This window comes from Hyla sarda, chromosome 7 (genome assembly GCF_029499605.1).
Source record: "Hyla sarda isolate aHylSar1 chromosome 7, aHylSar1.hap1, whole genome shotgun sequence".
NCBI classification, from domain to species: domain Eukaryota; kingdom Metazoa; phylum Chordata; class Amphibia; order Anura; family Hylidae; genus Hyla; species Hyla sarda.
In genome coordinates, this window is record NC_079195.1 from 74,704,691 (window position 1) to 74,776,779 (window position 72,089).

A 72,089-nucleotide genomic window follows, 5' to 3' on the forward strand; every position below is an offset into this window, starting at 1 on the left:
GACTGCAGGGCTGAGAGTAATCCATCAATATAAAAAGAATCATCCCCAGAACATGAGAAAAATATGGAAATTATTTGTTGCAGGACAAAATCCTCATAAACAAGGACTTCACATAAGGTTTATGTATGCAAAAGCAGAAGTATCTCCAAGCATTGCAGAACTGACATGTAACCACTAGGGATGTCTCGATACAAGTACCGATCCTTTAATTCTAGTACTCTCAGATAGCAATTATGAGTACTTCTATTTTTCTTTTTTATAGGGAATCTGACACCAGGGTGACCCGGTTTCTGGCGCTGCTTAGTATCCACTTGTAGGAAGTATAGATAGTTGCAGACACTAGCAGCAACCCTCTGTAGACAGCAGCCCCACTGTAGACCGCAGTACCCCCCCCCCTGTAGACAGCAGCCCCCCCTTGTAGACAGCAGGCTCCCCCCTTGTAGACAGCAGCCCCCCCTTGTAGACAGCAAGACCCCCACCCCCACCCTCGGTAGTGCCCCTGGGAGTTGCTCACCTGTGGCTGTCCTCTGTCGGGTGTTGCCGCTCTGCTGCCCCATTCTCCCGTCCACATCATGGTGTCCTATGGAGGAGCATGTGACATACACGTCACTCTGCTTCCTCCATAGCATTACACTGGATGTAGTGGAGGTGGAGTTGTGTGTCACATGCTCCTCCATGGGACGCCATGATGTGGACGGGAGAACTGGGCAGCGGAGCAGGGCATTTGACTGGAGGATGCTGCACTGCAGCAGGTATAGGGCTTGGTATCGGGGACATTAAACGAGTCCCTGATACCATGCAAATGCCGTGTATCGGCCCCAATACCGATACTAGTATCGGTATCGGGACATCCCTAGTAACAACCATTACATTATCTCGTAATCTGTATCAGAGGTGTAGTGAGAAGATCCTGGGTCTCCCTGCAGATTCCTGATCTTCTTTCTACCACACAACCATGTCCACTTCATCTAATGTTGAGAAGTTGCCATACTATATGGGATGCCATTAATAATGTATACACATACTTGCACAACTACCATACAAGTCTGGCTACCTATCTGCGGCAGACACTCCAGAAAAAAGTATACACTGTGTTCTGGCGCTGGGCCTGTTTATTGAATCCTTGTGTTGTGCACTTAAAATCACCTGATCACTGCATTTCTGCATCTTAATCACCAAAAATAAATGGCTAAATGGGACGTTATCTATGGCCACCCAATATTCAACACCAAAAAACAAGGTCACAAGATAACAGTATGTATCAAAATGGTCAAACCAACTTTATTGAGCACATATAAAAAAAAATTACACACAATGTTAAAAACATATAATAGGCAAGGCAGAAATCAAAACAGAAAAAATGAGGGGTAAACTCAAAATAATAACCACATGATGGTCAGGGGTCACAGATATATAGAATAGGTAGAGCTGTGCATATCACTGGAGAAGTTGTAAATGTAATACAGACTATAGTATGTAAACGTAATACAGGCTAAAGTCTACATACTATAGTCTGTAGAACCAAAAGACAAAAAAGACAAAGGGGAGAAAAATGTGTCACACAAATGACAGTGAATCGTACTACAAATATATCCCCTATTGATAATTTGGGCTGTTATGATGTGAACTCCAATATGTACTGTATTTATCGGCGTATAACACACACTTTTTAGGCAAAATTTTTTAGCCTAAAGTCTATGTGCGTGTTATACGCCGATACACCCCCAGGAAAGGCAGGGGGAGAGAGGCCGTCGCTGCCCGCTTCTCTCCCCCTGCCTTTCCAGGGGAGCCGCTGCCCCATTGCCTCCCCCCATCCCCGGTTGCATAATTACTTGTTGCCGGGGTCGGGTCCGCGCTGCTGCAGGCCTCCGGCGTGCGTCCCCTGCGTCGTTGCTATGCACGGCGCACTGATGTCATGCGCCACGCCGTGCAGCGCATAGCAACGACGCAGGGGACGCACGCCGGAGGCCTGCAGCAGCGCGGACCCGACCCCGGCAACAGGTAATTATGCCACCGGGGATGGGGGAGGCAACGGGGCAGCGGTGCCGGCAATGGGTGCCACTGCCCCTTCTCTCCCCCTGGCTGTCGGCGCCGCTTCTCTCCCCCTGGCTATCGGCGCCGGCAATGGGACGCAGGCACCGATAGTCAGGGGGACAGAACGGGCAGCGGCACCGATAGCCAGGGGGAGAGAAGGGCCGGCAGCAGGGCTCTAGACCCCAGGAAAGGCAGGGGGAGAGAAGCGGGCAGCGACGGCCTCTCTCCCCCTGCCTTTCCTGGGGGTATATCGGGGTATACACGCGCACACACGCACCCTCATTTTACCATGGATATTTGGGTAAAAAACTTTTTTTACCCAAATATCCTTGGTAAAATGGGGGTGCGTGTTAAAGGCCGGTGCGTGATATACCCCGATAAATACGGTATATAGCAACAAAGAAGAAGAACGGAGTCACTTCTTAAACAAGTATTGTCTCATATAGACACCAATTTTATTGAGATACATAAATAAGACAATGCAAAACAGTATAAAAAAAATTTAATAGCAAGAGAAATACAGAATCAATAGGTGATATCACCGGCCCCGCACATAAACAGTTTAATAGGTAACTAGTATACACAGGGCATATCCCATAGCAACTATGCAAGTCATGAGAATGTAAACTTACACACATCAGTCAGGTGATGTACCGAAACGTGCGTTGGAGTGGTGCTATCCCGGCACCCACCATCTGTGCTCCCACTGCTGGCACTTTATATTAGGTCTGTATCTCATATGCTGCTTTTTGCCTTCTGGGTACTTACATTGTCACTTTAATTACTACTAAGCACCTAAACCTCCCTGGAGGCTTTATGGTATGCGTACCACAATACAATTTGTGCAATAGATGATTTATAAACGATTGATGTGTATAAGTACATTCTCATGACTTGCATAGTTGCTATGGGATACGCCCTGTGTATACTAGTTACTTATTAAACTGTTTATGTGCGGGGCCGATGATATCACCTATTGATGCTGTATTTCTCTTGCTATTACAATTTTTTTTTATTTATGTATCTCAATAAAATTGGTGTCTATATGACACAATATTTGTTTAAGAAGTGACTCCGTTCTTCTTCTTTGTTGCTATATACTATAGTCTGTATTACGTTTACAACTTTTCCAGTGATATGCACAGCTCTACCTATTCTATATATCTGTGACCCCTGACCATCATGTGGTTATTATTTAGAGTTTACCACTTATTTTTTCTGTTTTGATTTCGGCTTTGTCTATAATATGTTTTTAACATTGTGTGTAAGTTTTTAAGATATGCTCAATAAAGTTGTACCTTTTTGATACATATCTGCATCTTAAAAACCTAAACATTTACAATCCAACCCTGCATCTGCACGGCACACCTCATGTGACTATTTTTGCCGGCGGATCTACTGTGTGGGTAGTGGGCAGGGAGGGGCATTTTCATCCTGGTTTTGTGTAAAGCCAGTGCCAGCCGGGAGCTGGTGTAAAAGCCTGCATCCTGCCGGTGTGGGTTTTGCTTGGCATTCATCATTCTGTTCACGGGGCACACAGAATAAGAAATGCCCTATATGCCAAGAACGGCTGTATACAGCACCAGAGTGTCAATGATGTGAGTGCCACTCTAAGTGTGCCTGGTGGGGTATAGTATACAGCAGTGCATAGTGCACCGCTATATACTGTACAGGAGCAGAACCCCGTCATTATACTATTGGGAGTACCCACTCTGCACCAGCTGTGCCAATGGCTATACAGTCGTGGATACAGCTCAGCTGAGCCGGAAGTATACCAGTGTCCCGCTCCTTTCCCTGGTTGCAATCCTCCTCTTAAACTAGGCCCAGAGTGATGTGGGGGCCCAGTATGTCTTACGACCACTTAGCCAATCACTGGCCCATTGAATTAAAAGTGACCAAACATAGTCACTAGTAACCCAATGAGCCTGCTGGAAGCATGCTATAGTATTATATGCTTTATTTCATGGAAATTCCATAAAGATGAGGCCTATTAGGATGTAGATGGAGGCTGGAGCTACCTGTTTCACGCTGTCAGGCACTTTATCAAGGTACAGCTACGCTTTATCATTCTACTTGCTCCACTGTACTACGGTTTTATCAGTCAGCACCCCCAGGTGTTAATATGCATGACATTACCTGAGGCATCTTAGGGTTAATTGGTTCAGTAGCGCTCATATCATCCAGGACAGTGGCACTTATTTTTTTCTTTCTTTTGATGGACTATAGTATTATACGTTGGCATACCTCTTTGATTTACAGAGGTGGTTACAGTGATGTGGGCAACTTGTGATATGATGTTCCTGTCTAGGGAAGAGTAATGGTATTTAATCTATCTGTGAACCTCTACAATAAATGCAATTTCATCCCAGAAAATATCCAGACGGGAAACAGAAGCCTAAGAAGAAACACAGTTATCACATAATGTATAAATATATCAGTCTGGGTCTGCACATATTTATATATCAGATTATCAGTGCCATGTTGTTACTGTCATTTCCTTCTGTACTCTCTTCTAACCTAAACTCAATATGAAAGTTTGTCATCTGCCCTATGAGTCAATGTGATCTATGGGACTGTCCGTATTACTTCTGCTTCATAACTGCTGTATGATAATGTTAAATAACCACACTGACAACCGTCAGCGTTTAAACAGCGTTTATTTAAATAAAACATCTTAAATAGCCATTTGAGTCCAGAAATTCTGAAACTAAGAGTCGGAGGTAAGCGATCTGCCGGCCGCCCTCTTCGACGGGCAAAGCACTCTCCCCTCCATGAAATCCTCATTTCCATTTCTCCTCCACTACTCTGTGACTTATCCTAAAAGAAAAGAACATCAGTACAAACGCACACAATTGTACATAAAACTCCAAAAATCACCACAACCACCAATACAAGATACACACCATGTCCCGGTGGCATCTCCACCACCACAAAACATGTATTTTTTATTTTTTATTTTTTTTTAAAGGGGAAAAACACACAAATACATACAAAACAACAACATGTTTTTTTTTTTGTTTTTTTTTTAAACATACATACAAATACCACCAAAAAAGGGGAGGGAGGTCGGGAAGCTGTTTGCTGCCCGGCCGGAGATCACACAAAGAGGCCGGCCGGATATCGTCTGCCCCTTTTAACCCCTATGACTCCTCCTCTTCCTATAGGCAACCTATAGCCTTCCTAAATTTAACCTTTCTACTGGTCATCCTATAAGGTTCATTCGCAGGAGGAATTCATGCCCGTGCAGAATAGTCTACAGTGCCTTGGAAGGACCCTAGCAACCAGAATCTCAAGTTACAGTCTACAATTCTTTCCGGTGAAAGCACCATAAGTCTCAGCAAGGCAACAGGCCTCGCAAGGGGTACGCTGCACTCTCACGCCAAGGGCAGCTGTCTGTGTGTTAACATCTGCACAAGCTCAGTAAAGGCTGTTAACCACAGTACTATTCAAGGAGGCAGGTTCAAAATTGTTGGGGAACATTGTATTCTCGTTATGTCCCTGCCCGGCTAGACAAAAGTAAACTAACAAAAATAAATGTGCATGCAAAGTCACATGGCAGTCTGACTATGTTATTGAATGATTGGCATGTAGTGTCATCCGGAGATGCCCGCGCTGCGCTGGACAGGCACGCTCACAAACTCCAGACCCTAGGTTGGCACATGAGGCACTGATCCGCAATCTACATGCAAGCAATGTGCAGACAGGCTGCGTAAGACAGAAATAGTCTCCAAATTCATCCAGACTGAGTAAGAGCCAAGAGCAAAGCTCTGCCAGTCTGCTCACAAAAATGTTGTGGAAACTAAGGTAAGTCCTCTAAGCGCACCTCAGTCTTTACATATTTGTTGAGATATGTTTGGGGTCTTAAAGGAGATTGACTATGTAACTGTTGGTGTATATATCTATAATACTTGAATGTCCATCCCTGCCTATTCAATGTAAGGGGGCGATGTATGATCAGGGAGGTTTTGGTGCACTAAGGCTTATGATGATGATGTGTTCCTTTAAATACATCCTAATGTTAGGGCGCAAAAAGCTGTCTGCTATTAGAAGGGATTACATGGACCTCTTTTGTAAAGTCTGGCAGCCTCAGCTGTCTTCACCTCATTCTTCTGATGTGCTCTACTGTGTCTCTATGTAAAACCATGCCTACATAAATATAATGTCCCGTAAAGAAAACCCTTTAACCCCTTAAGGGCGCAGGACGTAAATGTACGTCCTGGTGCGGTGGTACTTAACGCACCAGGACGTACATTTAGGTCCTAAGCATAACCGCGGGCATCGGAGCGATGCCCGTGTCATGCGCGGCTGATCCCGGCTGCTGATCGCAGCCAGGGACCCGCCGGCAATGGCCGACGCCCGCGATCTCGCAGGCGTCTGCCATTAACCCCTCAGGTGCCGGGATCAATACAGATCCCGGCATCTGCAGCAGTTCGCGATTTAAATGAACGATCGGATCGCCCGCAGCGCTGCTGCGGGGATCCGATCATTCATAACGCCGCACGGAGGTCCCCTCTCCTTCCTCCGTGCGGCTCCCGGCATCTCCTGCTCTGGTCTGTGATCGAGCAGACCAGAGCAGGAGATGACCGATAATACTGATCTGTTCTATGTCCTATACATAGAACAGATCAGTATTAGCAATCATGGTATTGCTATGAATAGTCCCCTATGGGGACTATTCAAGTGTAAAAAAAATTTAAAAAAATGTAAAAGTAAAAGTTAAAAAAAAGTGAAAAATCCCCTCCCCCAATAAAAAGTAAAACGTCCGTTTTTTCCTATTTTACCCCCAAAAAGCGTAAAAAATTTTTATACACATATTTGGTATCGCCGCGTGCGTAAAGTTCTGAACTATTAAAATAAAATGTTAATGATCCCGTACGGTTAACGGCGTGAACGAAAAAAAAAAAAAAAGTCCAAAATTCCTACTTTTTTAATACATTTTATTAAAAAAAAATTATAAAAAATGTATTAAAAGTTTTTTATATGCAAATGTGGTATCAAAAAAAAGTACAGATCATGGCGCAAAAAATGAGCCCCCATACCGCCGCTTATACGGAAAAATAAAAAAGTTATAGGTCATCAAAATAAAGGGATTATAAACGTACTAATTTGGTTAAAAAGTTTGTGATTTTTTTTAAGCGCAACAATAATATAAAAGTATATAATAATGGGTATAATTTTAATCGTATTGACCCTCAGAATAAAGAACACATGTCATTTTTACCAGAAATTGTACGGCGTGAAAACGAAACCTTCCAAAATTAGCAAAATTGCGTTTTTCGTTTTAATTTCCCCACAAAAATAGTGTTTTTTGGTTGCGCCATATATTTTATGATATAATGAGGGATGTCATTACAAAGGACAACTGGTCGCGCAAAAAACAAGCCCTCATACTAGTCTGTGGATGAAAATATAAAAGAGTTATGATTTTTAGAAGGCGAGGAGGAAAAAATGAAAACGTAAAAATTAAATTGTCTGAGTCCTTAAGGCCAAAATGGGCTGAGTCCTTAAGGGGTTAAAACGGCCGTTACAAAATCCCATATGGGATTTTAACATTATTCGTTTTCACCCATTATAGCCCGAAATTAATAACGGACGTTATTTGTGACGGGAGAAAAATTTGTGCATGGAATGTTTTTTCTCCCGTCACAAATAATGTCTGTTATTCATAACGGGTGAAAAACCATAATGTAAAAATCCCATACACTTGAATGGGATTTTGGAAAGGCCAATTAACGGTTTTCTTAATGGGATATTATAACATGTCTTTGAAACGGAACAACCTATAGTGTGAAAGCAGCCTTAATCTGGCCCTGCACATTGTGCATTCTTTTCTGTACTTCTCTGGCCACTCACAGCACATAGGGGGAATTTATCATTGGCTTTACCCTGGTTTTGTGGTGTACATTTGTTGCACAATTTGTCTCAGATGCTGTTTAGAGACTTTTCATTGAGGTTTTTGATAAGGAACATACCAAGTCACGATTTCAGTAGATATCATGCAGTGGAAAGGAATTAATCATGTGCGACTTTTCAGTTTGTCGCATCTTTTGTCGCAACTGCGCCAACTTAGGCGCAAATCTACACCAGTCCTGACTTGGCTTACAAACTGCATGCAAACTGCATTTTAAAAAGTCGCAGAGGGGCACCATCCAAAGTGGTGTATTGAAGTAAGAAATGTGACCAGCACCAGATTTATCACATGCCCTGCACCACGTAATAAATCTGGTGCAGGTACTCAGTTTCCGCCACATAAATTGATGGGGTAAAAAGACATTCACCTACATCACTCTTGATGAATACCTCCATACTCCTCTTCCTCCTGGAGCAGGAGAGGTTTGCTATGGGGATTTGCTCCTGCTATGGACAGTTCCTGACATGGACAGAGGTGTCAGCAGAGAGCACTGTGGTCAGACAGAAAATAAATTCAAAAAGAACTTCCTCTGTAGTATATAACAGCTGATAAGTACTAGAAGGATTAAGATTTTATATAGAAGTAATTTACAAATCTGTTTAACTTTCTGGCACCAGTTGATTAAAAAATAAAAATAAATTTCCACTAGAGTACCCCTTTAATGCTGTGGATTTAAAGCTGTGTTCAACTATTTGTAAAGATTTAACAGTATAAAATCAGCATCAGATACGGTACGTGTGAATGTACCCTAATAAAACACTAAGTTTTAAATTACTTGAAAGAAATCTCTTAAGTAACCAGCCAACCCCTGATGACCTGTGCAGCTCATAAACCAGCATTAAATGTGTCCCCCTTGGTCACATGATCTCAGCGCAGTCTGCAGGTAGCAGGGTACGTGTGCAATGCAGGCACGGCAAAACCTCATCAGGGGCTGGCCTGTCCGGCATGACAAGAAGCAGCCAAGCCTCCTGTGATCAGTTGACTTGGGACATGTTGTCTTGAGCCACACAGGTAGCTGGGAATGACTAGAGACAACACTAGTCCATAGTGCCGAAGAATGCTGAACTCCTGGGGGCAGGAAAATACAAAAATGGGGACGATCCATGTCTGACAGGTAATACAACATAATTTACAATACTCATAACTCAAAAGTACTAAAAACCTGGAATATCCCTTTAATATATCCACCGCACTTAAGTAAGAAAGAATCCACTCCATTCCCCCAATATAAGATATTTAGCGCCTGTCTCTTGGGGGGTGGATTTGCCTTCCTCTGGATCAACACCATAGAACAATAATGTAAACTTGAAGGACTTGTGTTTTTACTGTTATTAGAGTGACCCCTGCTGATGACTGGATGGTACTACTCATCAGTTACTAAAATATGATTTTAGATGCAAGGTGTGAGTGATATCCTCAGCAATGCATGTACACATATGCTTCATGCATGATTTCTTTTTATAACAGGAGACATTTTTCTAGAAAAGGATTGCAGTAACACATGTTTATTCCCATGTGATGCTCCTTTAAACTCACCTAGGGCAAGTAACACGTGTGGGCAATATAAAAATCACACCTGAAAGCAAACAAAAAGGAGAGAAGTTCACTTAGTCTTTGCATTGTGTGTCTGTGTGTGCCACACTTAGCATGGACAACAGAAAGAGGAGAAGAGAACTGTCTGAGAACTTGAGAACCAAAATTGTGGGAAAATATCAACAATCTCAAGGTTACAAGTCCATCTCCAGAGATCTAGATTTGCCTTTGTCCACAGTGCAAAACATTATCAAGAAGTTTGCAACCCATGGCACTGTAGCTAATCTCCCTGGGCGTGAACGGAAAAGTAAAATTGATGAAAGGTGTCAATGCAGGATAGTCCGGATGGTGGATAAGCAGCCCCATATATCAATAAGACTTGGCACTCAAAATTGCAGTTTAGGTGATTTATTTCATATGTAATCCACAAGGTAAATAGATAACGTTTCGGTCAAACATTGACCTTCATCAGATCAAGGATTGCTGCGGAGTATTGACAAGAATCGGCCTCAAGCCGTGGAGCTGGTGCGACAGCCGTCGCTGTACGAGTTGTCTATAGGAGTCTATCGTCGCTGGCGATAGAAGTCTATGGGAGTGAAAAAACGGCAAGAAAAACGATATGTGGGTTTTAACTTTGGCGTTTTTGCAGGCGGTTTTTATAATTTTTTGGACTTTAGCGATCCAAAAAAGTGATGGAGATACCTTTTTTAATAAAATTTCATAGAGTACCATTAAAAAAAAAACATAAAAAAATACAGTAGTGAAGGAAAAAATTGTATCTAACGAAATTTATCTTTTTTATAACAAAATTTTTATTAATTTTTAAAACAGGGATCAATTTAGGCGGGGACTTAAAAATGTAGCCGACAATGATAAAAATGTAGTGTGTGTTTGTTTTTCACTTTTTTCTTTATTTTTTTAAATTTTTTAAAGTAGTACTACTACTCCCAGCATGGAACACACTGTTCCATGATGGGAGTAGTAGTACCTGTACTAATTGACAGAGCGCCCGTTGTGATCCTCCTGTATAATGTATAGACACAGCCGGACGCTCTTTTATGGTCCCCTGCACTGCCGTATATATACACCTATTCATATTTCCCACAGAGAGCTGTAATTGGCCAGATGGTTCCAGCCAATCACAGCTCTCTGTGGGAAATAGGAATATGTGTGTATATATACGGCAGTGCAGGGGACCATAGAAGAGCGGCCGGCCGCATCTATACATTATACAGGAGGATCACAGCGGGTGTCAGGAGTGACATTCGCTGTGATCTTTCCTTAACTGCAGGTACTACTACTCCCAACATGGAGCACACTCTGCTCAATGCTGGGAGATGTAGCAGATCACAGTGGGTGTCAGAAGTTACACTCGCTGTGATCTGTCTATTAAAGCAGATACTACAGCTCCCAGCATGGAGCAGAGTGTGCACCATGATGGGAGTAGTAGTACCTGCAGGTAAGAACAGATCGCAGCGGGTATCACTACTGATACCCGATGCGATCGTCCTTTCTATTGCAGAGATGGAGCGGCTTTCTCCTGCGCTCGCATCTCTGCACTATACTCCATCATGCCACTCACTCATTCATATTTCCCTCAGAGCTGTGATTGGCTGCCACTACCCGGACAATCACCACTCTGGGCAGAAAATATTCACATCACTGAGAGTACAGAGCAGAGATGGGAGCGCTGTATAGAGCTGCTCCGCATCTCTGCTATATTATGGACGATCGCATCGGGGCGATATTTCTATTAGTACAGGTACTACTACTCCCATCATGGAACAGTCTGTTCCATGCTGGGAGTAGAAGTACAAGATAAAAAAAAAATTTAAATAGAGGAAAAAAAGTGAAACACACACACTTTATTAAAAAAAATTATTAAAATATTGTTATAAATTATATGCATTTTGATTAAAAAAAAAATTTCCATCACTACTGCATCTTTTTTTTTTGGTACACAACAAATTTTGGGTACCAAAAAAAACTGCCAAGGTGCAATTTCCACACAAATGAAAAAATGCCAGAAAAAAACGCCAGACGCAGGAAATTACACTGGCGTTTTTGCAGGCATTTTTTATGCGTTTTTTTCAACCCAAAAAACGCAGGACAAAAAAACAAGTAGAAACTTAGCCTCAGGGTGCCAATAATTTTGTCCTGCCCATTTTTGGAGTTTGGTGTGACAATATGTCAAATTAGCTTTTTTTTTTCTTCCCATTTCTGGTTTAGTTCCAATACACACAAAGGGAATAAACATGTGCATAGCAAAACATGTGTTACTGCAATCCTTTTCTGTAAGAAATTTCTTTAAAATATCAGGGGTTCCAACATTTATGGCCATGACTGTATGTCATGGTGAACAGCAGTTTACAAAAGTTTTCTTGCAAAACGTTCAATAGAAACTATTGATTAAATGGAAAAAAAAATATCCAGTGAGATTTTCCTCAGGTCTGTGTAAAATGTATAATGGTTTCTATCAAGTTATCAGTTATGGCACCTTCTCAACTCTGCTACATCCATTACATTTTACTTCTATAAAAATATGAAAAATTTTATTAGGATATTTCCAACACGGCTTTGAAATTAGATTAAATAACCATGTTACATGATCTGTAGCAGGGACTGCTGATTCATACCACGTTCCACATTGTGGCTATAAAACAAAGCAGGCTGCGGGTAAGGGAGGAATCGACCAACTAAACAATGTAGCTTACAGGGGCACAGACATACTGAAAATAAATATGTGGTGAAGCACGGTGTGGAAAGCCTTGTGGGGTGATGTAGGGTAATTGGGGTGTTGCGGTTCTGTATAATAAAGGGCGCTGTTAACCCTTGTCACTCGTGATGCCAGGGTGAGGGTTAAAACTCTGTAGTGATGATGGGCCTATCGCCACCCTTCCCAAGAGCAATTATGCTGCTTGCTTGGCAGCACAGGAACAAGAGCCCGATAAAATGGCGCAGCTCCCTTATATGGGCAGGGGCTGGCCGTTTTGGATTGGTCCATATCAGCTGTCCTTCAGCAAAACCATAGAGTTCTGTAAACCGATCACATGACCCGCAGGTCCTGCGACGCGAACAAGGTAGGAATATTAAATATACATCTTTACATTTATATTTACATAAATTCTAGCTAACTGAGGGGTGATGAGGGGTTAACTAAGGAAGAGGACCCCCACTGTTCCTAGCGACTCTGACTTTTGGGACCTCACCACAAGGTAACGTATGTGATACGGTACCGGGACACCAAAAATGTATACTTGAAAAAAACATAGGAAGTCTAAGGGTATGATGGTGGTTACCAAACTTATAACATTGCCTTTTTATTTATCAGCCAAGTGTCAAGAAGGTTGAGCCTAATTGCTTAGGTGCCACAGCCTGGCATGCTTCCTCACTTGTCCTCACCTCCCAGCCTTTCATTGACTGATGTACAAGACTCACTACCTCAGTCAAGAAATGAGGGTGAGGAAGCATGCCAGTCTGTGGCACTTTAGCAGCTCAACTCCACCTCCTTGACACTTAGCTGAGAAATTTTAAAGAGATAATTTTATAAAGAAGAGATTTTATTAGCTCCAGGAAAGGTACAATTTGCTTTTATAGCTTAACAGCTATCCAACAATATTGTCTGCAGCTGTTAGCAGCAAATAGAGCAGTCAGATTTCCTTAAAAGGAGACATCTCATGGAGTAAAACCTTTTCCCTACCCGTAGGATAGGGGATAAGTTTTAGAACGTGGGGGGTCCAAGCACTGGGACCCCTGGGATCTCCTGTATGGAGCCATAGCTCTCCACTGGAGCGGTGCATCACGACCCCTTCATATATCTGTATGGGAGAGCAGTTCGGCTATTTTTGGCTCTCCCATAGAGATATATGGAGGGGTCATAATGATCGGGGGATTCCCAGCGCTCAGACCCCCAACAAGCCCCCCCGCGCGATCTAAAACTATAGGGAATATGTTTTATTCCATGAGACTACTCCTTTAATGGCAATATATTCCACAGTGCTATGTACAGAATGTCTTTTCATCAGATATTTTACTCACTGTGGCTCTGAAATGAACCTCAGCCCAGACACACCAAAGGGTCAGCTAGTAGGGTTTTTTTTTGAGTTCTGGAGGAAACAGGTGCTTGAAAAAGAGTGAAAAATCTTAAAGAGTACCTGTCGCCAAATAAAACTTTTAATGTAGTGTTCCTTGTGCAATTAGCAGACACTTTCCCATTCACTTGTTTTTAAAATTATCAACATAAATATGTTTAAAATGTAATATAACAAATGGCCACTAGGTGGCTCTGTTCTGTTCCCTGCCATAATTAATACAGTGAGTTTAGTCTCCCCCGGCCTGGCAGGAGACCAAACTTAGGAAGTGCTTCTCTGCACTGAGCTTGATTGACAGCTCCACGGAGCCTCACTGAAAGCTGCAAATAGCCTCATTGAAAGCTGCAAAGAGCCTCACTGAAACATGAACAGAGCTTCACTGAAACATGAACAGAGCCTCACTGACAGCTGCACAGAGCCTCACGGAAGCATGAACAGAGCCTCACTGAAACATACGCAGAGCCTCACTGAAAGATGCATAGAGCTTGAGGTCTTCTATTCATCACAGCACTGCAACAATGTGAGGGCGGAAGTGGTCCCCTGCTAGGAGATTGCACTATGTGAGCAAGAATAAAAGTAAGATACAGAGCATTTTAAAGCTTTGAATTTTTTTTTAAGGGTGGGAGGAGTGTTAGAAGTAGTTAGGAAACATAGCTAGAAACAAACTCTTTAAACATGATGCTAAACGTAATGCAATTAGCTTTAATAATAGGGAAATTGTGTTGACATTTGGGGAGATTTTTTTAAAACCTGTGTAGAGGAAGAGTGGTGCAGTTGCCCATAGCAACCAATCAGGTTGCTTCTTTCATTTTCAAAAAGGCCCCTGAAAATTAAAGAAGCCATCTGGTTGGTTGCTATGGGCAACTGCACCACTCTTCCTCTACACAGGTTTTTATAAATCTCCCCCATTTTCTTCATGGTAAGGAAAATAGTAAAAAAAATATAATATTTATACTTACCTTTCCCACTCCCCCACCACCACCACAATATTACGGAACTCCAGTCTCTGCTGCGTGGCACTTTCAGGAATATGATGTCATAAGCCTGCTTAGCAAAAAGTGCTCTGCCTCAGCATTGATTTCCTGATTGGGCCTATGCTATCATATCCCCAAGCCTGGAAGAGCCACACAGCAGGGACCAGAGCTTTGTGATATTAGCTGAAGCAGGGGAGCAAGGAATGTAAGTATACGTTTTTATTTTTACCCCCTTCCTGACTCCAATAAAAAAAAAAATATTGCTGCCCGTATATCCACTTTGAGTGTGAATGCTTAAATATAATAATAATTAAATATTATAATATACAACTTTTTAACCCTTTTTCACTATAGGACGTATAGAAAGGGATGACCAGCATTGGAGCTGGTCCCCCGATCAAAGTTAATCACGGGACCTAAAGTACCTTACTGTCTATGGATGGTAGGTTGTGTAAGCTGATCGGGACCGCCGCAGGGTAATCACAGGGTCCTGATCAGCTTCCATGACAGCTGGAGGGTCCTTAACTGTCCCTTGTGACGTCTGCTCTTATCTCTGTTGCTCCAGTCTGCTTAGGCAGGCTGAGCAGCAGAGCACAGATAACACTGATCAATGCTGTGCAATAGCACAGCACTGAACAGTGTTAGCAATCTAAAGATGGCATGTTAAAATCCCCTGTGGGGAATAAAAAATAAAGTAAGAAATATGAATAAACCCCCCCTGATACAGGTTTACATTACTCTCCTTTACCCATTTAAAAAAATAATAATAATAATGTAAATAAATGTAAACATATGTGGTATCGCACATGCGTAAATGTCCAATCTAGTAAAATATAATATTAATTAAACCATATGGTGAATGGCATAGACGTAAAAAAAATACCAAAGTCCAGAATTGCAGATGGTCACTTCATATAATAGAAAAAAAGTAATAAAAAGCGATCTAAAAAGCCCCACTAAAACAAATATGGTACCAATAAAAATTACAGATCACAGTGAAAAATTATCCTCACACAGGACCGTATATGGAAAAATAAAAAGTTATAAGGGTCAGAAAAGGACAATTTTAAGCACACTAATTTTCTTACAAAAATAAAATAAAACAAAACCTATATAAGTTGTGTATTATTGTAATTGTATGATCCACAGAATAGAGATAATGTGTATTTTTGCCTAAAATTGCACTGCGTAGAAACGCCTAATGGTGTTTTGTTTTGTTATTTCAATTTCATTTTTTTGGCCTCACCATACATTATGTTGTAAAATGAGTGATGCCATTACAAAGTACAATTAGTCCTGTAAATAATGTTAATGGAAAATTGGGAGAGTTATTGATTTTAACCACTTAGGGACCCGGGGCTTTCAGGTATGTCCTCGCTCCCTAGTACTTATCAAGCGATCTGCGGCAATTCTGGGTCATATGGGTCTCCGGTGACCCGGAAAATAAGGGGGCTCGGGGCTGTCCAAGACACCCACGATCCCCCTGAAGGGATAGGAGGTGGCAGGGGTGCCACTCCTCCTATCCCTGCTATTGGTTGTCAGAAGCGACTGACCAATAGCAGATCGGGGGCAAGGGAGTTAAAGTTTGGATCCCCTGTTCTGCCTACCTACAGTAGTCCGGGCAGAACAGGGGAATTTTCCTGTGACTGGCGCTTGAGATCACCTATCATCGACGGCAGCAGCAGCGATTGGAGGCGGCAGCGCGCCGGCGATGACGTGCGGCTGGCTCCCGGGTGCAGACTACGGAAGCCGGTGAGTTGCCTATCAACATCTGGAGGGCTACTGTTTGGAGACCACTATACAGTGGTCTCTAAACTGTAGCCCTCCAGATGTTGCAAAACTACAACTCCCAGCATGCCCAGACAGCTGTTTGCTGTTTGGGCAGGCTGGGATTTGTAGTTTTGCCACAGCTGGAGGGCTACAGTTTGGAGATCACTGTGCGGTGGTCTCTAAACCGTGGCCGTCTAAATCTTGCAAAACTACAACTACGAGCATGCACAAACAGCTGTCTCGCCATGCTGGGAGTTGTAGTTGCGTACCTCCAGCTGTTGTATAACTACATCTCCCAGCATGCCCTTCGGTGATCAGTACATGCTGGGAGTTGAAGTTTTGCAACAGCTGGAGGCGCACTGGTTGGAAAATACTGAGTTAGATAACAGAACTTAACTGAAGGTTTTCCAACCAGTGTGCCTCCAGCTGTTGCAAAAGTACAACTCCCAGAATGCACGATCTGTCAGTGCATGTTGTGAGTTGTAGTTTTGCAACAGGTGGAGGTTTGCCCCCCCATGTGAATGTACAGGGTACATTCACACAGGCGGGTTTACAGTGAGTATCCTGCTTCAAGTTTGAGCTGCGGCAGAGCAAACTCCTAGCGGGAAACTCACCAGTAAACCTCCGCCAGTGTGAATGTACCCTAAAAATACTACACTACACTAACACATAATAAAGGGTAAAATACTACATATACACCTCCTTACACTGTCCCACCAATAAAAATGGAAAAGTATCGTACAGCAGTGTTTCCAAAACCGAACCTCCAGCTGTTGCAAAACAACAACTCCCAGCATTTACGGACAGCCATTGACTGTCCAAGCATGCTGGGAGTTTAGAAACAGCTGGAGGCACCCTGTTTGGGAATCACTGGCGTAGAATACCCCTATGTCCAACCCTATGCAATCCCTAATTTAGTCCTCAAATGCGCACGGCGCTCTCTCACTTCGGAGCCCTGTCGTATTCCAAGGAAACAGATTAGGGCCACATATGGGGCATTTCCGTACTCCTTTTACCGTTTTTCTCCTTTTACCCCTTATGAAAAGGAAAAGTTGGGGTCTACACCAGCCTGTTAGTGTAAAAAATATATATTTTACACTAACATGCTGGTGTTGCCCCGTACTTTTTATTTTCACAAGAGGTAAAAGGAAAAAAGAAGACCCCCAAAATTTGTAACGCAAACTCCTGAGAATTACCCCATATGTGGACGTAAAATGCTCTGCGGACGCACAACATTGCTCACGAGTGAGAGCGCACTATGTACATTTAAGGCCTAAAGTGGTGATTTGCAGTGGGGTGGCTGATTTTACAGTGATTCTGACATAAAAGCAAAAAAAATAAATACCCACATGTGACCCCATTTTGGAAACTACACCCCTCACGGAACGTAACAAGGGGTATAGTGAGCCTTAACACCCCACAGGTGTTTGACGAATTGTACTGGTGTTACCCTAAATTTTTCATTTTCACAAGGGAAAATAGGAACAAAAAGCCCCCCAAAATTTGTAACCCCATTTTTTCTGAGTAAGAACATACCCCACCCATATGTGGATGTAAAGTGCTCTGCGGGCAAACTACAATGCTCAGAAGAGAAGGAGCGCCGTTGGGCTTTTGGAGAGAATTGAAGGCCCCCATAGTGCCAGAACAATGGACCCCCCACATGTGACCCCATTTTGGAAACTACACCCCTCACGGAATGTAATAAGGGGTACAGTGAGCATTTACGCCCCACAGGTCCATTTTGGAACAGTGGTCCATGAAATTGAAAAATTTAATTTTTCATTTGCTCATCCCACTGCTCCAAAGATCTGTCAAATGCCAGTGGGATGTAAATGCTAACTGCACTCCTTATTAAATTCTGTGAGGGGTGTAGTTTCCAAAATAGGGTCACATGTGGGGGGGTCCACAGTTCTTGCACACGGAGGGGCTTTGTAAACGCACAAGGCCCCAGACTTCTATTCCATCCAAATTCTCTCTCCAAAAGCTCCATGGCGCTCCTTCTCTTCTCAGCATTGTAGTGCGCCAGCAAAGTACTTGACGTCCACACATGGGGTATTTCCATAGAAATTGGGTTACACATTTTGGGGGCATTTTCTCCTTTTTTGTAAAAATTTAAAATTTGGGGAAAAAGTTGCATTTTAGTGGAAAAAAAATTTTCATTTACACATCCGACTTTAACGAAAAGTCGTCAAACACCTGTGGGGTATTAAAGGGTAACTCTCATTAAAACTAATTTTTACTATTGCACTCCTTATGAGCAGTCAAGCCGCAGAATCATTGATCAATGGTTTCCTTTGAGAAACCATTGATCAATGTAAAAGATCAGTGTGTGCAGTGTTATAGTTCCCTATGGAAGCTATAACATTGCAAAAAAAAAATAAAAGTGAATAAAGATCATTTAACCCCTTACCTAATAAAAGTTTGAATCATCCGCCTTTTCCCATTTAAAAAAAAAACTGTGTAAATAAAAATAAACATATGTGGTATAACCGCATGTGGAAATGTCCGAATTATAAAAATATATTGTTAATTAAACCGCACGGTCAATGGCGTACGCGCAAAAACATTCCAGAGTCCAAAATAGTCACTTTTTATATAATGAAAAAAATTTATAAAATAATCATCAATAAGTCCTATCAATACAAAAATGATACTGCTAAAAACTTCAGATCACAGTGCAAAAAATTAGCCCTCATACCGCCCCATACGCGGAAAAATAAAAAAATTATAGGGGTCAGAAAATGACAATTTTAAACGTATACATTTTCCTGCATGTAGTTATGATTTTTTCCATAAGTACGACAAAATAAAACCTATATAAGTAGGGTAACATTTTAATCGTATGGACCTACAGAATAAAGAGAAGGTGTCATTTTTTACAGAAAAATGTATTGTGTAGAAACTGAAGCCCCCAAAAGTTACAAAATGGAGTTTTTTTTATTCAATTTTGTCTCACAATGATTTTTTTTCCGTTTCGACGTATATTTTTGGGTAAAATGACTGATGTCATTGCAAAGTAGAATTGGTGGCGCAAAAAATAAGCCATCATATGGATTTTTAGGTACAAAATGTAAAGAGTTATTTATTTTTTAAAGGTAAGGAGGGGAAAAAACGGAAATGCAAAAAACGGAAAAACCCTGGGTCCTTAAGGGGTTAAGGTGAAAATGGGCTGGTCCTTAAGGGGTTAGAAGGCGAGGAGGAAAAAATGAAAACGCAATAACGGGTTAAAATCCTATATCTATCTCTGCAAAAAACTTCCATCAGGCAAACCAAATACAAGAAGGATGCCAGCATCCAACACTTGATCAGAGTTCACTTGTATAGGGTTGAATGATGTAGCACTCAATCGATTCTAGAACATAAGGTCTTATAGTCTCCTATATTGAAGGCAGCAATGTTTCTGTCCTTCACTGTAATTGGGAAAATAAACACCTTATTATACACTGGAACCAACTGAGTGCGCATTTGTTTCTATCTATCTATCTAACTATCTATCTATTTATCCATCTGTCTGTCTAGACCAGACACATCTTAAAGAATTCCTCCCAATATTGCATTATAAAGTCTTCCATTAGGGTGGTCTTCTCCAAGAAAATGGTCATTATGTATAATATCTGGTAGCCTGAAAATCCATCACACAAAATCTGGTCTAGATAAGGAAGTGGTCTTTTTGTGAGATTTCACTGTATATTTTTCTCACTATCCCCTTATCTGGACCGGAATTCCAAGGACTGATTCTCAGTCCATCATGATACATACTGGCCACCATCTTCTTTGCAAAAATGGCTATCTTCAATGTAAATATGCCTGAGAGTGGGAGAGAAAAAAAGAGAGACCGACACAGGCGCCTTGTGCGTTACCACTAAACAGGGATAACAAATTAAAACAAAGTCACAGTGAACGGGCAGGACTTGCCCCTAGGTAGTGGCCGCTCACCTTGAGCAAATAGGATATTCGCATATAACCCACACTGTGGGTGACAGAAAGGCTGGAACTGCTGCTGAGCCTGGGTCCCAGGGAAGGAAAAGATCCGATCCTGATAGAAGTGGAGGCGAAGAAGGAAAATTTGACCCTTACAGAGGCGCTGCTAGTTCCAGAGTAATGTAGATGCCAACCAGAGGTATTGGTAAAAAACACTGGAGTGGTTTATTAGAGCATAAGAGGACAATGAAGTACACAGATGACACGTTTCGGGGGAGCCACCCCCTTCCTCACTGATCTGAGGAAGGGGGTGGCTCCCCCGAAACGGGTCATCTGTGTACTTCATTGTCCTCTTATGCTCTAATAAACCACTCCGGTGTTTTTTTTTACCAATACCTCTGGTTGGCATCTACATTACTCTGAAAATAGCAGCGCCTCTGTAAGGGTCAAATTTTCCTTCTTCGCCTTCAATGTAATTAAGGATAGATAGATGATAGATATGAAATAGACAGATAATAGATAGACAGGTAAATAGACATAGATGATAGACATATAGATAGATACATATGAGATAGATAGATATAGATAGCAATATATAGGAGGTGTCTCTAGTTTCAATATACATGGATTTATCAGTTGTTTTAAGCGTATAGTACCAGCAAGTATCTGGTATAACATGCAGATGCATACAGATGTAGCAGAGCTGAACCCTTATATAGGTGACATCCCAGTGTTTTAACATAATACTAAAGTAAACTTACTACACATTATCATAAAGTCAGCTCAGAGTCTCTACAAAGAGTTAAATTGAACCCCATCTTCACTCCATCTGTAACTTCATTTATATCTGTTATATGACATTAAAGCATTACAGGGACATGGAGATTAATAAATATTCCTATGTAAGCTCCTTTGTAGCTGTGGGATTCCTTCACCTCCCATCTGGATGGAAATCACCAGAACAGAATTAGTGAGTTTTCAGAATATTATGTAATTCTGCACTATGTAAATCTATTTGTTTCCTTCACTGGAGGAGACTTTAGATCTGGACTTTTAGTATTCGTCTTGCAGGATTCCTCAGTCTTTGGCGATGTGAAGAGAGATTTGGGGGCAGGAGGGTGGTGGGGAGCCCCTGTAGCAGGCATAGGGGGGAGGCAGGGGAATAAAGCAGTATCGCTGACATCAGCACTGCGGCAAAATGGACAGTTCCATCTGTGCACTTACAAATAAACCTCTGCTCTCCTCCCTCTGGCAGCTCCAGTGCAACACCTACTGCTGCGGCACACCAGATAATTCGTGCCGTCCAGGGAGGAGGGGGTTAAAGCACATTATGTGGCCACCAAAGTAAAAGCTTTCCCCTAGCTATTGATCCCGCCTGGCAGTATAAAAGCCAGGGCGCAGGTGTCCCTCCCCCATCCTCTCTCCAAGATGAGTTTTGGTTCAGATCACTACCTTTCCTCCTCTTACAGGAAGATCTTTGGAGACCCTCCTAGGTCAACCAGCCGCCTTGGAGGGAGCAGCTCTTCCTCCAGGACAACCATTTCTGGGGGCTTGAGGTCCCACTCCTTGTCCCGCAGCAATGTGTCTTCTCAAGCTTCCTACAGAAGGTCCGTCCGTCCTGGACTCTATACGTCTGGAGACAATGTAGACCTGGCCCAAACTTCAGTCTTAAACAATGAGTTCAAGATCATCCGCACCAATGAGAAGGAACAGCTGCAGGGGCTCAATGACCGCTTTGCCATGTTCATCGAGAAGGTCCGTAACCTGGAGCAGCAGAACAAGGTGCTGGAGACTGAGCTGGTGGCTCTAAGGCAAAGACAATCGGAACCCTACAGACTTGGAGAACTCTACCAGCAAGAGCTGAAAGATCTTAGGGCTCAGATTGAAGAGCTCAACACCGAGAAGGCTCAGCTCATCCTAGACAGGGACAGCCTAGAAGATGATCTTCAGAAACTCAAGGCTAAATATGAAGACGAGATCCGGATGAGAGAGGAGACAGAGTATGCCTTGAAGGCTCATAAGAAAGACGTGGATGATGCCACCTTGGCTCGTCTGGATCTGGAGAAGAAGGTGGAATCTCTGCTGGATGAGATCTCCTTTATGAGGAAACTGCATGAAGAAGAAGTCACCGAGCTGATGGCTATGCTCCAAGCCTCCCAGGTGTCTGTAGAGGTGGAGTTGGCCAAACCTGACCTGACTTCAGCCCTGAAGGATATCCGAGGCCAGTATGAGTCCCTGGCAGCCAAGAATCTGCAGTCTGCAGATGAGTGGTACAAGTCCAAATTTGCCAACCTGAGTGAACAGGCAACCAGGAGCTCCGAGGTGATCAGAGCCAACAGGGAGGAGATCAATGACTACAGGAGACAACTCCAGAGCAAGACCATCGAGATCGAAAGCCTTCGGGGTACCAATGAGTCCCTGGAAAGGCAACTGCAGGAGATGGAGGAGAGACAGATTGCAGAAACCACTGCCATGCAGGTAAAGCCATTCTAGGATGACCTGTCTATATATTCCCTTTTATTCCAGTTATAGTGCAATCGTTTCCAAACGGTGTGTCTCCAGCTGTTGCAAAACTACAACTCCCAGCATGCCCGGAGTTGTAGTTTTGCAACAGCTGGAGACACACTTGTTTGGAAAACACAACTATAAGGACTCTTAATAGTAACCATTGCAGCAGCTGTAAGATCACTGTCCATGGTGCTGAACACCAAATCCCTTCACCCCGGTACCTGCCCATACCATGCACTGCCCTGTGACTATACACTAAATCCCTTCACCCCAGTACCTGCCCATACCATGCACTGCACTGCCCTGTGACTATACACTAAATCCCTTCACCCCAGTACCTGCCCATACCATGCACTGCACACTGCCCTGTGACTATACACTAAATCCCTTCACCCCAGTACCTGCCCATACCATGCACTGCACTGCCCTGTGACTATACACTAAATCCCTTCACCCCAGTACCTGCCCATAACATGCACTGCACACTGCCCTGTGACTATACACTAAATCCCTTCACCCCGGTACCTGCCCATACCATGCACTGCCCTGTGACTATACACTAAATCCCTTCACCCCAGTACCTGCCCATACCATGCACTGCACACTGCCCTGTGACTATATACTAAATCCCTTCACCCCAGTACCTGCCCATACCATGCACTGCACACTGCCCTGTGACTATACACTAAATCCCTTCACCCCAGTACCTGCCCATACCATGCACTGCACACTGCCCTGTGACTATACACTAAATCCCTTCACCCCAGTACCTGCCCATACCATGCACTGCACACTGCCCTGTGACTATACACTAAATCCCTTCACCCCAGTACCTGCCCATACCATGCACTGCACACTGCCCTGTGACTATATACTAAATCCCTTCACCCCAGTACCTGCCCATACCATGCACTGCACACTGCCCTGTGACTATATACTAAATCCCTTCACCCCAGTACCTGCTCATACCATGCACTGCACACTGCCCTGTGACTATACACTAAATCCCTTCACCCCAGTACCTGCCCATACCATGCACTGGACACTGCACTGTGACTATATACTAAATCCCTTCACCCCAGTACCTGCCCATACCATGCACTGCACACTGCCCTGTGACTATACACTAAATCCCTTCACCCCAGTACCTGCCCATACGATGCACTGCACACTGCCCTGTGACTATACACTAAATCCCTTCACCCCAGTACCTGCCCATACCATGCACTGCACACTGCCCTGTGACTATACACTAAATCCCTTCACCCCAGTACCTGCCCATAACATGCACTGCACACTGCCCTGTGACTATACACTAAATCCCTTCACCCCAGTACCTGCCCATACCATGCACTGCACACTGCCCTGTGACTATACTCTAAATCCCTTCACCCCAGTACCTGCCCATACCATGCACTGCACACTGCCCTGTGACTATATACTAAATCCCTTCACCCCAGTACCTTCCCATACCATGCACTGCACACTGCCCTGTGACTATACACTAAATCCCTTCACCCCAGTACCTGCCCATACCATGCACTGCACACTGCCCTGTGACTATATACTAAATCCCTTCACCCCAATACCTGCCCATACCATGCACTGCACACTGCCCTGTGACTATATACTAAATCCCTTCACCCCAGTACCTGCCCATACCATGCACTGCACACTGCCCTGTGACTATATACTAAATCCCTTCACCCCAGTACCTGCCCATACCATGCACTGCACACTGCCCTGTGACTATACACTAAATCCCTTCACCCCAGTACCTGCCCATACCATGCACTGCACACTGCCCTGTGACTATATACTAAATCCCTTCACCCCAGTACCTGCCCATACCATGCACTGCACACTGCCCTGTGACTATATACTAAATCCCTTCACCCCAGTACCTGCCCATACCATGCACTGCACACTGCCCTGTGACTATATACTAAATCCCTTCACCCCAGTACCTGCCCATACCATGCACTGCACACTGCCCTGTGACTATATACTAAATCCCTTCACCCCAGTACCTGCCCATACCATGCACTGCACACTGCCCTGTGACTATATACTAAATCCCTTCACCCCAGTACCTGCCCATACCATGCACTGCACACTGCCCTGTGACTATATACTAAATCCCTTCACCCCAGTACCTGCCCATACCATGCACTGCACACTGCCCTGTGACTATATACTAAATCCCTTCACCCCAGTACCTGCCCATACCATGCACTGCACTGCCCTGTGACTATATACTAAATCCCTTCACCCCAGTACCTGCCCATACCATGCACTGCACTGCCCTGTGACTATACACAGTTGTTGCCCTGCAGGTTTTGTTGCATTTGCACAAAATATCATTATTTAGTATAACCTTTGTATTTCCACCCTACACCCTCCCTCCCCAAATAATGAAACAAGGTTAATCTGCAGCCCTGACTGTGATACATTATAGATGAGGAGCCTTATATAACACATTCGTGGAGGCAGAAGCTGCTTTGTGGTGCACTGGAAAGTGGGAAAAAAAGGCTGGGTGTGTGGGTGGGAGAAAGGGTAGGGAGTGGCACAGGATCTAACAAAGGCACTTTTGGGACTGTCAGGGGACTTGCATATAAAAGGTACAGGCTACAGAGAGCAGGGCTGACAGATTACTTTGTATTTAGTATTAAAAGTTAGTGAGTCCTCCTAAGATATCTCAAGTCTATTAGACCTAAGGGCTGAACAGCAGTAAAGCGAGTAATTCTATACTGCAAACACATGTATTTTCCAAGATTTTTGACACTGTTTAAACACAAAAAAAATATTATCTCTCTAATATCTTACTTTTTCCTCATATCTACTTATCTTCTCATATCTATCTATCTCATATTTATCTACCTATGTCATATCTATCTATCTATATCATATCTATCTATCTCATATCTATCTCATATCTATCTATCTATCTATCTCATCTCATATCTATCTCCTATCTATCTATCTATCTATCTATCTCATATCAAGCTATCTCATATCTATCTATCTCATATCAATCTATCTCATATCTATCTATCTCATATCAATCTATCTCATATCTATCTATCTCATATCAATCTATCTCATATCTATCTATCTCATATCTATCTCATATCTATCTATCTATCTCATATCTATCTATCTATCTCATCTCATATCTATCTATCTCATATCTATCTATCTATCTCATATCTATCTATCTATCTATCTCATCTCATATCTATCTATCTCATATCTATCTATCTATCTATCTCATCTCATATCTATCTCCTATCTATCTCATATCTATCTATCTATCTATCTATCTATCTATCTCCTATCTATGTACCTAATCTATCTCCTGTATCACAGCTATTTATCAATCTTTTTCATATCTATGAATTATATTTGTATCTACCCATTTTTTCTATCTATCTATCTATCTATCTATCTAGCATTTATCTTCCATATCATATCTATTTATTTGTATATCTTCATTTATCTATCAATTCTTTGTAATGATCTCATTTATCTAGCTATCTATCGTCTTAACATTAATCTAGTTATCCATTTGTCTATTGGTCTTCCAGCTGAGACTTTTTTTTCTAATGCAATTCTATGTATGTTTAAACTTTCTATAGCCATCTATCTATCTACCTATCTATCTAATATCTACCTATATTCTATATATATAGGCATCTATTTATTGATTGATTTATTTATTTGTATATCTTCATATATCTATCAATTATCTGTAATTATCTATCTATCCATCATCTACATATCAATCATATTAAAATCAATCTGTTTATCTATTGGTCTTCTGTCTGAGGCTGTTTTACCTAATGCAATTCTGTCTGTTTAAACCCTCCATAACATTCTATCTATCTATCTATCTATCTATCTATCTATCTATCAATCATCCATCATAAATGTAATCTATCTATCTACCATCCATCATAAATCTATCATCTATCATAAATCTATCTATCATCCATCATAAATCTATCTATCTATCTATCATCCATCATAAATCTATCTATTTATCTATCATCCATCATAAATCTATCTATCTATCTATCTATCTATCATCCATCATAAATCTATCTATCTATCTATCATCCATCATAAATCTATCTATCTAAGAAGAAACCTTGATCCAGCACTGGTCAAATTAAATTTCAGATCTTTATTAGAAATCATTAAAACAGCAAAGACACTATAGAGACTTACTATGGATCATAACATCAGTGTCTTGTAAAAATGGGGGTATATTATTCTACCAACTAATCATCTTACATACTAATACAGTAAACGTACAAATCTTGTTCTGTGTAAATAAATAGACATGGTGATTGATTGAATACTATGGAAAAGATACTTAGTAATCTTTTTTGTTTCATTTGAAAATATTCTCTAATATTTTTCTTAAAATAAATTGTAGAATAATGATCAGATATGAAGCAGTTTGGTTATAATAAATAATAGATCCACCCAACATAACTTCCATCGCCATCTTTAGAAGGGAGTGGCACCTTGTCTTTCTTCCATTAGCTTTTAGTGCTTCTTCGTAAAACAGGTGTCGTAGACGTACAAAGACACATAGCACATATTAATAGTTTAAGGATGATCTGTTATTTTATATATGTATCACCTGTAGAACCGGGACAGAAGAGATGAGCACTGTAGGTGTGAACAGTATATTGTAGCAGCCGAACTCCTTGGGGTTTCTTAGGCTTTATTTCCCAGGCAACCTGCTCTGGGTAGAAAACTAATTTTAGCACCTCTCTCTCTCTCTGTGTCTTATTTCATGCTGGTATATTACAATAAAAGGAGTGAAATGAAATCAAATCATGAAGGGTAAAATAATTTATTGAAAACCACAGGGTCCGAGGTTTACTGGAAAATTTAATTTAACACTATAAGGATCTACTTTTAGGTTGGGTTCAAATGAAGTAATCTGGTTAGTGTTTCAAGGGGTTGCGTGAAATCAGAAAAACATGTCTGCTTTCCTAGAGATAAAGCATCACTTATGGATGTGTATGATACTGCAGCTCAGCCTCCTGTACTTTAATGGGACCCAGTATAACTCCCATAGAAAGAAGGTAGAATAAACAAAAACAAAGTCCAAAAATGTATAAATCTTTATTGATACATATGACAAAGATAACATAAAAAGCATAAAAACAACAAATGAGGCAAGAAAAAGTCCAGTAGAGGAATGGTAAGGAAAAATGGTGCTGAGCAACAGATGTTTTGTTCAAAAGATATATATGTTTACTGGGAATATATGTTTACTGGCTACATCCTTGTGCAGACTATAAAAAATGACAATAATAGAAGACAATGAAAAAGTGTAGAAAAATCTAAGTCCTGAGTAGGAAAAAAAGACAATAAGGAAAAGGAAAAGTATGTCAACACAGAAAGATATATGTAAATCCCATAGAACGGTCAGCCTACCATTCTCCTGGCCATTACCTGCAGGTGAAAGCACCACCTTAACGTGTTTCGGATACCGCAGTACGCAAAAAGGTGAACAAGCCCTGTGAACAAGCAGTACGCGAAATGCGTCAGGGTAAACAAATCCTGTGAACAAGCAGTACACGAAATGGGTTAAGGTGAACAAACCTTTTAAACAAGCAGTACACAAAACGTGTTAAGGTGAACAAGCCCTGTGAACAAGCAGTACGCGAAACGTGTTAAGGTGAACAAGAAGTATGCGAAACACATTAGGGTGGTTTGGTATGTACCAATAAAGATTTATATATTTTTGGACTTTGTTTTTGTTTAGTCTACCTTCTTTCTATAGGAGTTATATTTATACTTGCTTTGGCTAGCGTGCCACGCAGGTGGTGTTGTTTTTTGTAGGATTTATATTGAATGGGACTGAGGTGCAATACCCTATAAAGTGCACTAGACAACAGTGGCGCTGTTTCTTGACAAGTATAATGCTCAAGTACAGTTTTGAGCTACTCAACATTTTCTGCTACCAATGTACAATATAAGTAGAGGCTGGGTTATCATGTAACAAAATTATCTGCAAAAAAAAAAAAAAACTCCACTAGAAACAATGCTTCATGGGTCACAGGTCACTGAGGTATGGGTATTTATTTACTGAGGGTCTTTAAACAGGAGCCCCTAGACTCACCTAACATTAACTTACTATTTATAAGGAAATGGGATTATTAGGAACAGCCATGTAATGCTGTTTCAGAAAGTGTACACAATACCAATTCATGCATTGTTTATTTATTTAAACAAATTGTTGCCAATATTATTATTAAAAGGAATCAAATTAACTAGAAGTTATTAGAAGTAACTGGCAGGATGGATAGTTTTGCCAATACCCTAGGGCTCCATTTATATATTCTATGGTGTGAGGCAGCTGAATAAGAACTTTGCATTAGAGTGAAGGTCTACTGTTACTTAACATTGGTTTGATCAGCTGCAAAATCTATAATCTCTATAATATTTTGCACTTTTCACTCACTTGTCTTCATCTGGAAACTTTCGACACACAGCTACATGTGATAATATTTAGGGCTGTGGTAGGTACTGCAGTTATAGGGTATGTTGGCATGATAAGAATCCGCTGCAGATCTGTTGAAGATCGGCTGTACATAAGGGGTGGAAAATCTCCAGTATAACCGAACAAAAACAAAAATACATTTAAAATTCACTGCAGAAAACGCACAGCAGATCTGCATCATGTGAACATACACTTGAAGGGGTACTCCGGCATTTAAAAACTCCTGTGGATAGGGGATAAGTGTTTGATCATATGGAGTCCGACACCTGGGGCCCCAACATCTGAAATCTCCAGAACAGGGGCTCCAAATTTCCCTGCTGTCAGCAAGCGCTACACACATTCTCTATGGAAGCACCAGAGATACACGAGCACTGTATCATAGGGCGTGTGCTGACTCCATGCAGCAGGCAGATCCAGGGTTCCAATCTGGTGATAATGGAGGTCAAACCCTCAGCAATCAGACACTTATCCCCTTCTTGAGGATAGGGGGAAACGTTTTTATATACTGGATTCCCCCTTAACTCCTTGGGGACGGAGGGCGTATGCATACGCCCTCGCGTCCCATCACTTAAGGACGGAGGGCATATCCATACGCCCTCCGTATTTCCGATCACCGCAGCTCGCCGGGCGGTGATCGGACCGGGATGACTGCTGATATCTATCAGCAGGCATCCCATGGCAATGCCTAGGGGGGTCCTGAGACCCCCCCCCCATGTCGGCGATCGCAGCATGCTTGGAGTTGTAGTTTTGCAACATCTGGAGGGCTACAGTTTGGAGACCACTACTTAGCGGTCTCCAAACTGTTCTTCCCCAGTTGTTGCATAACTACAACTCCTAGCATGCCCAGACTGTCCAGGCATGCTGGGAGTTGTAGTTCTGCAACATCTGAAGGGTCAGATATTGCAGAACTACACGCCCAGCATCCCTGACTGTCTGGCCGTGGTGGGAATTGTAACAGCTGTAGGCACACTGGTTGGGAAACACTGAGCTAGAGTCTGTTTCCTAACTCAGTGATTCCAACCCGTGTGCTCCAGCTGATGCAAAACTACAACTCCCAGAGTGCACTGACAGACCGTACATGCTGGGAGTTGTAGTCTTGCAACAGCTGGAGGCACATGGGTTGCAAGACTACAACTCCCAGCATGTACGGTCTGTCAGTGCACTCTGGGAGTTGTCATTTTGCCACAGCTGAAGGTTTGGGGCGCCCCCCACCACATGTGAATGTACAGGGTACATTCACACGGGCGGGTTTACAGTGGGTTTCCTTCAAGGAAACTTACTGTGAACCCCTGCCTGTGTGAATGTACCCTAAAAACACTACACTAACAAATAATAAGAAGTAAAACACTACACATACACCCCCTTACACTTCACCCCCCCCCCCCCCCCCCCCCCAATAAAAATGAAAAACGTCTCATACGGCAGTGTTTCCTAAATGGCGCCTCCAGCTGTGGCAAAACCACAACTCCCAGTGTTGCCGGACAGCCATAGACTGTCCTGGCAGGCTGGGAGTCTTGCAACAGCTGGAGGCACCCTGTTTGGGAAACACTGCTGTAGGGTTTTGGTGGAGACAAGCCGCATCCTTGTAACCGGGTCCACCCCTATTGCAAATTCCTAATTTAGGCCTCAAATGTACATGGCGCTCTCTCACTTCAGAACCCTGTCGTATTTCAAAGCAACAGTTTTGGGCCACACATGGGGTATCTCCGTACTCGGGAGAAATTGCGTTACAAATTTTGGGGGGATTTTTCTCCCATTACCCTTTGTAGAAATGGTAAATTTGGGGGGAAAAACTGCACTAGTGAAAATTTTTTTTTTTCATTTACACATTTGAATTTAACGAAAAGTCGTCAAACACCTGTGGGGTGTTTAGGCTCATCGGACCCCTTGTTACATGCCTTGAGGGGTGTAGTTTCCAAAATATTATGCCATGTGTTTTTTTTTTTTTTTTGCTGTTTTGGCACCATAGGGGCTTCCTAATTGGGACATGCCCCCAAAAACCATTTCAGCAAAATTCACTCTCCAAAATCCCATTGTCGCTCCTTCCCTTCTGAGCCCTCTACTGCGCCCGCCGAACACTTGACATACACATGAGGTATTTCCTTACTCGAGAGAAATTGTGTTACAAATTTTGGGGGGCTTTTTCTCCTATTACCCCTTGTAAAATTTAAAAAACTGGGTCTACAAGAACATGCGAGTGTAAAAAATGAAGATTTTGAATTTTCTCCTTCACTTTGCTGCTATTCCTGTGAAACACCTAAAGGGTTAACACACTTATTGAATGTCATTTTGGATACTTTGAGGGTGCAGTTTTTATAATGGGGTAATTTATGGGGTATTTCTAATATGAAGGCCCTTCAAATCCACTTCAAAACTGAACTGGTCCCTGAAAAATTTCGATTTTGAACATTTTGTGAAAAATTGGAAAATTGCTTCTGAACTTTTAAGCCCTCTGATGTTTTCCAAAAGTAAAAACATGTCAACTTTATTATGAAAACATAAAGTAGACATATTGTATTTGTGAATCAAAATATAATTTATTTGGAATGTCTGTTTTCCTTACAAGCAGAGGGCTTCAAAGTTAGAAAAATGCAAAATTTTTTCATCAAATTTTGGAATTTTTCACCAAGAAATGATGCAAGTATCGACAAAAATTTACCACTTAACATAAAGTAGAATATGTCACGAAAACAATCTCGGAATCAGAATGAAAATTAAAAGCATCCCAGAGTTATTAATTCTTAAAGTGACAGTGGTCAGATGTGCAAAAAATGCTCCCGTCCTTAGGGTTATAATGGGCTCCGTCCCCAAGGAGTTAACCTCTTCAGGACATAGGGCGTATGGATACGCCCTGCATCCCGAGTCCTTAAGGACCGAGGGCGTATCCATACGCCCGTGGGAATTCCGTCCCCCACCGCTAGCCGGTTGGGGACCGGAGCCGGATGCCTGCTGAAATCGTTCAGCAGGCATCCCGGCATATCGCCCAGGGGGGTCATTATGCGGCGATTCCGGGTCAATCGGGTCTCCAGTGACCCGATGACCCGGGATTACCGGCTGTTCGGGGCCGTCTCTGACGGCCCCGAACAGCCAGAGCCTGCAGGGGTGAGGTGGCACTGGTGCCACCTCACGATCGCCCTGATTCGTCGGCCGGATTACCGGCCGACCGATCAGGGCGCCTGCTGCGGGTGTCACTCCCGCACCCGCTCCGCCCCTCTTCTGGAGGACGTGAGCGGGTGCGGGACGTGCACCCCGGGTGCTGGGGACCCCGATCCCCGGCGTCCATGTTGGGATCGGGGCCCCAGGAGCAGCTGCGGCGGCGGGACTGACCTGCAGCGTCTGGATCGTTGGAGGTGAGAGACAGCCTCCTGCTGTTGCTTAGCAACAGCTCCCAGCATGCAAAAAGGGCATGCTGGGAGCTGTAGTTATGCAACAGCAGGAGGCAGACCACCACAACTCCCAGCATTCCCTTATGGGCATGCTGGGACTTATGGTTTTGCAACAGCTGGAGGCACATTCATTCTATGGAAAAGTGTACCTTCAGCTGTTGTATAACTACAACTCCCAGCTTGCACAAACAGCTAAAGTGCATGCTGGGAGTTGTAGTGGTGCATCTGCTGGTTGCATAACTACAACTCCCAGCATGCCCGTTGGCTGTCGGTGACTGCTGAGAGTTGTAGTTTTGCAACAGCTGAAGGCACACTGGTTGTGAAACTCATAGTTTTTTTTTACCTAACTCAGTGTTTCACGACCGGTGTGCCTCCAGCTGTTGCAAACTACAACTCTCAGCAGTCACCGTACACCATGCACCGTACATGCTGGGAGTTGTAGTTTTGCAACAGCTGGAGGCACACTGGTTGTGAAACACTGAGTTAGGTCACAAACTCAGTGATACATAACCAGTGTGCCTACAGTTATTGCAAAACTGCAACTCTCAGCAGTCACCGACAGCCAACGGGCATGCTGGGAGTTGTAGTTATGCAACAGCTGGATGTCCCCCCCAATGTGAACGTACAGGGTACACTCACATGGGCGGAGGATTACAGTAAGTATCTGGCTGCAAATTTGAGCTGCCGCAAACTTTCTGCTGCAGCTCAAATTGCCAGCGAGAAACTACTGTGAACCCACGCCCGTGCGACTGTACCCTAAAAACACTACACTACACTAACACAAAATATAAAATAAAAAGTAAAAAAACACTACATATACACATACCCCTACACAGCCCCCCTCCCCTCCCCAATAAAAATGAAAAACGTCTGGTACGCCACTGTTTCCAGAACGGAGCCTCCAGCTGTTGCAAAACAACTCCCAGTATTGTCGGACAGCCGTTGACTGTCCAGGCATGCTGGGAGTTTTGCAACAGCTGGAGGCACCCTGTTTGGGAATCACTGGCGTAGAATACCCCTATGTCCACCCCTATGCAATCGCTAATTTAGGCCTCAAATGCGCATGGCGCTCTCACTTTGGAGCCCTGTCGTATTTCAAGGCAACAGTTTAGGGTCACATATGGGGTATCGCCGTACTCGGGAGAAATTGTGTTACAAATTTTGGGGGGTATTTTCTGCTTTTACCCTTTTTAAAAATGTAAAATTTTTGGGAAAACAAGCATTTTAGGTAAAAAAAAAATTTTTTTTTTACATATGCAAAAGTCGTGAAACACCTGTAGGGTATAAAGGTTCACTTAACCCCTTGTTACGTTCCCCGAGGGGTCTAGTTTCCAAAATGGTATGCCATGTGGGTTTTTTTTTGCTGTCCTGGCACCATAGGGGCTTCCTAAATGCGGCATGCCCCCAGAGAAAAATTTGCGTTCAAAAAGCCAAATGTGACTCCTTCTCTTCCGAGACCTGTAGTGCGCCAGCAGAGCACTTTTCACCCCCATATGGGGTGTTTTCTGAATCGGGAGAAATTGGGCTTCAAATTTATAGGGGTATTTTCTGCTATTACCCTTTTTAAAAATAAAAAATTTTTGGGAAAACAACCATTTTAGGTAAAATTTTTTATTTTTTTTTTACATTTGTAAAAGTCGTGAAACACCTGTGGGGAATTAAGGTTCACTTTATCCCATGTTACATTCCCCGAGGGGTCTAGTTTCCAAAATGGTATGCCATGTGTTTTTTTTTGCTGTTCTGGCACCATAAGGGCTTCCTAAATGTAACATGCCCCCCAAAAACCATTTCAGAAAAACGTACTCTCCAAAATCCCCTTGTCGCTCCTTCCCTTCTGAGCCCTCTACTGCGCCCGCCGAACACTTTACATAGACATATGAGGTATGTGCTTACTCGAGAGAAATTGGGATACAAATACAAGTAAAAATGTTGTCCTTTTACCCCTTGTAAAAATTCAAAAATTGGGTCTACAAGAACATGTGAGTGTAAAAAATGAAGATTGTGAATTTTCTCCTTCACTTTGCTGCTATTCGTGTGAAACACCTAAAGGGTTAAAACGCTGACTGAATGTCATTTTGAATACTTTGGGGGGTGTAGTTTTTATAATGGGGTCATTTATGGGGTATTTCTAATATGAAGACCCTGCAAATCCACTTCAAACCTGAACTGGTCCCTGAAAAATACTGAGTTTGAAAATTTTGTGAAAAATCGGAAAATTGCTGCTGAACTTTGAAGCCCTCTGGTGTCTTCCAAAAGTAAAAACTCATCAATTTTATGATGCAAACATAAAGTAGACATATTGTATATGTGAACCCAAAAAAAATATATTCGTAATATCCATTTTCCTTACAAGTAGAGAGCTTCAAAGTTAGAAAAATGCAAAATTTTCAAATTTTTCATCAAATTTACGGATTTTTCACCAAGAAAGGATGCAAGTATCGACAAAAATTTACCACTATGTTAAAGTAGAATATGTCACGAAAAAACAATCTCGGAATCAGAATGATAACTAAAAGCATTCCAGAGTTATTAATGTTTAAAGTGACAGTGGTCAGATGTGCAAAAAACGCTCCGGTCCTTAAGGCCAAAATGGGCTCCGTCCTGAAGCGGTTAAAGGAGTACTCGGGTGAAAAACTTTTTTTTTTTTTTTTAATCAACTGGTGCCAGAAAGTTAAACAGATTTGTAAATGACTTCTATTAAAAAATCTTAATCCTTCCTGTACTTATTAGCTGCTGAATACTACAGCGGAAATTCTTATCTTTTTGAAACACAGAGCTGTCTACTGATATCATGAGCACAGTGCTCTCTGCTGACATCTCTGTCCATTTTAGGAACTGTCCAGAACAGCATATGTTTGCTATGGGGATTTCCTTTTACGCTGGACAGTTCCTAAAATGGACAGAGATGTCAGCAGAGAGCACTGTGCTCATGATGTCAGCAGACAGCTCTGTGTTTCAAACGGAAAAGAATTTCCACTGTAGTATTCAGCAGCTAATAAGTACAGGAAGGATTAAGATTTTTTAATAGAAGTCATTTACAAATCTGTTTAACTTTCTGGCACCAATTGATTTAACAAAAAAAAAAAAAAATGTTTTTCACCGGAGTACCCCTTTAAATGCGACCAATAGAACAGTCAGAGCAATCCACCATTGTACACTCAAAATAATAAATAAACAAATACATTAAGAATAGCAGATCTGATCATAGAAGATTACTGTAATTTTAAAGAGAGCAACAGAATACCTTTTATTTACCATGTAAGTGTCAACAAATACAAAAAGGGTATAATGGTAATAATGCCCATGATGCAAATGGTATGGGTTCATGCTAAATACATAGAGAAACATAGAGGTGTACATAGTTACTAAGGTCTCCAACCTGTAGCTCTCCAGCTACTGCAAAACTACAAATCCCAGCATGCCCTGACAGCTGCAGGAATTGTACTTGTGCATTAGCTGGAGACTAAAGATGAGTGAACTTACAGTAAATTCGATTCGTCACGAACTTCTCCGCTCGGCAGTTGATGACTTTTCCTGCGTAAATTAGTTCAGCTTTCAGGTGCTCCGGTGGGCTGGAAAAGGTGGATACAGTCCTAGGAAAGAGTCTCCTAGGACTGTATCTACCTTTTCCAGCCCACCGGAGCACCGGAAAGCTGAACTAATTTATGCAGGAAAAGTCATCAACTGCCGAGCCGAGAAGTTCGTGACGAATCAAATTTACTGTATGTTCGCTCATCTCTACTGGAGACCATAGATAACTTACCTAAATGGTAAAGTATTTTATTGTAGTCCTGGAAGTGACACAAGCCAGAGCTGACATGATGAAGATCTGTCCTTCCAGAACCGTGAATGCCTATGTATAATGTACTAGAGATGTTGGACCATACATTACTTCCGGGCTTTATTTATGTAATTATACTGTCTGAAAGGCTGTCCGGGCATGCTGGGAGTTGTAGTTTTGCAACATCTGGAGGTCTGCAGGTTGGAGACCACTGCTCTACAGTAAGAACCAAATCCTCTGCAAACAACTGCTGTACCTCCCGAGGACCTGGCCTGTCTTTTCTTTTTACCAATTATTTTTATATTAGAGGGTTATGGAGAATTGATATAGCATCAGAATTTATAGCAAATATTTGACCACATTTTATAACATTGTTAAAGCTTTGGCATAACACGCTACAAGATATAATCCCTCTCTCTTATTAATCATAGGATACCATTAATCAGCTGGAAAATGAACTGAGGAACACGAAGGGTGAAATGGCTCGCCATCTGCGGGAATATCAGGACCTGCTAAATGTCAAGATGGCACTGGATATTGAAATTGCTGCATATCGGTAATTTGTGTTTTCATCGGATTGTATCAATAGTTTTATGCATGAAATCTGAGGCAGACTTGATAGTGATCACATGTGTATAACAACATACGGTTAAAAGAAATAGTTAAAGGTGTTATCCAGGAATCGGAAAACAGAGCTAACTTCTTTCAAAGACCTCTCCCAGTCTGTCTCCAGGTTGGATGTGGTTCTGCACCTCCAACGTTTCGATGGGATTCAAAGATCTGAGGTTTATTCACCCATGATGCAACGCGTTTCACATATAGACTGCTTCATCAGATTGTTTCAGATCTTCATCAGATTGTTTTAGATTGAAGTGAATGGAGCCAAGTTGTAAAACCACACCCAACCTGTATGGTCTTTGAAAGAACTGTTTTTCTATTCCTGGATAACCCCTTTAAGAAGTTTTTCCCTGTTTGTACTAATTTTAAAATATTATTTACCAATGATATCAGTTATTTTAAAATATCCCTTTATGCTACACTTAGATAGGTTCCCTAGGAGCTGACCCAGTACGAAACACTGTAAAAAAATGGAAATGTTGTTGGAGCTGTTGTACCTATAGACAGCCCTGGTGATGGGAGCCCTCTGAAGAAAAAATGTCCCCTGGTCAGTGTGTATCCAATGTAAATGATAGGCATAAATATAATAATGAACAGTGCTGCGGAGATGACAGGAGGACACCTAGAGATAGATAAGGGAAGACTGTGGAGAGCACTAGATGTTGCACCATAATGTTCTGCTTTGTTTTGTCAGAGCAGATAAATGTTTTATGCTGTACTTACAGCTTGTGTTATAAAATAAAAATAAAATATAAAAACGAGAAAAAAAAAAGAGTAGAATTTACTTTGGTTTGCTGTGAAAGCTACCTACAGATTTGGAGCCACAGCATGCTCATGTGAATAAGTCACCACTGGCCAACAAAATCTGCATGAAAAAATTCTGACGCAAGTGGAGTAACCCTAATGGGGGTAATCAGTCAATGGAGTGTCCTAGGCCAATGTTTCCCAAACAGGGTACACTCCCGGCATGCCTGGACTGGGAGTTGTAGATTTGCATGCCAAAGGCTGGGAGTTGTAGTTTTGCACAACTGGAGGCACCCTGGTTAGGAAACATTGGCCTAGGACACTCGGAATAACTACCCCATTAGGGTTATTCCCAGGCCCGTCGCAAGAGGACAGGCAAACCAAGCAATTGCTTGGGGCCCCGAGCTGGCCCGGGGCACCCCAAGCAGAGCCGGTGTTGGCCTGTCCTCCTGCTCTATCCCGTTCGGCAGGAGGCTCGCCCCGTTGGCCTGCCGGGCCAGCAGTGCGAGAGCCTGCCTGAAGAGGGAGGCAGAGACTGAAGTCGCTGCCTCCGGCTCCTTTTTGTGCCCCGCTATTGCTCACCGTCGGTCCGGACTTCGTATGTTCGCGCGTCACATGACGTCACGCTGAGTCCCAGGGCGTCCTAACGCCGGCCATACAGCATGACGTGACGTGTGCGCGAACTGACAGAATTACCGCGTGTGGCGTTAGTTATATCTCTAACTCAGTGACTCTGACAGTGAGTGAATGTTATTGCAAGGTTCTGTACTCCTAACTACCTGCCTACTGGGTCTAGGGGGAGGGAAGGGGGTTAATCTGGGGGTACTACCTGCCTACTGGGGAGGAGGGGGTTAATCTGGGGGTACTACCTGCTTACTGGGGGGAGGGGGTTGATCTGCCCCCCCCCCAGTAGGCAGGTAGTACCCCCAGATTAACCCCCTCCCCCCCAGTAGGAAGGTAGTACCCCCTGATGAACCACCTCCTGGGAAACGGGGGGTACTACCTGCCTACTGGGGGGGTGTTGAGGGGGATAATCTAGGGGTACTACATGTCTGCTGGGAGGGGAGAGGGGGTTAATCTAGGGGTACTACCTGCCTACTGGGGGGAAGGGGCTAATCTAGGGGTACTACCTGCCTACTGGGGGGAGGAGGTTAATCTGAGGGGTACTACATTGTATCCAATGTATATTAAACAATTTGTATTGCATGGTGTTTTTTTGCAAATGTTCATTTGTTGAAAATGTTCAAATTTCATGCACATTAAATGCAACAGCAGTATTTGCACAGTGCAAATACTGCTGTTGCATTTAATGTGCTTGTAAATTGCACTGTAAACCTCCTTTTTATATAAAGTGTGGGTGAACTTAAACTGTATGGCTATGCTGTGGTTCCTGTAGACTTTGCGTGGGTGAGGGGGGCCCTCAAATTCCTTCAAACGGCCCTGGTTATTCCCCTTGCGTCAGAATTTTTTCATGCAGATTTTGTTGGCCAGTGGTGACTTATCCACATGAGCATGCTGTGGCTCCAAATATGTACGTAGCTTTCACAGCAAACCAATGTAAATTTAAAAAAGAATTCTAGTTTTTTTTACATTTTATTTACTGAAGTGCAGTTCCCTCAACACTGCTGCCCTAGGCACAGGCCCACGGGTGCAAATAGTAAATACAGTCCTGGGCAGGGTCTACTTAAACGGGTACTCCCCTGGAGAATTATTTTTTTAACCAGTTGGTGCCAGAAAGTTAAACAGATTTGTAAATTAATTCTATTTAAAAATCTTAATCCTTCCAGTAATTATCAGCTGCTGTATGCTCCACAGGAAGTTCTTTTCTTTTTGAATTTCCTTTCTGTCTGGCCACAGTGCTCTCTGCTGACACCTCTGTCCATTTTAGGAACTGTCCAGAGCAGGAGAAGTTTGTTATGGGGATTTGCTCCTACTTTGGACAGTTCCTAAAATGGACAGAGGTGTCAGCAGAGAGCGCTGTGGTCAAACAGAAAGGAATCTCAAAAAGAAAAGAACTTCCTCTAGCACATACAGAAGCTGATAAGTACTGGAAGGGTTAAGATTTTTAAATATATTACTGATAGCCTTTTGGGAGGATAACCTCCCTTAGGGAAATAAGGCCCTATAAGTAAGGCTCCACAAAAATCTATTTTATTGGTATGCTCTAAAACTCATAATATTTAATAGTGAATTAAAATGATCAGAGATCCTTATGTGGTTAATTGTTAGATATTAACTATGTTTGAAGTTTGTGGTGAGATATTGGTGTCTTCTATCAATGCCTTTTGCAGTATCAAAGGGGTCTTTCACACCCTCCTTTCCAGGGTCCACTATGTGGTATTTTAGGTATACATACACAGGGGTTTCTGTTAACCTCCTTATGAGACACTCTTCACAAGTGAGACTCTCTGTATTATAATTATTTTATAACAGCTGCATTTTGCCTCAGAAAAGGTATTTTGTACTTCCAGGGGATCTCACAGCCTCTTCTTGTTAGCACCAGATGGCTCGTATAAATATAGCACTATAGGGGGTCTCTCACACCCTCCTATATAGATATAGTGCTATATAGTCTGCGCTGCCTCCTCACCACTATTTGCCTCTCTTAGGTATTAGTATATACCTCCTGCATCACTGTGTTAATCCATTGCATATACTAGTTCAGTGCTGGGAGACCCTCTTCAAATATCCCTAACCCTTCTTAGTGCTGTATGAACCATCAGCACATTATGCCACCACACTTGATTTTATCTTTAGTGTGTTCCCATCTCGATTATAGGCCACTAAAAGGTATCTCTGTTTAAAATAGTTAATCACCAGCTTCCTCGACATTTTGCCAGCATACTGGCTTTATCAAGGGCTCTGAGGCTAATGGCAATATCCTCGTGCGCTTTTCCTTTTATAACCTTATGAAATTATGTCACTTCTGGTTTCATTCCCGAGTGTTTCCGGTTGTTGGAGCCAATCAGGGAATCCCACGTCATTCATGACATGTTCCTGATCACATGATCATATATCACATGATCTGCTTGACGAGCATGCGTCAGCACGAGCATGTGCATTCCACATATACCAGCGCGATCTTGCGTGAGGATGCGCATTCTCTAGTGCAGGATTGTGCCGGTACATGTGCTATCCCATACGACGGACTTGCACCTGTTCCACCATTATTTGCGCATGCCCGCATGCATGCGTGATCGCGCTGGTATATGTGGAATGCGTGAGATCGTGCTGACGCATGTGTATAGCAGGAGAAGTCGCATGCACGGCAAGCGGATCATGTGATATATGATCATGGGATCAGGAACATGTGATGAATGACGTGGGATTCCCTGATTGGCTCCAACAACTGGAAACACTGGGGAATGACCCCGGAGGTGACATAATTTCATAAGGTTATAAAAGGAAGAGCGCACGAGGATATCGCCATTAGCCTCAAAGCCCTTGATAAAGCCAGTACATTGGCGAAATGTCGGGGAGGCACTAAGAAGGGTTAGGGATATTTGGAGAGGGTCTCCCAGAACGGAACTAGTATATGCAATGGAATAACACGGTAATGAAGGAGGTATATACTAGTACCTAAGAGAGGCAAATAGTGGTGAGGAGGCAGCACAGACTATATAGCACTATATCTATATAGGAGGGTGTGAGAGACCCCCTATAGTGCTATTTATACAAGCCATCTGATGCTAACAAGAGGAGGCTGTGAGATCCACTGGAAGTAAAAAATACCTTTTCGGGGGCAAAATGCAGCTGTTATAAAATAATTATAATTACAGAGAGTCTCACTTGTGAAGAGTGTCTCATAAGGAGGTTAACAGAAACCTCTGTGTATGTATACCTAAAATACCGTATAGTGGGCCCTGGAAAGGAGGGTGTGAGAGACCCCTTTGATAGAAGACACCAATATCTCACCACAAACTTTGAACATAGTTAATATCTAACAATTAACCACATAAGGATCTCTGATCATTTTAATTCACTATTTGTTTCTTTCACTATTAAATATTATGGGGGAGATTTATCATTGCTTTTAGAGCATTTTTTTGTCTAAGATTTGGCACAATTCAGGCGCAAGCAGCATATTTAGCGACTTTTATGCGTCTTTTGATAAAGACAGTTTCACTCTTTTTTCCTACCTGTAGAACTTTTTCTTTTTAACCATGCAGTGGTCACGTATTTATCATTTGCGACTTTTGTCAAAAGTTGCTATTTTGTTCGCAAAGGTACTTTTTTAGGCGCAAAGCTACACCACCTACCAGTAGGCGTGAGAATCATTTCTACCTTCCACAATTCAACCTTTAACCTCTTGTGGACGACAGCGCCCCACTCCCCTTCTATGACATGTGCTCAGGAGCTGAGCATGGGTCATAGCTGGGTGGTCCTGGTGGCGATCTGCCACCAGGACCCATCTCTAAAGCCAGACATCACTGATCACAGTGATACCCGGCTTTAATCCCTTAGACACCACATTCAAATTTGATTGTAGCATCTAAAATGCAAGTAAAAATGTCACGACAGTGCTGTGAAAGTAATTAAAACACCTAACCTGCCAAATTCAGGACCCGGGAAAGTGTCTACTTCCCTCCCTCACAAGCGTCTAGAAAAAGTGTATGTGGTAGAGCTTTTCCCACCACAGCAAAGCTGCGCAAAATTCATCATCCTGCTGCACCTTCTTGATAAATAAGATGCACGCTAGTCAAACCCAACACCCAAATAAACGTAGGAAAATAGCTCTAACCATAGACATTCTTTGATAAATCTGGGCCTTTGAGTTTTAGAGCATACCAATAAAATAGATTTTAGTGGAGCCTTACTTATAGGGCCTTATTTCCCTGAGGGAGGTTATCCTCCCAAAGGGCTATCGGTAATATAACTAATGCCCTGGGATCCATACAGGATTATATCATTTAACATTTTTAAATAGCAGTAATTTACAAATCTGTTTAACTTTCTGGCACCAGTTGATTTAACCCCTTAATGACCAAGGACATAAATGTACGTCCTGGTGCAGCGGTACTTCGCACACCAGGACGTACATTTACATCCTGCACATGACCACGAGCATTGGAGCGATGCTCGGGTCATGCACGGCAGGTCCCGACTGCTGATAGCAGCCAGGGACCCGCCGGTAATGGTCGACAACTGCGATCGCACGGATGTCCGCCATTAACCCCTGAGATGCCGTGATCAATACAGATCAATGCATCTGTGGCAGTGCGGCTACATTTTCGGCTGATCTGATCACCTGCAGCATGGCCGCGGGAATCATATCAGCTTACATGGCGGACGGAGGTCCCCTCACCTGCCTCCGCCACCTTCCCGACGTCTTCTGCTCTGATCTGCCTCCCAGCAGACCAGAGCAGAAGATGATCGATAATACTGATCAGTGCTATACCTTATGCATAGCACTGAACAGTATTAGCAATTAAGTGATTGCTATAAATAGTCCCCTATGGGGACATAAAAAGTGGAAAAAAAGAAATAAAAAAAAATTTAAAAAAATAAGCAAAAAAATATCCTCCCCTGATATAAATGTAAACTGTCCCTTTTTCCCATTTTACCCCCAAAAAGTGTTAAAAAAAATGTTAATAAACATATTTGGTATCGCCGCTTGCATAAATGTCCAAACTGTTAAAATATAATGTTAAAGGAAAACTGTCAGATATTTTCTCCCGCACTATCCACAGTACTGGTGGATAGTGCGGGAGACCCTGATTACAACGAGCCCTACCTTGCCCGGATCCGCACGGCCATTCGCCCACAATTGTAGTTTTATTCTATGTGTATATCTTGCTGTAACTGGCACGGGCGGGGCTTCTGCACTGACGTCAGCGCCGCTTATGAATATTCATCCCCCCTCCCTCCAGCTCTCCCTCTCTTCGCCGCTCCTAACTGGGGGGAGGGGGGACGAATATTCATAAGCGGCGCTGACGTCAGTGCAGAATCCCCGCCCGTGCCAGTTACAGCAAGATATACACATAGAATAAAAGTACAATTGCTGGCAAAAGGCCAGGCGGATCTGGGTAAGGTAGGGCTCGTTTTAATCAGCGTCTCCAGTACTATCCACCAGTACTGTAGATAGTGTGGGAGAAAATATCTGACAGTTTTCCTTTAATGATCCCATATGGGGAACGGCGTGGACGTAAAAAAAAAAAAAAAAGTCCAAAATTGCAGCTTTTTTGTCACATTTTATTCCCAAAAAATGTATAAAAAAACGTTTGTGGTATCAATAAAAAGTAAAGATCATGGCACAAGAAATGAGCCCTCATACCGCCGCTTATACAGAAAAATTAAAAAGTTATAGGTTGTCAAAATAGAGGAATTTTAAACGTACTAAATAAAATTCTTAAAGGGGTACTCCACTGGAAAACATTTTTTTTTTTTAAATCAACTGGTGCCAGAAAGTTAAACAGATTTGTAAATTACAAAGGTGCCAGGTAGTCTGTGCCTACAGTCTACTGAAATGTAAATCTGGTCCTGTTTAAGATTGTTAATGTTTTTTGTTTTTTTTCCAGGAAATTATTGGAGGGTGAAGAGACCAGATTTAGCACCAGTGGAATCAGCATTATGCCTCCAAACCCATCCCAGAGTTATTCTTATCAGCCTCGAGTACATATGTCATCCTCTTCCAAGATAACACCAGCTTCGTCCTCCTCAAGGAAAGATGAAGCAGATGCAGGCAGCAAAATAACCCCCAAAACATCTGCTCACAGAGGGGAAGCCTATGAAGAAATCATTGAAGAAACTGTTGTTTCGACCAAAATAATAGATAAGGCAGATCAGAATGATGGAATAAATGGTAGACCCTAAGTAACTAGTTATTTGCTAATTTATCACTTTGATGTTCATCTATTTACTCTTAGAGTTCACATTTAACGCCTGTATCATAAGTGGTCACTAAGGTTTTCTAGGGAGATGCATTCATGTTAAATATTACAGGGAGGTTGAATTAAAGGCTTATGACCCAATGACCATACTGGAATCACAATTCCTAGTATAGCCTACCAGCCTATGGTGTAATAGGGAGCATTGGCCTATTGTAGAATATATTAATGGATCCCAGAAGCAGGGCCAAATTGAAACATTCCTTAAAGGGGTTGTCCAGTGAAAGAAACACCCTGTGTTTATTAAACAAGTTTAATAAAGCAACTTACTAATATAATGTTATTAGCTATAGTGCAGAGATTGCAGTTTCATTTTAGTGCAGTTTCATTATCAGCTGTGCATCTGGCTTGTAGCTGTCACATCACGTACCATCTCTGAAATCAGAGCTCAGTTCCCCCTCCCTCCCTCCTGTCTGCTCAGGACAAAACTAGTGATGTGAAGAGGTGAGCTCATTTTACAACTCATTCGATTTCAAGGCAGCAGGAAGCCTTTCACAGTCACAGTACTTTATGTATGAATAGGCTGCTTCCTGCTGCATTATATAATGAGATGTAATATGGGCTCTTCTTTTAACATCACTGGTCTTGTCCTGAGCAGACACTTGGGAAGGGGAGAGCAGGGACAGGAGCTCTGCATTCAGAGAATGTGACGTGATGTCATAGCTACAAGGAAGAGAGCAGAAGTGATAATGGAAGATCTGTTCAATATGGCTAATAACATTTATAAATAAGTTGCCTTATTATACTTTTTTGACATCATAAATAGGTTGTCTTTTTTGCTGGACAACCCCTTTAACCTTTCCTAAAGAAATGTTTAATCTTGTTCCGATTCTGGGATGTGTTCCTAAAACATGGTGATGGAAAACAGAAGAAAGAGTTCATCTACCTAGAGCAGTGGTCTTCAAACTGTGGTCCTACATCTATGCTGGAAGTCCACAGTTTGGAGACCACTGACCTAGAGCTAGTTAAAAAAAAAAGTTGCTCAGTATCTGCTTTTTTCCACCCAAAAATAGCACCACTCCAGTTAGGATGCAATACTAGACATAGCCTGTGTATAAGAGTGGTGCTGCTTTTTCTAACCCTTGCCAACCAGTTTGGGAACAACCCATAATACCTACAAAGGCAATAAAATAATTTCTGCTTTCAAATGTTTATAACAGTCCTAAGAAGGTTTCTTCGTACACCATCTAACAGGGAGCATGACCATGCGGATATGATGAATGCATGATGCAGTCTTCTAGATATCAAGGGTAGACCAGTCCATAGTGTATTGTTATAGCCACCCATCAATGAAAAGCACATCACTCCTTGCTCTATTGCTTAGTGTAGAACACGTGCACTTAGTTAGACATTTGGATGTATGGTATCTAAACTAGTATCTAATACTAATGGAGACATGGGGACCATCATAATATAAAGAACATTGGCATTTGAGGGCATTTCAAATGCTATCTGGAATATCACAGTATATTTTTTTCAATAACCAACCAAGAGTTTCTTCTAGAACACCTAGTACTGTAATACACAAATACTGTAAGTCACACAAGGTCCTTTAAACTACAGCGCTAGTAGCAGAGCACAAACAGAAATATCAGGCTAGTTACAATGAGATGACTTGGTGTAGAAGCTGGTAATAAACTGCAATATACAGTAAAGAAAGGAACAACACCATCTACTTGGAGGAGTCACATACAAGCTGCAAATCTAAGTAGAGGCACTTGAAGAAGACTCAGCATAATGTCTCAATAATGCCTTACTACTAGTGATACTCTTCCAGTTACTGTCTTGATGTATGTTGTATGTTTGCTGTGTGAACACTGTCATGGGAATGATTAAATGGCATTTCTTGGGGTGTTTTTTTTTTTAACACCTAAAATGTTAAAATCAATAATGACAAAATAAGTAACATTGTTATGCCTGCAGACAAGGTATGAAATAAATGTCATCATATCAAACCATAAAGTGTCCTTCTTTATTTGGCTTAGGTGATTGAGTCAACAAGATGACAAACTTGAGGGACTGCTCATCTAATTAAAGGAAATCTGTCATCAGTGTCACCTGCACTGACCTGTTGGTACAGACAGGTAGTGCAGATGACACTGATACTTACCTTCTTCCGTTCTGTGCTGTGGTTCACTGGCAATCCTCTTCGGTATCTTCAGCTCCAGGCCAGACTTGGAGCATGGGCGGAGCATAGGGACGTCACCATTGCTGTTCTCTGCTGGCAAACAGTAGCAGTGACGTCACTAAACTCCGCCCATGCCCCGAGCTGACGATACCGAAGAGGATAACCAGAGAACCACAGCACGGAATGGGACCAGGTAGGTATTGTTGTCACCAGTGTCACCTGCACTACCTGTCTGTACTGGTTAGAACAGGTGACACTGATGACAGATTTCATTTAAGTAGTCGCAGGGCAGGTGATAATGGTGCTGGTACACTTATTTTAATGAAATTATACTTCAACTCACTTCTTTGTATGGGTCTGCCTCTGCAATTTAAAGGGGTACTCCGCTGGGGACCCCCGTGATCTTTCACGCAGCACCCCGTTACCATCAGCCCCCGGAGCATGTTCACTCCGGGTCTGATGACTGCCGATCACTGGGCCGGAGTATTGTGAAGTCACGGCTCCGCCCCCTCAATGCAAGCCTATGGGAGGGGGCGTGACAGCTGGAAAGTGGTTGTCTGACTGTTGGAACCCCTCCGATCACTTCTGTTCAAGTGGTTCTCCTTCTGTTGCAAAACTACAACTCCCATCATGTTTGGAAAGCCTCAGCAATTATGGGAGTTGTAGTTATGTAACAGCTGGAGAGCCACGGATTGGGGTACAGTTTCACCCATCATCACTACAGTAGTGATGGGACAATCAGGCAGAATACACAAGGGTATCAGTGACTCACAGGTGATGTCTTCTCCATTGTCTTTCCTTCTCTTCTTCATGTGGTCCAGGTAGGACTTTTTTCATGTACGTCTTCCTCTGCAGAGTCAGACAACCAGATAGCACTGGCTTCTCACTTTGTCAGCAGATCCCCATCCTCCATATGAAGACAAAAATAATTTTAACCCTACAGACACTACCCCCCACCTAAATATAACCCTCTCAGACACTGTGCCACCTAAATATATTACTGCCACACACTGTGTCCCCTGAATATAAACTTTCCACACATTGTTCTTGAAATAACAATACTGCCACTGTTTCTTCTCAGTTCAGCAGAATCCCACCCCTGTACTGTCCTCCTCCAGACCCCTCTGTCCTCTCCTTTAGACCCCTCTGTGTACTTCCAGACCCCTCTGTTCTTCTCCTCCAAACCCCTCTGTTCTTCACCTCCAGACACTCTGCCTCTGATTTATTTTGGTTATTTAAAGGACATCTGCACAAAAAACAACTTATCCCCTATCCATAGGATAGGGGATAAGTGTTTGATCGCAGGGGGTCCTAACGCTGGGACTCCCCCGCGATCTCCTGCACGGGGCCACGGCTCTGCCGCGGCTCTCCCGTGTGGGAGGCGTGCGGGCTGCATGTGTGACGTCGCGGCCGACACTCCTCCATGTAGTTCTATGGGAGAGGCGGGGATGCAGCGTTCGTGCCTCCCCGCCTCTCCCATAGAACTGTATGGGGAGGGAGTGTACAGTCAACCTCTGAGAGGTCTACACGCATTAGCTGCTCACATAGACCGGCAATGCGGGGCCCCATTTGGGAGATCATGGGGGGTCCCAGCGGTCGGACCCCCGCGATCAAACACCTCCTCTATCCTGTGGATAGGGGATAAGTTGTTTTTTGCTGTAGATGTCCTTTAACTTACCTTACGCAAAGATATTACAACAAGAGGGATGGATCACAAACACTGGGAACAAGGGTCACCAGCAACAAACATAAAATGAGGGTTACTATCAGCAGGACTAGAATGTGGTTAACAAGAAACAGGTCTGGAACTATTAGTGACAATGGGGGACATTTATCAATGTTTGCTTATGTATTCCTTTTTTTAGTTATTTTTTTCTTACAATTTTTTTTGCTTATGTGCGACGTATTTATCAACTGGTTTCAGCCTGTTCATAAATTTCTTTCACTTAAGCAATTTTTTATTTTTTTTTGCTTTGGTAGTGGCTTTTTCTGCTCCATGTCTGAGCTGGAGTAAATTTAGTAGGTTTTTTCATGCAATGCGACTTTTTTGCGACTGTTGCACTTCATAAATTTCTGACCACTGCAAGTCAATTTCTTTTTTTCTACAAAAAAAAAAAAAGGCGGGAAAGAAAATTTGCTTTTCTCACTGTCTGTAAAAAAAAAATCGCACGAAAAAACGCGCAGGCGCAACTGCGACAATTATGCGACAAACTTAGCAGAAAAAACATGACTAAAGACGTTGATAAATGCCCCCCAATAAGTTTAAGGTAACTAAACCCTACCATGAAAATATTTAAACTGTTACTTAGATGTTTCAACAATATTGATAACATATTGTTCAAGGGTAAATATTTTATAAAAGAACAGAACGATGAAGCAAAATTCATAATCAGGATTTAATGAAAAATACAAGATGAATACAACCTTTTGCAACTCCGACTTGAATTCCCCTTTCCTTTGAGTGGCCCCTCAATGTTGTGGAAATTTACCAAAAAGCATATTGTCTCCATTAGAATGGGTTCCTCTATGATATTTAGGCAAATTAGACTCCAGTACTTGTTGGCCTAGAAGTATTGTGGTTTTTCCTGAACCTTGACCTGATCTGTATTTATGTCAATAAGTTAAGGTGAGCATCAGGTAGCATGTAGCATTTACGTCAATATATAGACATCCTATATATTACACTTCACGTAACATTCCTTACTATATTCTTCTAGACATGTTTCCTTTTTTAATGATATTTATATTTATTTTCCGCAATATAAAAAAACAACTCTGTTAAATCATTAAAAAAAAAATCATTTCAGAAAACCGGAGTAAAAGTACCCTGACAGCACCCCTAATAGACTGCCACATGTGAACACAGACTTAAAGGGGTACTCCACCCCTAGAGATCTTATCCTGGAGGTTCGTGACATCAGGGTCACGCCCCCTCAATGAAAGTCTATGGGTCCATTTAATACAGGCACACAAAGCCTGGCTACTGACAAATATCTTTGTTTCATAAAATATTGTTATTGTGAACCAATCATCAAGGCAAATAACATTCAGAAGAAGTCAGAAGATACATAAATTTGCACAAATCTAGAAAAGGGCCCAAAAGCATAAAGACTTAGGTTTTCATTAGTCCGAGATTAGAAAAATTAAGGGAAATTTATCAAAACCTGTCCAGAGGAAAAGTTGCTGAGTTGCCCATAGCAACCAATTAGATCAATTCTTTCATTTTTGAAAAAGGCTCTAAAAAATGAAGATCTGATTAGTTGCTATGGGCAACTCAGCAACTTTTCCTCTGGACAGGTTTTGATAAGTCTTACCCATTGTCTGCAAATGGAGAAATATGCAGGATTATTGCTGCCCTCCATAGGAGTGGGTGTCCTTTTAAAAACACATCGAGGGAGATTTATCCAAACCTGTAGAGGAAGAGCAGTAGAGTTGCCCATAGCAACCAATCAGATTCCTTCTACTGCTTTTGACAAGGCCTCTGAAAAATGAAAGAAGCAATTGGATTGGTTGCCATGGGCAACTGGTCATCTTTTTCTCTGCAAGAGCACGATAGGTAATCCTGAGAGAGATGAAGGAAAATCCAAAAGGTACCAAAAACAAAACCTACAGAAGACTGTACAACACCTCTGTCTATGTAGCCATTATTAGAAAAACACTGCACAAGATGGGTGCTGATGGAACGACACAACAATGGAAGCCACTGCTTTGCAACAAAAACAAAAGACAATTGCAGCCCAAACTCAACTTGCCCCTGAGACCACCTGTATGTTTCCCAATGTTTCGAAGAATATGTTCTATGGGCAGATAACACATAAATGGAACTTTTTAGCACAAATGTTCAATTCTATCTCTGAAAGGAAAAGAACACTGTACGACAACACCAAAATCTCATTCCACCTGTGAGGCATGGTGCAGGGAGTATGATTTTTTGGGGGGGCTGCTTTGCTTTCTCAGAGCATGGATGTGTATAGTGGAAGATTTGTCCTACCCATAATCCTATCAAGATGCTGTAGTATGACCTGAAGGGGTTTTGGGCATGCATCCGATAAATATCAAAGTAGAAAGTCATGCGTCAAAATCCTAAGGTTGTGCAGTTCTTATTTAGTGGAGGTGATGGCAGCTAAAGGGGGATCTACAGGTTATTAAATTCAAGGGTTCATTTATTAACTCCAATCCATTCAGCTGCCTTCAATACAGTCGCCCCAGCGAAGGTTTTACAAATGAAAGGAAAGAGATGTAATATTTCAAAATTTATCTCGGTATTGAGACTAAAATTAATTAGTGTTATGCCGAGCACTTGGCCTGAGGGGGCGCTGCATGGAACAGGGGATTTCTCTTTGATGTTATAAGTACGCTATGTTATGTACCGCCTCCTCAGGCCCTGCACTAGGCATAACTCAGTATATAGTTATTTTGGAGTGTTGCTTTAATGTCTAAACATAAAAATAATTAAAACAATTTAGTTCCCATTGCTTAAAGGGAATGTTTTGCCTAGATTTTTTTTTTTTATTAATTAGAGCAAGACACTAAATTCTGGAACTGTGGTGCAGAACCACACCCAACCCTAAGAAAGACAGGGAACATTTTTTAAAGAAATTAGCTCTGTCTTTCTATTTCTGGATAACCCCTTTGACAGCATTAAGTAAAATTCTTTACAGTAAATCCCATGGACATAGGCAACAAAAGACTAAAGTAGGTTCAGTGACATAAATGGGAAAGGTTTCTGGGCGTGCTCGGTGACCTTTGCAGAAGTAATTGAAGGGGAAGGGGAGGCTGTGAGCAGCAGCTATTATGTGCGTTTCAGTTATCTATACACTGGTGTCTCCTTTTACATTATCCTGTTTGTGATGATAAGGAGAAGAATGCTAGGAAGTGATCTGTGCACAACAGGAAGTCTCAGCTTTTAGTTTTAGGAAATTGCAAGATTTCAGAATTATATTAAAATATAGATAGTAAAATAGTAAAACAAATCTTCAAAAATTCTTCAAAAATATGGTTAACATAAAAACTTGACTGATGACACAGTCTCTTTATATAATGCCAACATATTCTGCAGCGCTGTACGCAGATTGTCATTACTTGTCACATCAGTCACTTTGAATAACAAACTCATTTTATAGGGCTCTAAAAAGGAAAAAGTTTAAGTACAACATAACTAGATGATTCTCTTTATCACATCAGACACAGGTATATAAGGATTGTGAACCTTAAAGATAAGAGATGCAAGGAAATTATTTCCTATTCTTTCATGTTGAGGTGACAACCAATAGGAAGGCAAAGCAGTAACTGAAGACTGTGAAAAAAACCAGTGGGGAAGACCAGGGTTAATGAAATCAATGCCAGAAAGCACTGGCTGATCTGGGAAATAATGTATTTTTTGATCTCAAGAAACAGTAAATATAATAAAACCTAGCTGTCTAGTTGTGAATTACTTGACAGATTTAACGTTCAATACTTTAGGAAAGCTGGGTCTCTTTCCCTGTTGTAGCAGTACTATTTGACATAAAGCTAACAATTGAATTTTAAATAGGCAGTGTCATTTCAACAAACTTTGCATGGATCAGTAGTATAAGGCAATATAAGAAACTTTGTAATGTATGTTATTTGACAAAAATGCTTCTTCTCCTGTTATCAAGCTTCTTCCCTATCTCCAGTGAAACTTGTCCTGCGTCTGCAAGACAAGCCATGGAGGGGCTGATGAAGCAGTCTATCTGTGAAACGCGTTGCATCATGGGTGAATAAACCTCATTTCCTTTACCTGGGTGTCCTGCGCTCTCTATCCCGTCGCCATACTGGAGGATTCGTTTGTTTCTGTCTGCTTTTTGACGTGGAGTAGCTGCAGATGCCTTACTATTTATGCCAATATCCATTGTTACACTTGGCTGAGTGTAACTAATCATGGTAAGCGCTTCTTTTATTCAGCCCTTACCGTGTATCAACGATATCACACCACGGAGCGCTGTCTCTCTTTTATTTAAAAAAAATAAATAAAGGGAACACTAAGATATCCTAGATCTGAATGAATGAACAAATTGTATGAAATACTTTCGTCTTTACATAGTTGAATGTGCTGAAAACAAAATCACACAAAAATTGTCAATGTAAATCAAATTTATCAACCCATGGAGGTCTGGATATGGAGTCACACTCAAAATCAAAGTGGAAAACCACACTACAGGCTGATCCAACTTTGATATAATGTCCTTAAAACAAGTCAAAATGAGGCTCAGTAGTGTGTGGCCTCCACGTGCCCGTATGACCTCCCTATAACGTCTGGCCATGCTCCTGATGAGGTGGGGGATGGTCGCCTGAGGGATGTCCTTCCGGACCTGGACTAAAGCATCCGCCAACTCCTGGACAATCTGTGGTGCAACGTGGCGTTGGTGGATGGAGCGAGACATGATGTCCCAGATGTGCTCAATCGGATTCAGGTCTGTGGAACGGGCGGGCCAGTCCATAGCATCAATGCCTTCCTATTGCAGGAACTGCTGACACACTCCAGCCACATGAGGTCTAGCATTGTTTTGCATTAGGAGGGACCCAGGGCCAACCGCACCAGCATATGGTCTCACAAGGAGTATAAGGATCTCATCTCGGTACCTAATGGCAGTTAGGGTACCTCTGGCAAGCATATGGAGGGTTGTGCGGCCCCCCAATGAAATGCCAGCCCACACCATTACTGACCCACCGCCAAACCGGTCATGCTGGAGGATGTTGCAGGCAGCAGAATATTCTCCAAGGCGACTCCAGACTTTGTCACGTCTGTCACATGTGCTTAGTGTGAACCTGTTTTCATCTGTGAAGAGCACAGGACACCAGTGGCAAATTTGCCAATCTTGGTGTTCTCTGGCAAATGCCAACTGTCCCACACGGTGTTGGGCTGTAAGCACAACCCTCACCTGTGGATGTCAGCCCCTCAGACCACCCTCATGGAGTCTGTTTCTGACCATTTGAGTGGACACATGCACATTTGTGGCCTGCTGGAGGTCATGTGGCCTGCTGGAGGTCATTCTGCCAGGCCAGCAGGAGTCCAAAGTCTGTGCAAGAGATGGGGTGAATGTGCTCTGGACAAGTAGGGAGACACCTAGTGGCAGCTTTTTTTTTAAACACAAATAAAACATAGAAAACTTCATTTTTTTAAACCAAGTACATTAGAAAGATTTTTTTATTTACCATAAGGAGTGCAATAGCAAAAATGTGTTTTAATGAGAATGCCCATTTAAAGTACATACATACTCATTATGAATACATTTAATACAGCGGATGATAGGGCTTAGGGTGCACAGCTGCCCAAATGGGTGGAAGAAAATAATTTTTATGTCTCTGCCCATTATCTTTAAATGAAGAATCTTATTTTAATTAGCTCTCCACACCACCTTCACAGGTAAAAATGCAAAAATGGAGCCTGAGCTGTTTTGCAGGACACACTACCTGTGAAGGTGGTGTGGTGAGCTAATTTAAATATTTTTTACCCAGAAGCCCGCAGAGTGCTAAATGGCCTAACTTGAATCTCCGTTACACCTGGAGAGGTGTCCTCTCCCTGAGGAAAGTACTGACCCCGTTTAAAGCCACAGGCCTCTCACCACAGCCAAGCCAGATCACCCTGCTCTGTACTGACGAGGGGCAAACACCCCGAAACAGCTGTCTGCCCCCACAGCCCACGCCCCTACCCCAATCACAGATTGTATTGTTTTGTTATTCGATCTCTTGTGCTTTTCTATTACAGGATTGAGCGGAGTGTTAGAGTAGCATGATGTGCGATGTATAGCTTAGGGAACCTTTGCTGTGTATTGTACTGTCATGCTTTGTGTGATTGTAATTTATTGTATGACTTGTAATGACTGAACGGACAATAAAGCTCTTTCAATAAACCCGAAACAGCTGTCTGCAGATGGGTTCTCTTTCCTTCTGGAGAGAGTTATGGCTTGGCATAAATCCCAATCAGTTCTGAGACTTCTTAAATGGAGCCTAAGCTGTTTTCCAGGACACACTACCTGTGAAGGTGGTGTGGTGAGCTAATTTAAATATTTTTTTACCCAGAAGCCCGCGGAGTGCTAAATGGCCTAACTTGAATCTCCGTTACACCTGAAGAGGTGTCCTCTCCCTGAGGAAAGTACTGACCCCGTTTAAAGCCACAGGCCTCTCACCACAGCCAAGCCAGATCACCCTGCTCTGTACTGATGAGGGTAAACACCTCGAAACAGCTGTCTGCAATAGAAAAGCACGAGATATCGAATAACAAAACAATACAATCTGTGATCGGGGTAGGGGCGGGGGCTGTGGGGCGGGGCGTGTATGGGCAACTATGTGGGGGTGGGGCGGATCACAGGGCCAAACTGCTGGGCTGTATCTTCAAGGAGACATGGGAGAAGGAGAGGGGTCTTCACTCCTCTTCTTCCTCATCGATGGCCGGGCTGTCCAAGATGGAATAGTCTCTAAGCAGGCTCTTGATGAACCTGCGGCAGTCCCGGATGGATATGTTCTCCCTGTTGATCACGAGGAGGTTCCTGGCTAACCACACTGCGTCCTTAAAACAGTTCATAAGGCACCAGGCCTCCTGGGTGGCCTCCACGTCGTGGATCCCAGGGAACAGACCGTAAAGCACCGAATGGTACGATAGGCAGTTCCTGGGTACAGAGTCTCTGAGTTCATGTTCCAGGGCGTCCAACAGACACTGTGCAAAGGGGCACTGCCAAAACATGTGCAAAGATGTTTCCTCCACATAGGGGCACCAAGGGCAGTACCGGGTTGTGCACAGGTTGCGGGCATGCATGAACAACCTGAGAGAGAGAGTCCTCCCTTGACGGCCATCCACGACAAGTCCTTGTGTCCATTGGTAAGCCGCTTTGAGGCCACATTAGTCCAAACTGTCTCTGCAGTGGCTGCGGGGAGGCCTGGAACCAACTCAGTCAAGTCCTTAGCTCGGATGAGCTTGTAGATTGTCTTCGGCTTCCATAGGTCAGGTTTCAGTCCTTCCAGCTGGTGCTTTTTTATCACAGGATTGAGCGGAGTGTTAGAGTAGCATGATGTGCAATGTATAGCTTAGGGAACCTTTGCTGTGTATTGTAATGTCATGCTTTGTGTGATTGTAATTTATTGTATGACTTGTAATGACTGAACGGACAATAAAGCTCTTTCAATAAGCCCCGAAACAGCTGTCTGCAGATGGGTTCTCCTTCCTTCTGGAGAGAGTTCTGGCTTGGCATAAATCCCAATCAGTTCTGAGACTTCTTAAATGGAGCCTGAGCTGTTTTGAAGGACACACTACCTGTGAAGGTGGTGTGGTGAGCTAATTTAAATATTTTTTTACCCAGAAGCCCGCGGAGTGCTAAATGGCCTAACTTGAATCTCCGTTACACCTGAAGAGGTGTCCTCTCCCTGAGGAAAGTACTGACCCCGTTTAAAGCCACAGGCCTCTCACCACAGCCAAGCCAGATCACCCTGCTCTGTACTGACGAGGGTAAACACCTCGAAACAGCTGTCTGCAATAGAAAAGCACGAGATATCGAATAACAAAACAATACAATCTGTGATCGGGGTAGGGGCGGGGCGTGGGGGGGTATGGGCAACTACGTGGGGGTGGGGCGGATCACAGGGCCAAACTGTTGGGCTGTATCTTCAAGGAGACATGGGAGAAGGAGAGGGGTCTTCACTCCTCTTCTTCCTCATCGATGGCCGGGCTGTCCAAGATGGAATAGTCTCTAAGCAGGCTCTTGATGAACCTGCGGCAGTCCCGGATGGATATGTTCTCCCTGTTGATCACGAGGAGGTTCCTGGCTAACCACACTGCGTCCTTAAAACAGTTCATAAGGCGCCAGGCCTCCTGGATGGCCTCCACGTCGTGGGTCCCAGGGAACAGACCGTAAAGCATAAATCCCAATCAGTTCTGAGACTTCTTAAATGGAGCCTGAGCTGTTTTGAAGGACACACTACCTGTGAAGGTGGTGTGGTGAGCTAATTTAAATATTTTTTTACCCAGAAGCCCGCGGAGTGCTAAATGGCCTAACTTGAATCTCCGTTATACCTGAAGAGGGGTCCTCTCCCTAAGGAAAGTACTGACCTTGTTTAAATGAAGAATCTTGTAATTTGTAATTCAATTGTAAACATGTATTTTCTGTTGTATGATGCTGATGCTGTACTTTACAGTTCTTGTAGTTAAAAAGGGACACGTAAAAGGGAACATCTATTCTAGAATTGGAGGTTCACCGTTCACTGCTTTCTGAACCATGCTGAAGGTCACAGAAGGGTTACAGACAAATTAGCTATTTTGTGCCTCCTCTGTAGTCTTAGCGTCTTCCTTGTCTTCTTATAGCACCTTTACCTCCGCCTTTGTTCTCTGCCCATCTGGGAATCACTGGTGTTTAATGAGAAAATGACACGGTGCAGCTGCTGCTTTGTTATTTGGGCATGGAAAGAACAGGAACGGGCCACTCCTCTGAATTAAAGACAAGACGGCAGCAGGAGGATGTCTGGCACATTCTCCTGGGTGTCTGTCAATATATATTTTATTCCTTAACAAATCAATCCGCAGGCTTCCTGTGCCAAACAGTATGATGCCCACATGGTATACAGTCTGCTGTGTGTTCCAAGCACTAATGCAATATATTACAGGCCTTACATATAGACAAAAAAATTATAATGCAACAATTGTTTTCTTAACCTTTCAAATAAGGACAAAATGGCCATAATATCAACAAAAAATGATGATGACCACATTGGACACAATCTGCTGTGTGTTCTAAGCACTGATGCAGTAAATGAAAATATTTTTTTTCCTGAACCTTTAAAATAAGGCTAAAATGGCCTTAATGTTATAAGAAAAATAATATAATTAACGTGTTGCTACTGGGCACCCTTTACACATATTGTGACGATTGCAGCACAAGTAGGTTTTATCTATGGAAGCGAGATTACTATAGACAATAATGGCCTATTCGGATAACATCACCATGGACAACAAGACTGGGGTCTTCAACCCAAGGGCCCACTGAGAAAGGGTGCAACTCGGGCTGGGCAGGAAGTATACATTGTATATTTCAAGCCCAGCCAGGAAAGAGTTAACTGTCCACTGCTTAACTGTCCCCCTCCCCTCGCTGGGCTGAGCACTCTGCGCTGGCCCAGCGGAAAAGGAGATAACAAGCAATGCGGAGTTCTGCTAGTTAAGTCCTTGGGGGCTACACAGTACACAGTGTGGGCAGATGTTCACTTACTCTTCTGGTTCCTGTCTGTACTTTATTCTTTTATAGCTCCTCCTCTAGTGATGACATCATGATCTCTAGAGGTAGAAGATGACAAACAGGTCATCCTCATTGGATTCGGTGGACTCTGACGATGACCTGTATACATGGTTAACAAGGATTGTGCGGGAATTTTTTTTTTTAATAGTTGTTTTCACTTGGGTTGTATCGTGTTTGTGTCACGTTGGGCAGGGATAGAGTGCAGCCCTAGTCTAGCCCACTCTCTCTGTCCCTGTCTACTTGCTTACCCATCCTAAATAACGGGTCCACAACCAGGGAGACAGTCCCTTCCTAAAAAAGTAAGGGACAGTCAAAGAGTCAAAACAATAAAAAAAACAATACAGTAGGATGTCGGGAACAGCTGGAGGCACACAAGTTTTTAGTGGAGTACCCCTTTAAGCACAGATAGCGAACATGATTCAGTTTTACTGTTTCAGAGTTCAGTAACGGTGTGCTATACACAACTGTAGCCAAAGACATTACACAATGTGATATTGGACTAGTATGCAGCAACTTAACCGTGGAAATCCATTGCATGAAGTTTGTGGTTTACAATTCTTGTGAAGTTAGTTCTTGAGGCAGATTGGACCTTTGCAACAGAGGACAGGTTCCTTTCCCAGGCAATGCCCTTCAGCACCCGGAGGCCATGCTCCATTAGTTTGTGTGGTATACTGATTCATGGATGAGCTGCCGTCATGCTTAGATGCTTCCATTTCACAATAATAGGTAAAAATACTGGGCAAATTTAGCAGCTCAAAGATGTTATGAACTGACTTGTGTCTGGCATCTTATGACAGTTCCATGTTTACATTCACGGAGGTCATCATTACAACCTATACTAATACCACTGTTTTTCTATGGAGTTACATGAGCCTGTCAAAGGATCCAATCGGAATCTGATACTCATTGCTTATCAAAGAAACTACAGCCGGCAAGTGCAAATTGCCATAAATTTGCAGAGTGGGCACAATCACGCTGAAACCACGCTTCCTTGATGCAATGCCATGCCTATTAAAAAAAATAAATAAATAAATAAAGTCATTAATTGCATAACAGTTTTTTCCTGTTTTTGACAATTTTGGCTATGCACCCTTTAAAAGAACCATTTACTTCAAATAATTTTTCAAGTACCTTGTAGGAAATTGCAAAATAATCCTCCATGAAAACCAATCAAGACATCTGCCTTTCTAAACATAGCCCCGTCAACGAAAAAAAAAGAAATCCATGTGGATGATAATGCCAGAAGTCAGCAGAAAACAAAAGGCTTTAATCAATCAATTCTGACCTTTTGCCTGCTCCCCAAGTCATTACAATTCCACTATGTATCATCATCCACCTCAAACAAAGGACAATATTAGACGTAATTACTGCCGACGCGACATAGGCAAACATGCTACACAAGCCACATTCACAGTCACCGAATAGTTAATGTCCGGAGTGAAAGTCAGATCAATAGGCAGTAGGATCCAGCAAACAAATATAAGAGGACATCGATCCTTAGTGCCTCTCAGGTGTTATCTAAGGAAAATCCTTGGGACTTGACTTGGAAATCTTCAGAGAGGATCTTGCGATGTTGTGAATGATGAGCATTGATTGTAGGCCGTTCCCCTTCACACCGGCCTGAAGGGCACAGAAGTCTTTTCTTTCCAGATTGATCTATAAATAAATCCCAGTTCTCACCAAGTGTCAGGAAGATTAAGCCATTTGGAATACTACTGTAAATATATGTAATTGCCAAGAAATAGGCAACATGCAGCATGGTCCCGGCACAAAGATTTCTACGGATTTGCCTAGGTAAAAATATATATATATTTCTAAAACAATTGCTAGTTAGTGTTTACTATTATTAAAAGGAATGTTCCCAGTTATTAGGTTTAGACTCACGTATAACGTGAAATGAAACATAAATCTAATGTACAAGCATTACTAAAAATGTCATGTTTGAGAGATATATACTTACCAACTCTTATATACTGTTTTTGTTTTAATAAGCTGTTACATTTGGCTATAATCACGTTATGGAAACCACTAAGGCGGTCATGCACATGCTCTGTTCAACCGCAATCTACCGGTCTTTCCAGAAGAATTGTCAAGGGGTACTCAAGTAGAAAATATTTTCAAATCAACTGGTACCAGAAAGTTGAACAAATTTGTAAATTACTTCTATTTAAAAATCTTAATCCTTCCAGTACTTATCAGCTGATGTATACTAAAGAGGAAGTTAAAAGAAGCAAATGTCCAGCGCGGATGTCAAGCAATACGAAATTTCTTTATTCAGCCCTAATGCAAAGTGATGACAGGTCATCACTTTGTGCTATGGCTGAATAAAGAAATTTCGTATTGCTTGATATCCGCGCTGGACATTTGCTTCTTTTAATTCATACGTGAACCAAGGTCCGGTTCTGTCCGGGACGCGGGAGGGGCGACCGAGTGAGCTGTGCCGCACTTACCATATGTAAAGAGGAAGTTGTATAGTTCTTTCCAGTCTGACCACAGTACTTTCTTGCTATGAGGATTTGCTCCAGTTCCTAACACAGCCAGCAGAGGGTCAGCAGAGAGCACTGTAGTCAGACTGGAAAGAACCAAACAACGTCCTCTGTAGTATACAGCTGCTGATAAGTACTGGAATAGAAGTAATTTACAAACCTGTAAAATTTTCTGCCATCAGCTGATTTAGAAAAAAAAAAAAATTTCAATGGAATACCCCTTTAAAGGGGTATTTTCCCGAAAACATACTTTGGTTAGGGAATAAGATGTCTGATCATGGGGGTCCCGCCGCTGGGGACCTGGCAGTGGCGTCTGCATCTGGAACTAGTATGTAGCCGTCACGCCTCATAGACATGAATTGAGGGGGCATGGCGGCTGTAATGCATCGGATGACTATGGTGCCACAGCCAAGATCGTGAGGGACCTGCCGCTGGAGATTAGACATTTTATCCTCTATCCTTTGGATAGGGGATAAGATGTTTTCCGGCGGAGTACCCCTTTAACCTTCACTCCACATGCAAGGAGGATTGTGGGAAATAGTAGGCAAAATCCCTTGACACATAGCATGGCCAGAGATCAGAGAGTAAACAGGAAATGATCAGATTGATGGTGGATGTACATTATTTTACCTTAAAGGGGTACTCCCGTGGAAAACTATTTTTTTTATTTTTTTTTATCAACTGGTGCCAGAAAGTTAAACAGATTTGTAAATCACTTCTATTAAAAAATCTTAATCCTTCCAGTACTTTTTAGGGGAAATTTAAAGAGAAATTCAAAAAAGAAATGCATTTACTCTGATGTCATGACCACAGTGCTCTCTGCTGACCTCTGCTGTCCATTTTAGGAACAGTCCAGAGCAGCATATGTTTGCTATGGGGATTTTCTGCTGCTCTGGACAGTTCCTAAAATGGACAGCAGAGGTCAGCAGAGAGCACTGTGGTCATGACATCAGAGGAAATGCATTTCTTTTTTGGATTTCTCTTTAGTATACAGCCCCTAAAAAGTACTGGAAGGATTAAACATTTTTAATAGAAGTGATTTACAAATCTGTTTAACTTTCTGGCACCAATTGATTTAAAAAAAAAAAGTTTTCCACAGGAGTACCCCTTTAACCCCTTAAGGACGCAGGACGTAAATGTACGTCCTGGTGCGGTGGTACTTAACGCACCAGGACGTACATTTACGTCCTGTACATAACCGCGGGCATCGGAGCGATGCCCGTGTCATGCGCGGCTGATCCCGGCTGCTGATCGCAGCCAGGGACCCGCTGGCAATGGCCGACGCCCGCAATCTCGCGGGCGTCCGCCATTAACCCCTCAGATGCCGGAGCATTGCCGTGGAATGAGATTTGCCATAGAATGAGATGGTCTGCCTCCATCACATCCTATTGGCTCTCTCTTGTCACGTAGTGTCAGTTTGGCTATCACAGGGAGAGGATCTCCTCACCCTGTGATAGCTGAAGCTGTACGGAGCTCTCATGGCCTCTGTGGCCCGACAGACGTTCACACATGTACGCAGCTCATACGGCTGCCTCATATACATTTACTCTATTATTACATCCAAAGCGCTATTGGGATCCCTATGCCCGATGGCGCTGTCATCAGTGTGCGTCCCCGCGAGCGCCCCACGCCCGCAGCTCCACTCCCCGTCCCCCGCAGCTGTACTCCCCGTCCCCCGCAGCTGTACTCCCCGTCCCCCGTAGCTCTACTCCCCGTCCCCCGCAGCTCTACTCCCCGTCGCCCGTAGCTCTACTCCCCGTCCCCCGCAGCTCTACTCCCCGTCCCCCGCAGCTCTACTCCCCGTCCCCCGTAGGTCTATTCCCAGTCCCCTGTTAACGCTCAGGGAGCGATCAACAGCGCTATGGGGATTCCTATGCCCGATGCCGCTGTCATCAGTGTGCGTCCCCGCGAGCGCCCCACGCCCGCAGCTGTACTCCCCGTCCCGTTAACGCTCAGGGAGCGGGGAACAGAAAGTAGAGCATCGGGCGCAGGTAAAGTAGTACTGCGCATGCGCAGCACTACGCGAATAACTTAACCTGCGCCCGATGCTCTACTTTCTGTTCCCCGCTCCCTGAGCGTTAACGGGACGGGGAGTACAGCTGCGGGGGGCGGGGAGTACAGCTGCGGGGGGCGGGGAGTACAGCTGCGGGCGTGGGGCGCTCGGGGGGAGGCACACTGATGACAGCGGCATCGGGATCCCGATAGCGCTGTGGATCAACAGTAAATGTATATGAGGCAGCCGTATGAGCTGCGTAAATGTGTGAACTTCTGTCGGGCCACAGAGGCCATGAGAGCTCCGTGCAGCTTCAGCTATCACAGGGAGAGGAGATCCTCTCCCTGTGATAGCCAAACTGACACTGCTGTGCGCATCGATGCGTGACGTTTAAATATGTCACGTGACAAGAGAGAGCCAATAGGATGTGATGGAGGCGGACCATCTCATTCTATGGCAAATCTCATTCTACGGCAATGCACCGGGATCAATACAGATCCCGGCATCTGCGGCAGTACGCGATTTCAATGAATGATCTGATCGCCCGCAGCGCTGCTGCGGGGATCCGATCATTCAGAACGCCGCACGGAGGTCCCCTCACCTGTGATCATTTGAAAAATTACAATGTAAGTCCTTTTCCGGAAATACCCGTTGCATTGGGCTCCAATGCTAATAGCTCTCTTTGTGCCATGTAGGCGGGACCCGGCATACTGGGCACAAACTATATATTGCAAAACACGCTCTAAGTTTTTGATACACTATCTGTTGAAATGCAGATGTGGCTCTGGGGTATGGGGCCGATGAGAGTTGTACATTAGCATTTCCCCACCAGAGTGTCTTCAGCTGTTTCAAAACCACAACTTCCAGCATGCCCAGACAGCATTTGAATGTCCCACACCAGTTGGGAAAAATTGCTATAGATGAGTGTTTCCCACCCAGGTTGCCTTCCACTTTTGCAAAACTACAACTCCCAGCATGCCCGCATGCTGGGTGTTGTAGTTTTGCAACAGCTGGAGGCACCCTGGTTGGAAAACACTGCTATAGATTTCTTTCAGCAGGCACTGCCTGCACGTTCTTCTTTCATCTTTACCACTCAATTCATTAAATAGGCAAATGACCAATATCGGTTGATAGAAATGAAATGTGACTTCTTCTGCAGGCGACAATAGTGAGATGTTATGATTTTCTCCTGGATAATTGGTGAGTCACTGAGCGGTGGAGCGATTCTACAGGGAATTTGGTTTATGCAACAACAACAAAAAAAACACACCGATCACCAGCTGAAAACACTATAGTCAACTCAAGTTTAGCAGCAAAAACCCTTCACATTCTCACTGAATGTTATACCAGGACTCAGCTGTCAAGGCAGATTGGGGCGTAATTGCACCCTCGGCCATTTATGTCAGTGCTGATGGTTGGTCGGAGGCTTGTCAAGTGCTGCAAATAATCAAGTTCCTTTCTGTCTATTCTTAAAAAATGAACACGACTTTATCTCGCCCCTCCCTTTCGGGCCAACAGCTGCCAGACCTGCTCTCATGAGGCCAATTCTGAAGCTGTGAACACTAAATCTACTTACCATTGGACACAAATTTCAGTAAAGTCCTTTAGACTTAAAGGAGAACTCCGGAATAGGAAAATGATCGTCCATACTGCCGGCAGTAAAAAAATAAACATGTGTACCTGTTTATTTTTTTTTACTGCCGGCAGTATGGACGATAATTTTCCTATTCCGGAGTTCTCCTTTAATAATAAATCATTGCTTAAAGGGGTACCCCAGTAAAAAGCAATTTTTTTTAAATCAACTGCTGCCACAAAGATAAACAGATTTGTAAATTACTTCTATTTAAAAATCTTAATACTTCCACTACTTATCAGCGGCTGTATGCTCCACGGGAAGTTGTATTTCTTTCTGGAGTTCTTTTCTGTCTAACCACAGTGCTCTCTGCTGACACCTCTGTCCCTATCAGGAACTGTCCAGAGCCGGAGAGGTTTGCTATGGGGATTTGCTTGTACTCTGGACAGTTCCTGACATGGACAGAGGTGTCAGCAGAGAGCACTGTGGTCAGACAGTTAAGAATTCCAGAAAGAAATACAACTTCCTCTGTAGCATACAGCAGCTGATAAGTACTGGAAGGATTAAGATTTTTAAATAGAAGTCATTTACAAGTCTTTTTTAACTTTCTAACACCAGTTGATTTAAAAAAATGCGTTTCCCACCGGAGTACCCCTTTAAATGCATACCTAATGATAGGTCTGGTCACAATATAGGTCCCTCTGTGTATAGCAGAAAGGCTGATGCTGGTCCACCTTGACCACATTTGAGCACTCTCAGCTCAGAGCTTAAAGGGGTACTCCGCCCCTAGAAATCTTATCCCCTATCCATATCCCCTATGCTGGGGACCCCCGGGATCGCCGCTGCAGCACTCACCTCAACGGCTTCCGGCAACGATGGAGGCTTCAGGTCCCGACCACGCGAGCGAAAGAGCATGATGTCACGACTCTGCCCCCGTGTGACGTCACGCTCCGTCCCCTCAATGCAAGTCTATGGGACTTATATATCACTCAGTACCTAACACCATTCACTGTTATGTTTCTAGCACCTATACTTTTCTCACAAATATCTTCTATCTGCTGCTCATTTGGTTTGTCATTCTGTGATCTAGAGGGGGCATGTCCTCACTCTGCATGACTCATCTATCTTCCCTGAGTCTGCTGTGCTGGGTCTCTTCATCCAATCACTGCAGGCTGCTCTGTGATCCCCTCCTTTCTCTTTTCATGCTGCAGTCTGATAGGACAGGAATGGGGGTAAGGACTTAGTAAAAATAAATTCCAGATTTCATCCTTAAAGTAGTTTCTAGTAGCAACAGTTGCTCATGGTGACCAAAGTGTGTAACTAGACTTGATAGCATATCAAATGAATCAATGGCCGCAGTAAGAGGGGTATTCTGTGGAACCAAACGTATCCCCTATCTACATGATTGCAGGGTGTCCGAATTCATCTTAAAGCTGCAATCTTCTTTTACGGTACCAGACAACTAATCCGCACCCTATCTTCCGAGATAAGCAGGAGTGACGGCCTGCTCAGCCAATCACCAACTGAGACAAGGTCTCACCAGGTTGAGTAGGCTGTCACTCCTGCTCTTCTTCTGGGGGGGATGAGATTGCAGGGGGGTCCCAGGGGTTTAACCCCCTGTGATCAGACACTTATCCCCTATCCTGTGGAGTGAAGACTGACACAGGTGAGGCCAGGCAGCAATCAGTAAGTAAAATCAGGGAACAGTCTGGGTCAATCCAAAATAGCAAAAAAGTAATACCTCCCAAATAATGTGGAACCAACCATAGGCTGAGCACCAGCCAGCTAATATGGACTTGGTCCCTTAAAGGAAATCTGTCATCAGTGTCACCTGCACTAACCTATTGATACAGACAGGTAGTGGAGGTGACACTGATGACAATGGTACTTACCTTGTCCCCTTCCATGCTGTGGTTCTCTGGTAATCTTCTCCAGTATCTTCAGCACTGGGCCTGACTTTGAGCATGGGCGGAGCTTACTGATGTCACCGCTGCTGTTCTCTGCTGGGTCCCGCTGCTGTCAGCAGCGGTGATGTCACTAAGCTCTGCCCATGCTTCAAGTCAGGCCCAGAGCTGAAGATTATGAAGAGGATTGCCGGAGGACCACAGCACAAAATGAGACAAGGTAAGTATCATTGTCATCAGTGCACAGGTTATTGCAGGTGACACTGATGACAGATTTCCTTTAAGATATTACAGACTACCTGCTGCTTTGGGTGCACACACCATCCAGGTTTACCCTGCCCTAATGCTCTCACTTGAATTGGGCTGTTTAGATATCCTTTAAAGGGTTATCTGAGATTAGAAAAACAGCTGATTTCTTCTTCGAGAAAAAAAAAACAGCATCCCACCTATGTATGGTATAGCAGCTCCCTTCCACTGAAGTAAATGGAGCCAAGTTGTAATACCACATACAAACTAAGGACAGACGTGGTGCTGTTATTGTTAAACCCTATCTCTGCTTTTCTAAACCTGCAATCCCTCTAAGAATGTTAATACAATGTTTAAAGACACATTTCTTTGCTCAAGTCTGATATTGTGAAAAGACCATATAATTCCAGCTTGTGGTCAGCCAAGCTAGGGGTGGGGGCACCATTCTGATTACATTCTATAACATTTCTGTTAGAATTATATGTTCTATACAGTGAATTATGTAATAACCTCAGCATAAGGTAATCCAGAGCGTCTCCTTGTCTTTATGAAGTCCATGAGACCAAATGGGGCAGATGAAAAGTATATTAACTAGGGATGCACCAAAAGAGACATTTTGGGCCAAAACCGAAACCAAAAATTTAGGCTGTGCTTGGCCAGGGACCCCCCCCCCCTCTGCCGAGATCTGTGCCCCTCAGATGTGCCTTTCGTGCAGGGTGAGTTTGTGTGCAGGGACAGGTATGAGGATAAGAAAAAAAAGTAAAAAGACCCCCTAATAGGTCCTCAACCCGGGCCCTATTAGGGTTTCAAGACGCTGCATTTCCCCCCCCCCCCCTTTTTTTTTTCTTTTGGCCGCAATGTGTTTTTTGTTTTTTTTATAACGGTGTGTGATTTCTAATCACACACTGTTATATAAAGTTCACACCAAGCACATACACTACACACTCCCCCCCACCTCGGTAGATGAGTCTCTTATCAGTTTTAAGGGGAGACTCATCTTTCGCCAGTGTATTCCCTCGAAGTGGGCGCGGTATGGCGTGAAGCTCTACAAACTTTGTGAGAGTACCTCCGGGTACACTTACAAGTTTATCATATATGAGGGACAAAATTCCCGTATTGAACCCCCAGATTGTTCCCCCACTCTGGGTGTTAGCGGGAAACTCGTTTGGGACCTTGTGCACCCATTGCTGGATAAGGGTTACCACCTTTACGTGGATAACTTTTATATCAGCATCCCTCTGTTCACATCCCTTGCCGCCAGATCCATGTCCACTTATGGGACCGTGCAGAAGAACCAGAGAGGCCTCCCTCTAAATTTGATCCAGACACCTATGCCCAAGGGTGAGTCCCATGCCCTTGCCCATGAAAACCTGTTGCTGGTCAGATATAAGGATAAGAGGGATGTCCTTATGCTGACCACAATTCATGGTAACGGCAGCTCACCTGTCCCTGTGCGAGGTACCACAATGGTCCTCAAGCCTGTTTGTATTCTGGACTACAATCAGTATATGGGGGGAGTTGATCTCTTTGAGCAAGTCCTCAAGCCATACATGGCCATGCGGAAAACACGGATATGGTACACAAAAGTTGCAGTCTACATGGTACAGGTTGCTATGTACAACTCTTTTGTACTCTCCCAGCAGGCTTGCAACACAGCAGTTCCAAAAAGAAGTCCTAAAGGCAGGTCGGAGTTCCCAAGGAACTGGAAATATAGGTGCCAGGATCGTCCCAGGTCAACACTTTCCAGGTGAAGTCCCCCACACTGGAAAGAAGGGACGATCCCAGATGCAGTGTGTGTCACAAGAGGGGGATACGGAAGGACACCACCACTCAATGTGACACTTGCCCCGATCATACGGGGCTCTGCATTAAAAACTGCTTCAGGGAGTATCACACTTCCATGCAGTACTAAATTTTCCCTTTTCATTTTAATTTCCCATAATTTGACCCCAATGTACCAAGTCCAGAGTTTTAACCCCATAAACCACTAAATTGCCTAAAGAAATGTTTCATAAAAATAAAAAAAATAAACCTGATAAGATCTCTGGTGGTCACTATCATCGGGGACGTTTTATTTTGCCTCAAATGTGAGCAGTGTGCGCATTTGAGGCAACAGGTTAGGGACGGCCACACACATCACATTCCCAGAATGATGATTCAGAGAATAGGGTTTGGGGTGGGCATATTTTTTTAGTTTTGGCTATGCTCTGGGTCATCATTCTGGGAACATAACCTGTTTTATCATTTTACGTCCCACCGTACCCCCTTTAGTAACTTAGTGTACCCCATGTAACGCTCCTTGAGGGGGGTCCCACTGTTCTGGATCCATAGGCTATGTAAATGCTCAAGGCCCCTGACGGGGCTCCTGCTCTTCCGAGACCTGGTGTGCACCCACAGAGCTGTTTTCATCCAAATATGAGGTATGTCCTTACTCAAAAGAAATGTATTTACAAATTGTGGGGGGCATTTTCATTGTGAAAATGAAAAATTTGGGGTAACCCAAGTATTTTAGTGTAAAGAATAAAATTTTTCCTTTTCACGTTCCCACTTTAATGAACATTTATCAAACACCTGTGGGGTGTTAAGGCTCACTGTGCTGCTCGTTACGTTCCTTGAGGGGTGTAGTTTCCAAAATAGTATGCCATGTGTTTTTTTTCATTTTTTTTCTGGCACCATAGGGGCTTCCTAAATGTGACATGGCCCCCCCCCCCCCCCCCCCATTTCGGCAAAATTTGCAAATGTGACTCCTTCTCTTATGAGCATAGTAGTGCACCCACAGTGCACTTGAGGGCCACATATGGGGTATTTCCATACTCAGAAGACATGGGGTTACAAATTTGGGGGGGCTTTTTCTCCTATTAAACCTTGTAATAATTAAAAATTTGGGGAAAAAACTGTATTTTAGTAAAAAAAAAATATATATCATTCACACATCCAAAGTCACCAAACACCTTTGGGGTGTTAAGGCTCACTGTACCCCTTGTTACATTCCTTGAGGGGTGTAGTTTCCAAAATAGTATGCCATGTGTTTTTTTTTTTTTTTTGCTGCTCTGGTACCATAGGGGCTTCCTATATGGGACATGCCCCCCAAAAACCATTTCAGCAAAATTTGCTTTCCAAAAGCCAAATGTGATTTCTTCTCTTCTGAGCATTGTAGTGCCCCCGCAGAGCATTTTACATCCACACATGGGGTATTTCCATACTTTCTTCAGTAGAGATTAAAAGCAAACATAACTTATGTTATTGTTTACTTATGTTTGCTTTTAATCCCTACTGAAGAAAGGGTTGTGCGTTATCTAGCAATAGAACCCTGAAGCGCGTCTAGGACAAACATTTATGCACTTTCGTACTATTTATTATAACAAGTGTGAACCTGGTACCAGTACCTGTGAAAAAGACTGAGAGCGGCAAAACATTCAGCTCGAGTCCGTTCCAGACTTTTACTGAGCCTGCTACAACCTGAGCCTGAACCCGCTGGGAGAGATCCACCTGACCACCCGCCCAGGACTCCATTCATTTACCACGAGGGACGCCATACCATCCAGTGCTACCCGCTTTGCAACAACAACGCAGAGGTTACGGGAGACGTTTTGTCAAGCGCACCCTTGCAAGTATTCATCTTGTTAGCAGAGACACCTTCTGCCAGCGCTGCCGTTACGTGTTACATGCAGAGGACACCGTATGCAGAGTACTACAGGAGCGGGTGAGACATAATACCAGCAGTGTTCCTATTTTGAGCCCATCAAAGAGGCTTTATCGAGTCACAAGTAACAATATTCATGTTACAATACTTGCCACAGTATTTAGTGCAAAGACTCTAACATCAATCACTTAGTAAAGGACTCACAATATTTTTCCAAAGTCCGGAACATATTAATCATAAGGTCACCACAGTGCTGGACATCATTTTTCATTATTTTTGGTTTTTTATTCAGGGTTTTTTTTTACCACTAGGGCACAGTGGTTTTTCTCACCCTTTACATTATATTTGTGCCAGAGTCTTATATAGTGCAATTCATTTTATACATGCAATTTTATATTTGTAATAAAACTGTTAACTAAAGCAATCCTATGTTATTTTATTTAAACATCATTATGTACCTTTTGGGGTAGAATCCTTGAGGATTGGTTATACACTTTGCAAAGATTTGTAAATTACTTCTATTAAAAAATCTTAATCCTTCCAGTACTTTAAATATAATATACCCATACTCACCTAGAAGGTCCGGGCAAAAGTTTTTGTTTCTGGTTTTCCCTTTTTTTGCAACTAAGGTATAGTTTGCATGCCCTAGTTTGACCTCGGTGTGTATTATTAATTGTGAGCTGCACATACACATTTTTTCCCCTAATTTACAAATCTGTTTAACTTTCTGGCACCAGTCGATTTAAAAAAAAAAAGTTTTCCACGGGAGTACCCCTTTAAGCGTCCTATAGTAATGGCTACAGGTAGCCAGAATTATATCATGCAACATTATAACTGTGTTAAGGTAAGTGAGGAAATAAAAAAAAATGCATAAAATGATTGTTCATTTCACCATGAGCGGAAGAGACACTCTGAGAGAGTAGGACAATTTTTTTTAGCTTTTGATAAATGTCTAGCCCTGCCGGATAGTAGTAACATCCAATACAACCATGGTCAGAGAAAGTGCCTCTCCACATTCCTTGCTGTCCCTCAAATCTCCCTGCTGTGTTTGCTTGAATATGTACAATAAAGTAACAGTTTGATATGCCAGATGCTATTGAGCGATCAATCCTATTTCTTTCTATTGCTGCATTACTATTCAAACTAAAAACAGTAACGCTGGAACTCCACTGAGGTTTTAAAAAAAAAAAAAAAAAAACGCCATAAAAAAAACCCCAATTTTACCCGCACAGTGTTTTTTCAATGAAAAAACGCCATGTCCAGATGTTAGCTGCAAGTCAATAGTAAACTGCAAAATGCCAAATTCACTTGGTGTTTTTCAGTTTGGCGTTTTTTAATCCTTTTGGCGTTTTACAGCAATTTCGGGCTCAGAGGCTGAATTTTCAAAATGCCCGACAAAACCTAGTTTGGCGTTTTTTTGCCCTGAAATCGTGTCGTTTTACTCCCAAAGAAGTCTATGGGAGAGCAAAAACGCCAAGAAAAATGCCATGTTGGTTTTAAATTTTGCATTTTTGCCGGCGGTTTTTATTCTTTTTTGGACTAGATGATGGAGATACCTTTTTTATTAAAATTTCGTAGGGTACCATAAATAAAATTAATAAAAAAGATACAGTAGTGATGGAAAAAATTGTATGTAAGGAAACTTATCTTTTTTATTACAAAATGTTTATTAATTTTTAAACAGGGATCAATTTATGTGAGCGGGTAAAGCACTAAAAATGTAGCCGACAATAATAAAAATGTAGTGCATTTTTCACTTTTTTTTTAAAAACATTTTTTAGGTAGTACTACTACTCCCAGCATGGAACACACTGACGTATATATATATACATATTCCCCGCAGAGAGCTGTGATTGGCCAGATGGTTCCAGCCAATCACAGCTCTCTGTGGGAAATAGGAATATGTGTATATATACGGCCGTGCAGGGGACCATAGGAGAGCGGCTGCATCTATACATTATACAGGAGGATCACAGCAGATGACAGGAGTGATACCCGCTGTGATCTTTCCTTAACTACAAGTACTACTACTCCCAACATGGAGTACACTCTGCTCCATGCTGGGAGCTGTAGTACCTGCATTAATAGACAGATCGCATCAGGTGTCAGAAGTCACACTTGCTGTGATCTGTCTATTAATGCAGGTACTACAGCTCCCAGCATGGAGCAGAGTGTTCCATGTTGGGAGTAGG

General features: G+C 42.9%; 1 protein-coding gene across 1 annotated transcript; it reads left to right on the plus strand.

Moving 5' to 3' along the window:
* The first annotated feature begins 21,512 nt into the window (after window positions 1-21,512).
* On the plus strand, window positions 21,513-46,639 carry INA (internexin neuronal intermediate filament protein alpha). The gene is made up of 3 exons (XM_056529662.1): window positions 21,513-22,712; window positions 36,867-36,991; window positions 44,316-46,639. The coding sequence occupies exons 1-3, from the start codon at window positions 21,663-21,665 to the stop codon at window positions 44,608-44,610; spliced, it is 1,470 nt and encodes a 489-aa protein (XP_056385637.1). The 5' UTR covers window positions 21,513-21,662; the 3' UTR covers window positions 44,611-46,639.
* Window positions 46,640-72,089: the final 25,450 nt, after the last annotated feature.

What these genes read in the sequence shown, in the direction of transcription:
- INA (XM_056529662.1), top strand. Translation starts at nt 21,663, where the DNA reads ATGAGTTTTGGTTCAGATCACTACCTTTCCTCCTCTTACAGGAAGATC. An exon ending in CAGAAACCACTGCCATGCAG is followed by an intron (nt 22,713 to 36,866) that starts GTAAAGCCATTC and finishes TATTAATCATAG; the next exon opens with GATACCATTAATCAGCTGGA. An exon ending in ATTGAAATTGCTGCATATCG is followed by an intron (nt 36,992 to 44,315) that starts GTAATTTGTGTT and finishes TTTTTTTTCCAG; the next exon opens with GAAATTATTGGAGGGTGAAG.